The sequence below is a fragment of the Mauremys mutica genome, unplaced genomic scaffold (assembly GCF_020497125.1).
Source record: "Mauremys mutica isolate MM-2020 ecotype Southern unplaced genomic scaffold, ASM2049712v1 Super-Scaffold_100113, whole genome shotgun sequence".
In the NCBI taxonomy this organism is placed as follows: Eukaryota; Metazoa; Chordata; order Testudines; family Geoemydidae; genus Mauremys; species Mauremys mutica.
The window spans coordinates 1,497,333-1,564,256 of NW_025423271.1; the positions used below are offsets into that span (position 1 = coordinate 1,497,333).

The following is a 66,924-nucleotide window of genomic DNA, read 5'->3' on the forward strand; positions in this document are numbered from 1 at the left end:
CTATGGATTAGCAGAGCAGCTCATTCTCCAGGGCTGTTAATGTGATACCTTTCACAATGGCAAAAAACATGAACATGTGGACTCCGCCACAAAAAAAAAAAATGACATGAGCCAGTGACATGCAAGTTTGCTCTAGGTGTAGGTATCACATATTGAAAATCCTGCATTATAAATGTGCAAATACCGGATTCACCGAGCACTCTCCTAGAAGAGGCAGTTGGTTTAGCAGCCAAATCTGGGGATGTCTGCTCCTTGTCAGCTAACTGTTGCATGGATTCCTGTTTAACAAAAACACTAAGTAAGCAGAGTATTAATATGGATAGGATGAAATTAAGTTTCATCTTTCAACTGCATCCAAACCTCAATGGTAAAGCAAATTAAGTTGTGAAACTTGAAAAAATGTGTATGTTAGAATGTATCAAGTAGTTAGATCACCTTTAGAACATTGCCTTTTTCAAGTTGGCCCCTGGTTTCATTCTCATATAGGTTTGCTTCCATAGACACTGAAAAAGAAAAATACATAAAGCAATGCATCAGAAAGGAAATCCCTGCAGGCTCAAGAGACTGCAGTGAAAAATATACTGCAAATACTTTGTACATATTGTTTTAAACCTTAATTCAGAGGATACTTAACATTTACAAAATCACTTCATACTCTGAAGGAATGTGCAAGGTTTTCTTTGGAACATTACCGGGATAAAATATTCTTATAACTAAAACACACTTTTTAGCTAGATAGCAACATGATGATACACCACTATTTACAAGGGGACACATACACAATCCACTGGTTGCAAAAGAAGACATCAAGCTCTGCAAGAGATGTTTGCTATCACTAATATACCGGTATTACTGAGACACGGAAATAACTGTTCTAACTACATTCTCAGACCGGATCCTGACCTACACAATACAACTAGTTATTTTCACAACAAAAGGTGTCCATTTAGAACAAAGTATAATAAGCACATACCCTCTTTATTTGAATAGATTTTACCTTTGAGATCTTCTCTACTTTTATCCTTCTACATTGCTGTTCTGGCCAAGATTTGCAAAAATAGGAGCATAATGTTAAGCCCAAAAGTCCATACATAGGCACTTGCCTGATTTTCAAGTGTTGAGCACCCAACTGCACCCACTCAAGCCAATGGAGATGTTAGGTGCTCCAGACTTTGGAAAAATCAAGCGGATTACAAGGATAAATGTAGTTTTAAGAGCCTTTTTATAAAAAAAAAAAAAAAATCAACCCCATATTTAACTTTAATTTCACTCATTTCTTAAATGTAAGTTACATCACAGCTGCATTATCCATCCTTCTCTTGCAGATGTAAATAGACCACCATAGTCTATTTTATAAAAGCAGCAAAGAATCCTGTGGCACCTTATAGACTAACAGACGTTTTGCAGCATGAGCTTTCGTGGGTGAATACCCACTTCGTCGGATGCAAGTAGTGGAAATTTCCAGGGGCAGGTATATATATGCAAGCAAGAAGTAAGCTAGAGATAACAAGGTTAGTTCAATAAGGGAGGATGAGGCCCTGCTCTAGCAGTTGAGGTGTGAAAACCAAGGGAGGAGAAACTGGTTCTGTAGTTGGCAAGCCATTCACAGTCTTTGTTTAATCCTGAGCTGACACCATTAAACCAGTTTCTCCTCCCTTGGTTATCTCTAGCTTGCTTCTTGCTTGCGTATATATACCTGCCCCTGGAAATTTCCACTACTTGCATCCGACGAAGTGGGTATTCACCCACGAAAGCTCATGCTGCAAAACGCCTGTTAGTCTATAAGGTGCCACAGGATTCTTTGCTGCTTTTACAGATCCAGACTAACACGGCTACCCCTCTGATACTAGTCTATTTTATGATATTATATATGGATTTATTACACTCATAACAACAAAAATTTTCCCTGCTTCTTTTATTGTTTATATTTACAAGAGAAATGTTAACTCAAACTAGACCGGGTAGTTAAGGATGAACCAATATTCAAATATTTTGTTTTTTAAATCTATTTCTTAGTGTGAGTTGAGTATGTAAAGAAAGCAGCCTCCAAGTCTGCACATAATGCCTTATCCTGTTTCCAGTGAATCCAATGAAAGTTTGGCCACTGACTTTACTGAGAACAAGGTCAAGCCCATTTGTTGTGCTAGACCCATAATTTTAAACAGTTTATTTGTAAAAGATGCAATTCACCTCCAACAATGCTATGAAAAGGGACAATAATTACATCCTCTATCAATTACTGAAGTTAACTGAATATCGCCTACAAAGTAAGTGAATACAGCTTTCAGAACTTTTGCATTAATAAAGACCCCTCCCCCCAAAAAGGGGGGGCCTTTCAACACTAATTTACCTTGTTGACTGACTCGTATCGAGTTTCTGACAATCACTGAGTGTATTTTCCTTGAAAGGAGACAAAACAGACATTTCATACATTATAAATTAGAAGTTCCTATTTGCTGTGGTAAGTTTAGCCAAACCAAGCTGAAAACACTGATTATTTTGTGGGGTCATGATCAGAGTTGACAGGAAAAGAGCTAAGTGCATTTTAAGAAAAAGTCAAAAGAAATTAACATGTTTCTGGTTTGCTCAAAAATTTTCACAGCATTTTTGGATGTTTTCATTTTATTCTGGTGGGGAAAATATGACCAACACTTGGGTTTTGCTTTTTTAAGCTTTCCACTCCTCTTTCACCAGCCCAGTGTAAAAAGGGGAAAAGAGTATAAACAGTGAAAGTGTTCCCCCTCCGCCCCACCAAAACAAACTGAAGAAACTTTAAATGCTTTTTTTCTAAAAAGTTGGGAAACATTTGATTTTGAATTTTTTTCAGAAAATGAAAAATTTCAACAAGATCAAGAATTTTCTTCTGAACGTTTCAATTTTGTCAAAAAGCCATTTCTCACTTAGCCAGCAGTTGGACCATCTCTAATCATGAGTCAAAGCATTTGTAATGGAATTTGTACAGCATTATTTCAGGGTTTAAGTCAGAGAAAAATGTCTTCAACTTTCAGGGCAGTGGCAAGACCCAGGTCACGTATACTGGCGTTGCAGCAATAGTACCTATTTCAGAAGAAAGTCTAGCCTGCTGCAAAGGGAAACCTTCAACCACTGTCACTCTTCACTGATGAGTTGTGTAGCTGCCTGGAGAAAAACAAAAGAGCGTATACAACCCCCTTTACTGGGCTTAGTCTCCCATGCATAAGGAGTTCATAATGGAAAGGGGACAGGCTTAAGTGCTTGTATAATGTCTAAATTATGTTGCTGTTACCTCAAGGGGTGGAGGAGAGAATCTCTCTTCAAAGTAGACAGAAGCCCCCAAGGTTACTAAACCTCATAAGTTTGTGTGGCTTCTGAGCTCTGGCACTTATAGATATCAATGCGGGCTGAATCAGGCCTCCCTCTCAAAAACCAGACACCTGGGCAGGGGGCATACAACTCTAACAATTCCATCTATCAAGACTTCATCAAATAAAATATGCAATAAATTGCAAACCAAAACATGTTCAGTGTGTTACATACGCTTCATATGGATCTCTCGCACAGAAAATATGAAATGTTACCTGTGTTCTTTTACCGAAAAGCTTGGTTCCCCAAATAGATCTCCAAGAAGTTCATCTGCACAGTGGACAATATACTGGTGTTTTTCATCATAAAATTTTTTAGACAAAATATATTGGCCGAGATAGTGTGTTACCTACAATGCAAGTGGGACGCCCTACCCATAGGAATCCTAACCCTAGCTCCAAGTGACCTCCCGTAGGAACGCTAACCCTAGCTCGGGACGCCCTACTCGTAGGAACGCTAACCCTAGCTGGGGACGCCCTACCCGTAGGAACGCTATCCCTAGCTCAGGACGCCCTACCCATAGGAACCCTAACCCTAGCTCGGTGTGCCCTACCCACAGGAACCCTAACCCTAACTTGGGGTGCCCAACCCACAGGAACCCAAACCCTAGGTCGGGAAGCCCTACCCATAGGAACCCTAACCCTAGCTCCAAGCGCACTACCCATAGGAACCCTAATCCTAGCTCCAAGCGCCCTACCCATAGGAACCCTAATCCTAGCTCCAAGTGCCCTACCCATAGGAACCCTAACCCTAGCTCCAAGTGCCCTACCCATAGGAACCCTAATCCTAGCTCCAACTGCCCTACCCATAGAAACCCTCACCCTAGGTCGGGAAGCGCTACCCATAGAAGCCCTAATCCTAGCTCCAAGTGCCCTACCCATAGGAACCCTTACACTAGCTCCAAGCGCCCTACCCACAGGAACCCTAACCCTACTTCGGTACGCCCTACCCATAGGAACCCTAATCCTGGGTCGGGAAGCCCTACCCATAGGAACACTAACCCTAGCTCCAAGTGTCCTACCCCTAGGAACCCTAACCCTAGCTCCAAGTGCCCTACCCATAGAATCCCTAACCCTAGCTCCAAATGCCCTACCCAGAGAACGCCTAACCCTAGCTCCAAGTGCCCTACCCACAGGAACCCTAAATCTAGGACGGGAAGCCCTACCCACAGGAAGCTAACCCTAACTCGGTGTGCCCTACCAACAGAAACCCAAACCCTAGGTCGGGAAGCCCTACCCATAGGAACCCTAACCCTAGCTCCAAGCGCCCTACCCATAGGAACCCTAACCACAGTTCTGTATGTCATACCCATAGGAACTCTAACCGAAGCTCCAAGTGCCCTACCCGTACGAAAGCTAACCCTAGCTCGGGACACCTTACCCGTAGGAACGCCAACCCTAGCTCGGGACGCCCTACCCACAGGACCCCTAAACCTAGCTCGGGACGCCCCTACCCACAGGAAACCCTAACCCTAACTCCAAGCGCCCTACCCATAGGAACCCTAACCCTAGCTCCAAGCACCCTTCCCATAGGAACCCTAACCCTAGCTCCAAGCACCCTTCCCATAGGAACGCTTACCCTAGCTCGGGACGCCCTACCCGTAGGAACGCTTACCCTAGCTCGGGACGCCCTACCTGTAGGAACGCTACCCCTACCTCGGGGCGCCCTACCCACAGGAACCCTAACCCTAACTCGGGGTGCCCAACCCACAGGAACCCAAACCCTAGGTCGGGAAGCCCTACCCATAGGAACCCTAACCCTAGCTCCAAGTGCCCTACCCATAGGAACCCTAATCCTAGCTCCAAGTGCCCTACCCATAGGAACCCTAACCCTAGCTCCAAGTGCCCTACCCATAGGAACCCTAATCCTAGGTCGGGAAGCCCTACCCTTAGGAACCCTAACCCTAGCTCCAAGTGCCCTACCCATAGGAACCCTAACCCTAGGTCGGGAAACCCTACCCATAGGAAGCCTAACCCTAGCTCCAAGTGCCCGACCCACGGGACCCCTAACCCGGTGTGCCCTACCCACAGGAACCCTAACCCTAACTCGGGGTGCCCTACCCACAGGAACCCTAACCCTAGCTCGGGAATCCCTACCCACAGGAACCCAAACCCTAGGTCGGGACACCCTACCCATAGGAACCCTAATCCTAGCTCCAAGTGCCCTATCCATAGGTACCCTAATCCTAGGTCGGGAAGCCCTACCCATAGGAACCCTAAACTAGCTCCAACTGCCCTACCCATAGAAACCCTCACCCTAGGTCGGGAAGCGCTACCCATAGAAGCCCTAACACTAGCTCCAAGCGCCCTACCCACAGGAACCCTAACCCTAGTTCGGTACGCCCTACCCATAGGAACCCTAATCCTGGGTCGGGAAGCCCTACCCATAGGAACACTACCCCTACGAACCCTAACCCTCGCTCCAAATGCCCTACCCATAGAATCCCTAACCCTAGCTCCAAATGCCCTACCCATAGAAACCCTCACCCTAGGTCGGGAAGCGCTACCCATAGAAGCCCTAATCCTAGCTCCAAGTGCCCTACCCATAGGAACCCTTACACTAGCTCCAAGCGCCCTACCCACAGGAACCCTAACCCTACTTCGGTACGCCCTACCCATAGGAACCCTAATCCTGGGTCGGGAAGCCCTACCCATAGGAACACTAACCCTAGCTCCAAGTGTCCTACCCCTAGGAACCCTAACCCTAGCTCCAAGTGCCCTACCCATAGAATCCCTAACCCTAGCTCCAAATGCCCTACCCAGAGAACGCCTAACCCTAGCTCCAAGTGCCCTACCCACAGGAACCCTAAATCTAGGACGGGAAGCCCTACCCACAGGAAGCCTAACCCTAACTCGGTGTGCCCTACCAACAGAAACCCAAACCCTAGGTCGGGAAGCCCTACCCATAGGAACCCTAACCCTAGCTCCAAGCGCCCTACCCATAGGAACCCTAACCACAGTTCTGTATGTCATACCCATAGGAACTCTAACCGAAGCTCCAAGTGCCCTACCCGTACGAAAGCTAACCCTAGCTCGGGACACCTTACCCGTAGGAACGCCAACCCTAGCTCGGGACGCCCTACCCACAGGACCCCTAAACCTAGCTCGGGACGCCCTACCCACAGGAACCCTAACCCTAACTCCAAGCGCCCTACCCATAGGAACCCTAACCCTAGCTCCAAGCACCCTTCCCATAGGAACCCTAACCCTAGCTCCAAGCACCCTTCCCATAGGAACGCTTACCCTAGCTCGGGACGCCCTACCCGTAGGAACGCTTACCCTAGCTCGGGACGCCCTACCTGTAGGAACGCTACCCCTACCTCGGGGCGCCCTACCCACAGGAACCCTAACCCTAACTCGGGGTGCCCAACCCACAGGAACCCAAACCCTAGGTCGGGAAGCCCTACCCATAGGAACCCTAACCCTAGCTCCAAGTGCCCTACCCATAGGAACCCTAATCCTAGCTCCAAGTGCCCTACCCATAGGAACCCTAACCCTAGCTCCAAGTGCCCTACCCATAGGAACCCTAATCCTAGGTCGGGAAGCCCTACCCTTAGGAACCCTAACCCTAGCTCCAAGTGCCCTACCCATAGGAACCCTAACCCTAGGTCGGGAAACCCTACCCATAGGAAGCCTAACCCTAGCTCCAAGTGCCCGACCCACGGGACCCCTAACCCGGTGTGCCCTACCCACAGGAACCCTAACCCTAACTCGGGGTGCCCTACCCACAGGAACCCTAACCCTAGCTCGGGAATCCCTACCCACAGGAACCCAAACCCTAGGTCGGGACACCCTACCCATAGGAACCCTAATCCTAGCTCCAAGCGCCCTACCCATAGGAACCCTAACCACAGTTCTGTATGTCATACCCATAGGAACCCTAACCCAAGCTCCAAGTGCCCTACCCATACGAAAGCTAACCCTAGCTCAGGACACCTTACCCGTAGGAACGCCAACCCTAGCTCAGAACGCCCTACCCGTAGGAACGCTAACCCTAGCTCGGGACGCCCTACCCACAGGACCCCTAAACCTAGCTCGGGACGCCCTACCCACAGGAACCCTAACCCTAGCTCCAAGCACCCTACCCATCGGAACCCTAACCCTAGCTCCAAGCACCCTACCCATAGGAACCCTAACCCTAACTCCAAGCACCCTTCCCATAGGAACCCTAACCCTAGTTCGGGACACCCTACCCATAGGAACGCTAACCCTAGCTCGGGACGCCCTACCCGTAGGAACGCTAACCCTAGCTCGGGACGCCCTACCCGTAGGAACGCTAACCCTAGCTCGGGACGCCCTACCCATAGGAACCCTAACCCTAGCTCCAAGTGCCCTACCCACAGGAACCCTAACCCTAACTCGGGGTGCCCTACCTACAGGAACCCTAACCCTAGCTCGGGAATCCCTACCCACAGGAACCCAAACCCTAGGTCGGGAAGCCCTACCCATAGGAACCCTAATCCTAGCGCCAAGTGCCCTACCCATAGGAACGCTAACCCCAGCTTCAAGTGCCCTACCCATAGAATCCCTAACCCTATCTCCAAGTGCCGTACCCATAGGAACCCTAACCCTAGCTCCAAGTGCCCTACCCACAGGAACCCTAACCCTAGCTCGGGAAGCCCTACCCATAGGAACCCTAATCCTAGCTCCAAGCACCCTACCCATATGTACCTAACCCTAGGTCAGGAAGCCCTACCCATAGAAGCCCTAACCCTAGCTCCAAGCGCCCTACCCATAGGAACCCTAACCCTAGCTCCAAGCGCCCTACCCATAGAATCCCTAACCCTAGCTCCAAGTGCCGTACCCATAGAAACCCTAACCCTAGGTCGGGAAGCCCTACCCATAGAAACCCTAACCCTAGCTCCAAGTCCCCTACCCATAGGAACCCTAACCCTAGCTCCAAGTGCCCTACCCATAGGAACCCTAACCCTAGCTCCAAGTGCCCTACCCATAGGAACCCTAACCCTAGCTCCAAGTGCCCTACCCATAGGAACCCTAACCCTAGTTCCAAGTGCCCTACCCATAGAACCCCGAACCCTAGCTCGGGAAGCCCTACCCATAGGAACCATAACCCTAGCTCTGGAAGCCCTACCCATAGGTTCCCGAACCCTAACCCTAGCTCGGGACGCCCTACCCAATGGAACCCTAATCCTAGCTCGAGACGCCCTACACAGAGGAACCCTAACCCTAGCTCGGGATGGCCTACCCATAGGAACCCTGACCCTAACTCTAGCTCGGGACGCCCTACCCATAGGAACCCGAACCCTAACCCTAGCTTGGGACGCCCTACCCATAGGAACCCTAACCCTAGCTCGGGATGCCCTACCCATAGGAACCCTAACCCTAGCTCGGGATGCCCTACCCATAGGAACCCTTACCCTAGCTCAGGACGCCCTACCCATAGGAGTCCTGCTTCTCTTTTGTGAAAAATATAGGCAAGGCTACAGAGTCCATTTTAAAACTTAATTGGTTGTGATCTCCCCTTTCTTTGTACTGTGAATGCCTGAGCTTTGTTTTTTTGTTGTGGTGGTTTTTTTAAGTAAGAAATCCTGCTTTTTTCCATATTATGTTCTGGTCTGGGAGGTATTTGGAGGGAAGGGAGTAAATGAGGGGGGTGGGAAGTATTTGTGGGTGGGTGTAGTAGAGGGGGGCAGGGGTATTTGGGGGGGTGGGGGTAAAAGAGGGAGAGGATGGGAGGTATTTGGGGAGCTCGAATAGGGGGAGGTATGTGGGGCAGGGGGTAGAAGAAGGGGGAGGATGGGAGGTATTTGGGGACAGGGGCTAGATGTGGGGGGTAGGAGGTATTGGGGTGGGGGTAGAAGAGGGGAGTATTTGAGGCAGGAGGTAGAAGGGGTGGGACATAATTTGGGGATGGGTTAGAAGAGGGGGGAGGTATTTGGGGACAGGAGTAGAAGGGGGTGGGAAGTATTTGGGGTGGGGATAGAAGAGGGGGTGGAAGGTATTTGGGCACGGGGTGTAGAAGAGAGGGGTGGAAGGCATTGGGGGGCTGGGGGGGGTATTTGGGGGATGGGGTAGACAAGGGGGGTGGGAAGTATTTGTGGGCGGGGTGTAAAAGGGGGGCAGGGGTATTTGGGGCGATGGGGGGAATGGGGGTAGACGAGGGGGAGCAGGGGTATTTGGGGGAGCTCGGGGGTGTTTGGGGGCGGTGGTAGCGGGGCAGCAGGCATTTGGTGAGGGGGGCATGGAGGGTGGGAGGTATTGGGCAGGGCCGGCTCCAGACCCCAGCGTGACAAGCACGTGGGTGGGGTGGCAGTTGTCGTCCCGCGGCTCCAGTGGACCTCCCGCAGGCATGACTGCGGACGGTTCGCTGGTCGCGCGGCTCGGCTGGACCTCCCGCAGGCATGCCTGCGGCAGCTCAACCGGAGCCGCCAGACCAGCCAACCGTCCGCAGCTGCGGGAGGTCCAGCCGAGCCGCGCGACTAGCGGACCCTCACCAGTCAAGCCAGCGGGAGGTCCGCTGCTCCCGGGGCTCCGGGGCGCCTCCCGCGCATGACTGCTTGGGGCGGCCGAATATGTAGAGCCGGCCCTGGTATTGGGGGAGGGGGCCTGGGGAGCTTGGGGGCCGCCCCGCCACCTTTACCCGCTCGTGCTCCGGGCTGCCCCACGTGCAGCCCAAAAGGCGCTGTGCTGTTGGCTCAGGGCCAAGTGACGCCCCCCGGGAAGCTCCGCCCCTCCGGACACAGCCAATAGGAAGAGGAGCCCTGACCAATCGGAGCGCAAGAAAAATCCCCACCCCGCCCCTCCGTGTTTGGGTGCGAGGGTGGGGGCTGCCTGCAGTGACCAGACCCCGCCCAGTATGCGTTTTGTGAGAACCCTTTGTAAGTCGAAAGCAGACTGCGAAGAGTTAACTATCTTGAGTAAAAAAAATTTTATTGTCTGCAAACATTGCCACCTCACTGTTTTCCCCTCTTTCTCCAGACCTTTTATGAATATGTTGAATAGCACTGGTCCCACTACAGATGCTTGGGGGGATACCACTATTTACCTCTCTCCATTGAGAGAGCTAATCATTTATTACTTCACCATTTCCCATCTTTTAACCAGTTATTACAACTCTTTTTTGAAAAGATATTTAGGCTCCTATAAACATATTCAGTGTGAGTAGCCTAAAGTCACTGAAATTAAACAAAAAGTTAAATTCATATTAGATTCTACTATAAGCTATAAACGCATTCATCTTTTTAGCACACAAAGCCCAAATTTTAGAACCTGAACTACTTACTTTTCATCTTATAGTGCACATCTCTAAATTTTCATCCCTTGAAAAATCCCTAAAATAGATCTTGTTGAGAGTTCTTTTATGACAAGCTAAAAGGTACCAACTTCTAATTTAACAAGAAATAAGGTCTACGCTACTTGGAACAAGAATTCTTGAAGTCACCACTACTACATCCATTCCTTGGCATCTGGAGTCAGTTTACATTAATACCCAACCATGAGAAGTAAGTACTCATCCGTTAACAGTAGGTTAGGTCCTAGTACAAAGCCAGATTCTTCAATATGTAGGGGGAAAAAAAATTACCAGCATTCCAGCTCTTTCATTACAATGGGAATCCTTTATCTCCTGTTCTTCATCTAGGTTTTTGGCACATTCATTTATTAAATCCTTGTAGATTTCCAAGCGTTGTTCAGAAGCTTCTTCTAGCAATTCTCGTTCATGAGAAAGGCATTGCCTGTATTTAAAGAGTTCTAATGCTAGAAATTACTTTTTTTATTATTATTATAAAACAAAGAATGTTAATGGGTCTCTGACACTACACTTCGACTGTCAGAACCTGGGTATTCTCCCATGCTTGTTAATTTTAACCCATCAATATTGTATACATACGTACACAGAACAAGCATGTTCAAGAATCCAAAGAACATTATAAAGTATTATCTCACCTTTTTAGAAAAATTTTCTGAGAAAGATTGGAATGATTTATCTATCTACCCATCCTCCTGTTTTCCGATAATGGTAGCAGAATTGGACACAATGGTTGCTCACATTTCAAAAAGAAATCTGAACCAAATGTCTCATATTTGAAGAACCTTTTATTTTAAACAGTATATTTTTAAAATAGACATTGTTTCTCAAGGAGCATTAGTTGGAGAATATATCACAGCACAATACAATCCAAAGCAAGAGTGGTTTCCAAATATAGTATTGTCCCAGATTAAACTGATGAGCATGCTGAAGCATAGAAAGAAGTTTGCTTCCAGAGATCTTGCATGCATAGAATATAGGCATAAAGGATTTTTTAATATTACTGAAGTCCACAGCTTGCCCATGCTGTAAAATACAGTATACTGAGAAGAGGTCTATCCTGTGCAACCTTGCCACTCGTTGGAACCGGGAGACTGGGTCTACATAAAGGTCCATCAACGAAAGACTGCCCTGGCTCCACGCTGGAAAGGCCCTTTCCAAGTCCTGTTGACTACCAACACTGCTGTGAAGTGTCAAGGACTACCTGCCTGGACCCATGCATCGCACTGCAAAAAGACCCCTCCACCTCGGGAGGCCACACCTACTGATGATCAACGTGCTCCTTCTTCTAGCCCTGCTGTTCCTGCTGGACAGCGGAAGAAGAGGACAAGGTGACGTACTGGTGACCTCTCCCTTGTCCTCTGACGGACCTACTGTGCCTTTGGATTTTTCTAAAGGAATTCCCACATTACAACCCTCTTCCCTTTATCATGCTAGAGCACGATTGTTTTTGGGGAAGAGGAGAAGATATATTCGTTCTGCAAACTCCTCCAGAGTCCAGGGATTCCTGACTAAAAGAGACATTATGAACTGGCCCTGGTGGAAGAAACGAAGCATCGTTTATTGGCAAGGAGGGAACTGTGGGGAGCGTGCTTGGGCGTGTGGGGTTGAATGGTGGCTTGGATTTCTTCCAGGGGCAGGGCTCTGTGCTTATGGACAAGTACCCTGGGGATGTACTGCCCTCCCTAATTGGCTTTCAGATAATGACTACCAAAAGCACCTTGCTACCACGACGGTTACCCCCACTAGCCCCTCAACCCTGGCCGTCACTTCTGTAATTTATCCAGATGTAAACAAAATTGTATATTCTAATGAGATTCGTTGGCCCAGACCTTCCCATCTTAGTGATTTATTAGAATATTGCTCAGAAAGCCTATTTTTTAAAGTTCACCAGACTTCATATGAGAGGACCATTGAGTGGAAAACAAATGGATCAGTGGCAATAGTGATCCATAATATTACTGCAGATCAGCCCCTAGACTTTAAATATGAAATTGATGGATTCCATAGTGAAGTAGATATGATGGTTATTCCTGGAATTTGTGCTATGTTACCTGAAAGAGGCCCTTATTGTTATTTGGTTACCCAATTAGTGAATAATCAAACGACTACCCAAAGAGTTTGTTCTACTACTGGAAATTTTACCTGTCTTGAGACCATTCCAGTGACTGATAATGTGACTTGTACTTTATTGCAATACACTCCCTCTTATGCTATTGATATTAATGCCTCTCAGAAATATATGAAGGTCTACAACCAGCAGATGTGGTATAGACCTACGCTGAGGGGAAATGTGCCAGAATATCGGTGGACTGTACTTAACACTACGCTAGGGACTGTGAAGTTTACATTGCCTTTATCTAGTTTTCAGATCACCTCTACATATCTAAATTGTTCACAAGGGGCTGCCATTAGATTAGCACAACAGAGGGCCTGGGTTATTTCCTCTAGAAAGAAGAGGGATCTAGCCGGATCCTTGTGGGATGGGGCCAATTCTGCAGCTGCTGTTTGGAATATTTTTAAGACCCAGGAACATGATGAGAAATTGGGCCAATTAGAAAAGGCCACCGGCCTGATTTCTGGGGCACAGCTAACACAAGTACAAACTGGGGTGGGTGAGTTACATGTCATTTCCGCCCTTAGTTCTCTGACCCATAATTTATTGAGAGAGATGGTACTGAATATCACTGAAGCTGGGAAGGCATTGCAGTGGGATCTAGCATGTTCGGAAATTCAGGATTTCCTGAATGACCAGCTGATGGCCATTCGGAATGATCTAGTGCACCAAGCTTGGCCCACTGCCCTTACAGTCACGTCAGGAGTACCATCTGATCTGTGACCATGGAGACATACTTGGAGACTTTCTGGATGGAAGTGTGGACGTTCACAGTGCTCCTTCCAAGCATATGGACCGGTTAAGGGGGTGTGGGCTCCCACATACCGAATCCTGCCGGGTCCATGGGGAGGATGCATGTGGGATTGGGTGATTCACCGAGATATCTGGGAAGTGAGGCCACCTGATTCTCCTAATCGTTTTTTAGTTACTGCTCCTGGGCTTACCGCTGATGTTTGGATGGGGTTAGGGAATTTATGGACATTTTGGCCATTAGAACCACCACAGCTTCAGTGTATACGGAAACTGGAGCCAGGGGAAGTTGTCACTGTTTATGACCATATTTGCTGGGAGGGTAGTGGTCAAGGAACTACCCTTACAGGACACCCACTTTTTCAGGCTAATGATAGCTGTGTGTACGTTAATACCACCACGTTACAAGATATACATATTCATCTTACCACTGCTGCAGGCAATCATATTATTTACTGGCCTGCAGATAGAATGTTACATGTAGCTCTTAGATTTCAGGTATATTTTAATTGGACTAGGATAGTACCTGATCGGTTTCAGAATTTGCTTTCATTGTTGCCAGAGGTTCGCAGAATCTCTGAGTTGCAGGGGCAAATTCACATGCTTCAGAATATATATCATGCTGAACAGAATGCCTTTCATACAGCTTATAGAGTGTCTACTTTATGTACTAAGTTTGATGTATTGTGCTTTGTTACCAAAACTGTACGACAACCCCATTATTTTATTCCTATGGGGATGTTATTGTTTGTAGTGTTGTTAGTTGGTGTGGGATTATGTTATTGTTGTTGTTGTAAAGGACATAATGATAGTAATACTACTTTTCATGTTCATGCTAATCATGCATTGTCATTGCATCCCATGAAAACCCCTAAGGTTGGGATGTCTCCTGTAGACTCTGAAATCCATGGTTTAATGCAAATTGAGATTTGAGGTATTTGTTGTACTAGAAGTACAAAAGGGGGGAATGTGGAGGCCAAGAATTAATTAATAAAGGTTTGAAGGGATCTTAATGTATGTTAGCTAATTAGCAGAGGTTAAGCTGTTACCCTGTATCTGGTGCAGAGTGAATTGTGTGAAAAGTCGTTACGACCTTGTGAATTGCAGTCTTGTTTTCTGTTCTGGTATTGCAGACAAATAAGATAACGAATAGGCTTATGTATAAACAAATGCAAATGTTTACTTTTATTGTCTGCAAGTATGCTAACCATGGTCTGCTAGAAAGGTATAAAGATTGTTATGATTGTTTACTAATTGAGAGAGATCTGTCCAGGACAAGGGGCAACCCAGTTCCTGACACTCTCTCCCTCTTGTGTTCACTAGAGTATTATAATAAAGTATTTGTTTCTGCTGCACCTAAACATAAAAGCGAGAACTGAGTTTTTCTTCGACAAGGGTAAGATCTTAACTTCTGCTAATTAGCTAACATACATTAAGATCCCTTCAAACCTTTATTAATTAATTCTTGGCCTCCACATCACCAAAGAAGAGCCTTTGACACAGTGTGAGCAATTTGTCTAGGAACGGGTTAATTTGAAATTCAGCTTGGCTTGGTGAAACTGGAGAAGCCACAGGCTGGAATCTGAACTGGAATCTCTGAAAGAGACACCGCAGGAGATTCCAGGGTGTAAAAGAACAGCCATCCCAAGAGCAGAAGTATGTTGGAAATTCTGGACAAGCTGTATACAGAATAATCTCCCATCCGGCTATTCCCCTTCTCTGAATGTTATATACAGATGTGAACAGTCTGGATATGTGTGAGTATTAAAGTGGCTTAAAAATGGGGCATTCATATTTTTCCTGAGTGATGTGGGAGCGTTCCCAACACTCTCCATTGTTGTTTTATTATTTTTAATGAAGCTTTAAAATTTGGTTATATGGTGTGTTTTCTCTATCCTCCCCCACCGTCCTACAGTGTCAGTTTGATCACCTGACATGAGGGATTGACTGGTAACAGAAATTTGTCACAGTTTGGTGAGCAATTAATGGGGGAGCCCTGCAGAATTTACACCATCTATCTGTTTTACCCTTGTTATTTTATGTTTGCTTTGTTTGGTACTGTTGATGTTATATGTTGAGGGTTGCATAATTAAAGGTGTGCCCACTCTCAGCTGCAGTAAGTCTGAGAACTGGAGGGGGGTTTAGCATTCCTCTCTCCACCCTGGTTGACCGGGAAGTGTGGCAGGTGGATCTACCCCCAGTTGTAGCAGGACTGGGCAATAAAGTGGTTGGAGAAAAGGGAGGACTCGGTAGTCTTGTGAGTAGAAATGTTTTAGGGAAAAGACCAGAAGGGTGGGGGCTAGTTAAGAAGCCCACCCTCCTAGCTGAACTGGTAGTGGAATAAGTTGGTACCCATGGAAGCAACGGTTCAGCGAGAAAAGCAGGATCGGGCCCAGGCGGGCAGGCAACAGACAGAGAGATTGGAAAACAGGTTGGAACAAGTAAGTGATTTAAGGCAGAGTGCAAAGTTAACTCTGTAGTTGCTGGAGGGAACAGCAGTTGAACTTTGTAAAAATGCTAAAGAAAATATGGGGTAATTCCCCTGTTTTGCCTGGAATCAACAAGGGTATTTACATATTTTAAGCAATGATTGACTGCCCAGAAGGGGTAGACCTCTGTTTTTGTCTTTCAGATAATCAGAGAAAACTAATGCCAGCTGAACAGCATTCAACGTACCATGATTTGCTGGCACAGTAAAAATTATGTTTTGTGTTCTATGTTCTGTCTTGTGGTGTTTGTCTCGTGGCCAGAATTGTTGTGTTTAATATTTTCATGGGATGGTCTGGTTTAAAATCAAGTGGAAGGGTTGGATTGAAATGCAGATACTTGTTTTGTTCAACGTAGAGTACAAAGTGTTTGAATACATCAGGAAAATGTGATATACTCAAGTTTAGTACAGTTCCTTAAGAGAAAGAGAAACTTTATTGGCCAAATCTTTTAATTGAAAGTTTTTAAATTGATTGTTTAATTGAAGTTATTAAAATTTGCATATTAACAGTCTTTGGAAGCAAGGACATGAAGAGTTAACCCACTCCCCATATTGTGCATGGGATCCTTCTGGCTACCTCAGACTTCTAGCCAGCGGGCTGGGGATGGTGGAAAGCTATTGGACTAGAGGTTGTATTGAATAAACTCCTCAAAGTGGGTGTGCTTGTCCTGGCTTATTGTTCCAAAGCTCTGTAATAAGGTTAATTTAGTAAAAGGATATATGTGGCATACATTAACTAATAAGATTAATGTACTGTATAACGGCAATGTGTATGTGTTCATTGTTAACAAAAGGTGTATAAGTAAAAAGTAAAAGTTTCCTTTGTAGGTTAAAAAAAAGCCAAAAAGGGGAAAAAGAAAAAGAACAAGTTAACTGAAAAAAAAAGTTAACATGCTCAGTCTAAGAATAAGGCGCTGACTCCATTCAAGGACACTGCTCACAGCTAAGACTTGGCTAACAACCAAGAAAAGGGGGGCTTGAATATACCCAAGCAGCTGTAATATCTGCAAAGACACTAATGCAATGTGTTAGGTTTCTTTTCTCACAGGTAAAGAAGCACTATCCGAAGACCCTAGCAGCCCTGCTACTCCTTGGAACCAGGAAACTGGATCAATGTAAAGGTCCACCAGCGAAAGACTGCTTTGGCTCCATGCTGGAAAGGCCCTTATTGAGTCCTGCTGACTACCGACACCGCTGTGAAGTACCAAAGACTGACTGCCTGGACCCAGGATTCTCACTGCAAAAAGACCCCTCCACCTCAGAAGAATTCTACTGATGATTAGCCTATTCCTTTTTCTAGTTTTACTGTGCCTTCTGGACAGCAGGGAAAAAGGACAAGGTGACGTGCTGGTTAAACCTCTCCCTTGTCCACGAACAAATTTACTGTGCCTTTGAATTTTTCTAAAAGAAGCAAAACCATTACAGGGTGATGTACTTGTAATCCCTCCCCTGTAGAATGCTGAACTATAACTGTTTCGGGAAAGGAGAAAAAACACTCATTTCACTGACATTGCCAAAGTCCAGGAATTCCGGACCAGAAAGGACATTGAGAACTGACCCTGGTGAAAAAAACCAAGGTATTATACACTGGCAGGAAGAAACTTGTAGGACCCATGTTTGGGAATGTGGTATTAATTGGATTTTGGGGTTTATTCTACAGGCTGCGCCCTGTGTTTTGGATAAATCCTTCAGTATGTATTGCCCTCCCTAATTGGATTTTAAATGACATTGCCTTTATCCAGTTTTCAGATCACTTTTACATACCCAGATTGCTCACAAGGGGCTGCCATTAAATTAGCACAACAAAGAGCCTGGGTTATTTCCTCTGGAAAAAGAGGAAATTGGGCAGATCCCTGTGGGCTGGGGCCAACAGTGTAGCAGCCATTTGGAATATTCTTAAAGGCCAAGAACATGATAAGAAATTGGGCCAACCAGAAAGGGCCACTAGCCTTATTTCTGAAGTTCAGCTAACCCAAGTATAGGCTGGAGTTGGTAAGTTACATTTCCACCCTTAGTTCTATGACCCAGAAGTTACTGACAGAGATGGTATTAAATATCACTGAGGCTGGGAAGGCATTGCTGTGGGATCTAGTATGTTTAGAAATTCAGGATTTCCTGAATGACCAGCTGATGGCCATTCGGAGTAATCTTGAGCACCAGACTTGGCCCACTGCCCTTGCAGACGCATCAGGAGCACCATCTGATCTGTGGTCATGAAGACATACTTGGACACTTTCTGGGTGGAAGTGTGGACATTCACAGTGCTCCTTCCAAGCATATGGACCGGTTAGGGTGGGTGTGGCCTCTCACATACCAAATCCTGCTGGGTCCATGGGGAGGATGAATGTGGAACTGAATACCCCCTCATTAATAACCCCAGCTCCCTGGAGCTTAATTGTTTTTTGGCCTCAAAGTATGAGAAAACTCAGCCAAAAGGTTTGTTGAGTATTCTCAAAGGGGGGAGTTGTTGGTGTCACTAGGCATGACTCTAGGTAACTCAGGAGGGTGGAAAACCATAAGTGTCAATAAAGCCTTTTGTAGTAGGCCTGAATGAACTAAAGTCACTCCATGTCTGACCAAAGTGCTTCCATGTTTATGTTTGAACTTTAATTGACCTAACAGGCTGGCAACAAAGAATGGTTATCAGTTACAACACCTGCACCAGAAGGTAATAACAAGGCCTGCTATAATGAGCCTGCTTGCTCAAAGAGGGAGTAAAACAAGATAACTGTTCACAGAAGAGTTACTAACGAGCTAAAGTGGTTTTTGCCAAGTATGATTTAACCTGTTTAGTGTAATTGCTATTGCAAAGTGTATTTGGTACATGGGAATAGACGGGAGGGGCAAGAAGGGGGGTAAAGGGGGATGAGGAGTGTGGGGGGAATGGAAATGCTTAGCTGAAATCATGTATAAAGAGAGAGAGCTGTTTGTATCTGTGTGCAGGATTTGAGCTTGCTATGTCTCCCTTGCACCTTATTTGGGCTCAAATAAACCTGGTTTACTTCTCCACCTTGGTGTGTTTATTGGAGCGAAGCACACCGGGCAACGAATCACTGTTTGCTGCCTCAGGGCCTCTGTGCCGGCAACAAGGCCCTTGCCCGTAGTATTAGCAAGTATTTCAATAGCAAGGGATTGAAACAGCACTTGATCACGTAACATCATATAACGAACAGGGTTAAAACTAACAATAGAGGAGGTGAGGGAGGAAGCTGCTGTTTGCAAACGAGTCCAAAAAGAGTGGGTACTACGATGGTGTCGGTGGCTAGATGGCAAGGTATAAATACCTCCGCCCTGTAGATACAGGGTGCCAAAGGTGCATATACCCCGGGGATTGGGAGGAAGCACAGCAAATGCAACATTACCACAAATCCAAAATAACTGGGTCTTAAGGAAGAAACTGTGGTATGGCTCCACCCATTATTGGTTACAGAATAAAAGCTGGATGCATGATTGATACATGCAGCCTCAGCATGATGCATATGCTGGGCATGAAACAGATATGTATGTGTTATGGAGGTATAGAAGGTTCCAAAAAAATATTAGCATAAGAGAAACTCCACATAGAACAATTAGAATAAGTACCAACCCAAGTAGGGGCTGGGGTTAAACTATTACCAACAAAAACCCAACAATGAGATGCTGGAACTGTAATACTCTCAATTAAAGGAAGGCTATGATCACTTCGACCTGAAGCATTAAGAACTGGAAACACATAAGAATTAAATTGGGAAGAACAATTATTCCAAACACTAGAAGCAGCCCACTGCACATAGGGGGAAGAACAATTTACACTAGATATATTAAATGAAGAAAAATTATAAACTATTGGTACAAATTGAAAAGGTAATGGATATTTAGGTGAGAAATGAGTGGAGCAAACAAGACAATCTTCTGGACTCAGCGCTGACAGGGACTGGTTTCCGCTGACCTCCTGCACCCAGTAGGCGGCGAACCAAGTTTGTAGTCCACCCTCTTCTAAGGGCTCCGTGGGCAAAGATGTTGTGAGGGAGAGCAGTATAACAAATACAAACCAACTATTAAATTAAACCAAAATAAATTTTAAATACAGATACATGCAAATACTTTGAGGGTATTTGAGGGTATACTTTTATGATGCTTTGTTATGTTTGGGAGCCAAAGGTGGAAACCTGTTGAAATGGTTTGGTTAGCTTTATGCATAAATTGTTATTTTAAAACATTTTGGTTATGACATTCTTATAACTATAATTAAAAGTGCAAACAAGTTTATAAAAAGCCCAAACAAGAAATTGACATTTGTTAATATTATCTTTACCTTAATGTTGAGGTTTCCCCTTACATTTTTTTTCTTTGAATAACAAATTTAAAAAAAACTTAAAAAACAAAACTGATTGATAAAAGAGAATTCCTTTGTTTGCAATTGCATTATTTGTTGAGGCAGAAATATATGTACATATACAGTTAAACCCTGTTATCTCGACGGCCTAGGGGTTTGCCAAAAGCCATCGAGATAACCAATGATCGAGATAAACCCCTATCCACCCCCCCACCCCCTCCCTGCCCCCTTACCGCGCTGCCTGCACGTGGCTGGATCCGGCAAAGCGGAGCCGGGCGGACGGACGGACGGACGGGCGGGCGGGGAAGCGGAGCCGGCGGGCGGGCGGCAGGCGAAGCCGGGACCAGGTATGTGGGGCGGGGACGGGCAGGGACCAGGTATGCGGGCCGGGCGGGTGGGCGGGGACAGGCAGGGACCGGGTATGCGGGGGCGGGGAAGCGGGGACTGGCGAGCGGGGAAGCGGAGCCGGCGGGCGGGCGGCAGGAGAAGCCGGGACCAGGTATGTGGGGCGGGGACGGGCGGGGACGGGCAGGGACCAGGTATGCGGGCCGGGCGGGCGGGCGGGGACAGGCAGGGACCGGGTATGCGGGGCGGGGAAGCGGGGACCGGCGGGCGGGGAAGCGGAGCCGGCGGGTGGGCGGCAGGAGAAGCCGGGACCAGGTATGTGGGGCGGGGACGGGCGGGGACGGGCAGGGACCAGGTATGCGGGGGCGGGGAAGCGGGGACCGGCGGGCGGGGAAGCGGAGCCGGCGGGCGGGCGGCAGGAGAAGCCGGGACCAGGTATGTGGGGCGGGGACGGGCGGGGACGGGCAGGGACCAGGTATGCGGGCCGGGCGGGCGGGGGGGGACAGGCAGGGACCGGGTATGCGGGGCGGGGAAGCGGGGACCGGCGGGCGGGGAAGCGGAGCCGGCGGGCGGGCGGCAGGAGAAGCCGGGACCAGGTATGTGGGGCGGGGACGGGCGGGGACGGGCAGGGACCAGGTATGCGGGCCGGGCGGGCGGGCGGGGACAGGCAGGGACCGGGTATGCGGGGGCGGGGAAGCGGGGACCGGCGGGCGGGGAAGCGGAGCCGGCGGGCGGCAGGAGAAGCCGGGACCAGGTATGTGGGGCGGGGACGGGCGGGGACGGGCAGGGACCAGGTATGCGGGCCGGGCGGGCGGGCGGGCGGGGACAGGCAGGGACCGGGTATGCGGGGCGGGGAAGCGGGGACCGGCGGGCGGGGAAGCGGAGCCGGCGGGCGGGCGGCAGGAGAAGCCGGGACCAGGTATGTGGGGCGGGGACGGGCGGGGACGGGCAGGGACCAGGTATGCGGGCCGGGCGGGCGGGCGGGCGGGGACAGGCAGGGACCGGGTATGCGGGGCGGGGAAGCGGGGACCGGCGGGCGGGGAAGCGGAGCCGGCGGGCGGGCGGCAGGAGAAGCCGGGACCAGGTATGAGTGGAGGGGACAGTGCGGGACGGGCAGGGACCAGGTATGCGGGCCGGGCGGGCGGGCGGGGACAGGCAGGGACCGGGTATGTGGGGGCGGGGAAGCGGGGACCGGCGGGTGGGGAAGCGGAGCCGGCGGGCGGGCGGCAGGAGAAGCCGGGACCAGGTATGTGGAGCGGGGACGGGCGGGGACGGGCAGGGACCAGGTATGCGGGCCGGGCGGGCGGGCGGGCGGGGACAGGCAGGGACCGGGTATGCGGGGCGGGGAAGCGGGGACCGGCGGGCGGGGAAGCGGAGCCGGCGGGCGGGCGGCAGGAGAAGCCGGGACCAGGTATGTGGGGCGGGGACGGGCGGGGACGGGCAGGGACCAGGTATGCGGGCCGGGCGGGCGGGCGGGGACAGGCAGGGACCGGGTATGCGGGGGCGGGGAAGCGGGGACCGGCGGGCGGGGAAGCGGAGCCGGCGGGCGGGCGGCAGGAGAAGCCGGGACCAGGTATGTGGGGCGGGGACGGGCGGGGACGGGCAGGGACCAGGTATGCGGGCCGGGCGGGCGGGCGGGGACAGGCAGGGACCGGGTATGCGGGGCGGGGAAGCGGGGACCGGCGGGCGGGGAAGCGGAGCCGGCGGGCGGGCGGCAGGAGAAGCCGGGACCAGGTATGTGGGGCGGGGACGGGCGGGGACGGGCAGGGACCAGGTATGCGGGCCGGGCGGGCGGCGGGGACAGGCAGGGACCGGGTATGCGGGGCGGGGAAGCGGGGACCGGCGGGCGGGGAAGCGGAGCCGGCGGGCGGGCGGCAGGAGAAGCCGGGACCAGGTATGTGGGGCGGGGACGGGCGGGGACGGGCAGGGACCAGGTATGCGGGCCGGGCGGGCGGGCGGGGACAGGCAGGGACCGGGTAGGTGGGGGCGGGGAAGCGGGGACCGGCGGGTGGGGAAGCGGAGCCGGCGGGCGGGCGGCAGGAGAAGCCGGGACCAGGTATGTGGAGCGGGGACGGGCGGGGACGGGCAGGGACCAGGTATGCGGGCCGGGCGGGCGGGCGGGCGGGGACAGGCAGGGACCGGGTATGCGGGGCGGGGAAGCGGGGACCGGCGGGCGGGGAAGCGGAGCCGGCGGGCGGGCGGCAGGAGAAGCCGGGACCAGGTATGTGGGGCGGGGACGGGCGGGGACGGGCAAGGACCAGGAATGCGGGCCGGGCGGCGGGCGGGGACAGGCAGGGACCGGGTATGCGGGGCGGGGAAGCGGGGACCGGCGGGCGGGGAAGCGGAGCCGGCGGGCGGGCGGCAGGAGAAGCCGGGACCAGGTATGTGGGGCGGGGACGGGCGGGGACGGGCAGGGACCAGGTATGCGGGCCGGGCGGGCGGGCGGGGACAGGCAGGGACCGGGTATGCGGGGCGGGGAAGCGGGGACCGGCGGGCGGGGAAGCGGAGCCGGCGGGCGGGCGGCAGGAGAAGCCGGGACCAGGTATGTGGGGCGGGGACGGGCGGGGACGGGCAGGGACCAGGTATGCGGGCCGGGCGGGCGGGCGGGGACAGGCAGGGACCGGGTATACGGGGGCGGGCGGGGAAGCAGAGCTGGGCGGGCGGGCGGGCGGCGAAGCGGGGAACCGCGGGGCTGGAGAGCCGGGGAGCCGGCGGCTGGGGACGCGGGAAGCGGGCGGCTGGGGAACCGCGCGGCTGGAGAGCCGGGGAGCCGGCGGCTGGGGACACGGTGGGTCGGGGACGGGCTCGAGATATTAGGGTTCGGCAAATCGACATAACGGATGAGAAACTCATAAGCCAAAGAGGGAGTCTGGCGGTTCCACTTGTAAACCGTCGACTTAACAGGATTGGCAAGTTAACCGAGGTCGACATAAATGGGTTCGACTGTATTTGTAACTGAAACCTTTTTGAACTTTGCACAAAAAATTGGTGTTAATATACTATGATTACACCCCAACCATGATTTTAAAATAGTGTGGTACCACATCTTATATATATATTTTTAAAAGGGTATAAAATTGACTTTTGTTGCAACAAAATAAAAATAATTTTTTGAAAAAAAAATAGTCATGTGACACACACAACATAGACACAACACACACACACATGACATACAGGACAAACTTACAATTAAAAACAAATGGCGCCAAAATTCTATTCATATCTATACAAAATAACACAACCAAAAATAAAAAGTAAAAGGGTTAAACATTTGAATAAACAAATTATTACCTTATTTAAAACTTGTAGCATAAATTTGATAAAAATATATTAGTATTTGCCAAATGTATTGTATTAATTCGGTAACAAGGAATTTTGCATTACTTTATATTTAACATTATTTTAAAACTCTACTATATGGAAATAAGAAAAGCCCATGTTTCAAATATTAGTTAGTGGTTAGGATCAGAAGCAGAGAGTGCACTTCTGTTGCTTGGCAACCATATCTTCAAGAAAGTTAGGAATAATTCCAGCTGTTGCATTCCTGAAGGGTTAAAATAATTAATTTACTGGATTTAAAGTTTTTACCTTGTTTTTCTTTTTGTTTCTTGTTTTGTTCTGTTTTCAATTGCTTTATTTTTTGGAAGTTCCTGTAAAAACTATAACTTTTAACTTTTAAAACAAAAAGAGAGAAGTGAGGAGAGGCGGGGGGGGGGGGGAAAGGGGGGGTGAAGAGCAACCTAGGCAAAGCTTCTGCTACAGTTTCAGATTCAGTAAATTCTGGGGCTGTTGGCAGAGCTGGATACAGAGGAGTTTTAGGAGCTTCATATGGGGGTGGTAAAATTTTCTGAGAGGGACTTGGGGCGGGGGTAGTGATGGGCTCTACCTTTTCTGTCTTCTCCTCATTATCATCTTTAGGAGAGCCTGGGGCTGCCTGTTTAGCTGTAAACATTGTGCCCCCGTGGAGGACAAAGCACAGATGGAGGGCCTTGCATATCATGCTAAACAGGACGGTGGAAACATCCTCAGAGTATCTGCCAGGGTTAATGGCACAGTATAGCCTTTTAGAGTTTTGTCCGAGCCAAGGGAACAGATCCATTCTATTTTTGGATTAGTCGAATTTTGGCTAGTAAAAAGGTGAAACTGCAAATGTTGGAACTGTTCAGTTTCATTATCTGCGCGGTCTGCAGCGTGCCACGGGCATGGCCCAACTCCCTTGCATCCTGTTCGTGACGCCATGTAGATTGCCACGGACTCGCAGGGGCGAAAGAAAATGCAGGCCTGTTATTTACCAGGCTGCACATGGCAACAGACTATATTGGTAAGGGATGCAAGGAGAGTGTGGGTCACGATGCAAACTGCAGACACACACACACACTAAACTTAATTAATTTAAAGTTTTATTGGGGATAATTAAAAGGGATAAGGGAGCAGCGTATGATTAGCTAATAGAGTTAATGAAACTTAAAACACACAATGACTAAAATATCTACTAACAATATTTATAAACAAAGATGCAGCATTTAATAATAACTGATACTTACAAATACAAACCAACTCATAACAACCGGTAAACGTAGAAACTCTGTTTGAAACACGTGAGCTGAGAGAGAGGCTTCGAGAGGTGATCAGCCTCGGTTATGGTTGTACACAGGATACACGGGTATACACAGGATTTGTTTTTCTCTTTCTCCTCTCCCTGTCTGCACATGGCAGGCAGGCCTAAAGTACCAACTATGACATCATAGAAGTGTCACACACCGCTTCCCCCCACAGCTCCCCAATACCCTCACATCCCACTTCCCCCACAGCCCCCATCTCCCCCAGGGTACCCCAACCCCCACAGCCCCCCAATACCCTCACTACCATCAATCAAACCCTACCATCAATCAAACCCGAAGTCCCGCCCTATGGGGTATTACTTCCGGGGTCAAAGTGTCCACATGACCGGAAGTGAGCTGTGTCATGTGACCCCCCCTCTCACCCTGCCCCTTTACCCCTATAACCCCGCCCCTTGACCCCATAGTCCCTCCCACCTGTCACAGGAAGTCCCACCCTATGGGGGTATTAGTTCCGGGGTCAAGGTGTCCACATGACCGGAAGCGAGGTGTGTCATGTGACCCCTCTAAGAACTCCTCCCAAGGCCCTCCACCAATCCGAGTGCAGCACCATTACCCCATAAGTCCCAACGTCGGACAGAGGAAGCCATTTCTTACCAAGGACACGTGTTTTTAGAAAGCGTGGAAAGGCTGCTGAGAGGAAACATGGACTCCTTCACCAGCCCCGTCAGAACTTCAGACTTTGTTTTAACCCTGAGGGTCTTTGACCGTCCACAGAGAAAACGCTACGTTAGCGACAGTTCTGAGGAGGAGGAGGGAGTGACCGAGGGGAGCCCTCTGGCCCAGCCGTTGATGGATATGCCGGAACCTGAGCCCAAAACCCTCGAGAGGCAGCCCGATGAGCCTGATGGCCTCTCTTTCTCCACCCCCTCAGAGGTGGAAGGTGACTGCAGCTCGGTGGACAAGGCAAAGGGTAAAGACGGCGCTCAGGTAAATGAATGATTAAGAAACGGCGGTAGAGGAGGGGTAATGAGGCTAGGAACTGGGGTTTGCGTAAATTTAAAAAACCAACCAAGCAGCTGGGGAACTTACACTGTTTCTTTTTCTGAAAATCTTTCAGCAGCTCGATGATGTCTTTCTAGAGGACCTAGAGGACCTGGACAGCGCTGCATCAAACAGTGAAGATGAACCAGGCCCACCATGTTTTTGCTCAACACCAATACAAATTGTTGAAGAGGGCCCCGAGGATGATGGGTTTGAGGAGTTTAGGAGGAGGCTTGGCATAGAACTATCTGAGCCAGTGCCACGTCGTGAGCATAAAAAAGTCATGCGGACTATTGTACATAAAGCTGGAACATAGGTTTGGTGTGTTTTATAAAGCTGGTTTTTGCAAAGCATAGTTTTGTTTCAAACTACAGGGTTTAGAGAGGGTCCCATACGAGGAAAGATTAAAGAGGCTAGGACTCTTCAGTTTGGAAAAGAGAAGACTAAGGGGGGACATGATAGAGGTATATAAAATCATGAGTGATGTTGAGAAAGTGGATAAGGAAAAGTTATTTACTTAGTCCCATAATACAAGAACTAGGGGTCACCAAATGAAATTAATAGGCAGCAGGTTTAAAACAAATAAAAGGAAGTTCTTCTTCATGCAGCGCACAGTCAACTTGTGGAACTCCTTACCTGAGGAGGTTGTGAAGGCTAGGACTATAACAATGTTTAAAAGGGGACTGGATAAATTCATGGTGGCTAAGTCCATAAATGGCTATTAGCCAGGATGGGTAAGAATGGTGTCCCTAGCCTCTGTTCGTCAGAGGATGGAGATGGATGGCAGGAGAGATCACTTGATCATTGCCTGTTAGGTTCACTCCCTCAGGGGCACCTGGCATTGGCCACTGTCGGTAGACAGATACTGGGCTAGATGGACCTTTGGTCTGACCCGGTACGGCCTTTCTTATGTTCTTATGTTCTTATGTAAGACCTGACTCAAAACCCTAGAGCTAAGCCCTGCTGGAAACCTGGCTAGCTGGAAACTGTGTTGAATGGTCTTGTATTTAAAGTAAATGACAAATTGCGAGAGATGTGGGTTCTATTCCTGGCTTCATTTCCTGTGTGATCTTAACCAAGTTACCTCAATTTATCCCTCTGTAGAAGGGGTTTATGATACTGACTAACATCACAGGAGTGATTGTGATGCTTCATTCATTAATATTTGTAAAATGATTTGAGTTCCTTGGATGATAGGGGCTACAGAAGGGCAAAATGTTGTTATTGATCCCAAACTTGGTTGTGCAGATGGGGCTTTAGGATGATTTTGTGGTTAAACCACAGGACCATGTGCTGGGAGAGCTAGTTTCTATTTCTGGTTCTGCCATTGACTCACAGTGTGACTTTGGGCAAGTAATCGCCCTTCTGTGCCTCAGTTTCCCTATAGAATATGGATAATTTTGACCTACTTTCATGAGGAGTGAAGTAATTAAACTTTATTCATTAATATTTGTAAAGGGCTTTGAGGGTCTCAGGTGGAAAATACTATAGAAGTGCAAGATATTAATTTATTATTAGTAGTTAAGCTAGACAAGGCTCTGTAACCTACGAGACACAGATTTTTGTGAAACAGACACTATAATAGACAGTAATACACTTTATGAACTTGCTTCTCCACTTAGTAATTTTAAACATTTAGTTCTGCTTTATAATTGCGAATATCCATCCTTCAGTTACCCACTGTTTTGTTTCAGCGTTAAGAGATTAAAATGCGTGATTATTTTATGGTTATGAGAGTTCATTTTGTGTAATTGTTGGCTTTTATTTGTTTTGTATTTTAATGTGGTGCACATTGTTAAATGTCTCAGAATGGATCACACATGTAGGATGTGAAATGTGTTCTTGCTTTTTAGAGCAGAAGGGACGGATCCTAAACTGTTTTTTCAGATCAAGGTTTCAGGGAGAAATCTCTTGAGGCATCATTGTTCCGAACTGGGAGCCCTTAAATGGTCTAATTTGTATGTTAAAGGACTCTGGGAGGCAGTTTTATCTAGCAGTTAAAACAAAGGACTCAATTGATGGAAAAGAATTTTAGATTTCCCCCCCCCCCAACAGAAATTCAGGCCCTGTCTGGGTTAGAAAACTCTTGGATATCTGGAGAACTGGTAAAAATGAGGACTTCATAGAAGTCAAGAGAATTAAATCTTAGCAATCAGAGAGTAATGCGAAGGCCAGTTTACCTCCCTGAAAGCTATGGTGCTGGGTGAGAGTCAGGACTCGGGTTCTATTCCTGATTTACTGTGTCCCCTTCTGCTCAGCTTTCCCTCAATAATTTCTTCACAATCAAAGACACACAACCTACTTACACACTCAAACCAACCTATAAACTAGTCAAGCTATTTCTTTGACAAGCTGGGAAAGGAAGAGAGATTTCTACTGTTATTTTTAACTAACTGGGGGAGAAGCTCAGATGCTAATTTGATGTGAGCCTTATAAGTAGTATCTAAATAGACAGTTAGACCTTCAGCAAATTACTTCACCTGTATCTCTCATTTTCCCCATCTGTAAAATGGGGCTAATCTAACCTAAACTAAGTGTCTATCTAATCTGAATTAATCTAATTTATCTACTTTGTTTTATACGGTGCTTGCTCCTATGTTATCTAAATGCCGATTAAGAAGGTTAACATTTTCAAAAGTGGCCACTGATTTTGAGTGCTTCAACTAGAGTCAGACCCAGCTCCCACTGACGTAAATGGACATACTCCCATTGACTTCACTAGGAGCTGTCAGGCCTTTTTTTGGTGCCCAATTTGAGCCACTTTAGGCCATATTTTCAGAGGTCCTGACACCTGAGTTCCTGTTGATTTCAACTAGAGCAGTGGGTGACTAGGTCTTCTGAAAACCAAGCCCAAAATGTCTCAAATGGCGCACCCAAAAATTAAGGCACTCATACTTGCTGGCTACTTTTGAAAATGTTGATCTAAATATCTGTGAGGCACTTGGAGGTTATCAGATCAAAAGGACAGTATTATCATCCTCAGAGCCAATGAATCTTGGTTTTTTTCCTGACTCAGAAGGTGGCAGAATTTGTGAGCTCACAAGCAGGTTAAAATATCACACGGTTCCTGTTGATTTTAATGACCATTTGTCCTATCACAGTGCGTTTTTTCTCTTTATTATCCTGTATCACCATTTTTCATTACTTTAGGTTCATTATAAAGCGAGGTATTAGAACAGTTTTACCAGGAAGAATGGGCATTACCTTAATATCTATTGGGGTAATATCTTTTATTATGGGATCATGAAATTTATAATAAAGGCACAGGGTCCCCACACAGCAGGCCAGGTTCTGCCCTTCCTCAGTTACTGCTGTAGAACTCAGATTAGCTTAGGTCTCAAATGAGACTGCAGCATGCTTGGGGTGGGTACTGTGACTTATGGTTGCATATAGGCTGTAGCCCACGGAGGCCTCTAGGCGTGTCCCAAGTGCTGAGCTCTCCATTGCGACACTCGCCCTCGCGGATGAAAATGCCGCGCTGCAGCTCTCAGCAGAAAGAAACCAGGGGGTGGAGCTGGCAGGCCAGGCCCTCGGCAAAGATGGTGCTCAGGTCAGCTTCAGCGTGCCAGTTCTACGTGTGGAAGCGGAACCAATGAGCGGCTGAGAAGGCCCGGATAGCTCTCTGTGATTGGCCAGCTGTTAGGATTCAAATCAGGGCGCGGAGCCGCGCGGACGCAGACAGTTAGCGCCCGCCGGCTGGGTGAGGGAGCGTCGCCCCGAGCGTGTGAGGCGGCCAGGGTGAGTAGCGGGGGAACCGGGGTGACTCTGTCGGGCGGGCGGGGGGCCCTCCCGGGTGACGCTGTGGGAGGTGGGGACGAGTCCCCGCGCTGAGTGACCCTCAGGCTGGTGGGGAGGGATCGCCCCATCGGCTCCCCCCTGTGCCGGGGTGACGGGCCCTCCCTCCGGCGGCTGCGCGGCGCCGCGCCACACTTACCCTCCGAGACGTGGAGTTGGTGCCCGTTGGCGGGAACGGTCCGAGCTGGCCCGAAGCAGCCCCGCGCGCTCTGATCCTGGCCCCGTCACCGTGGTATCGCGGCCCCGAGGGGATGGGAAGCCCTGGCGGCGGGTGGGCGATGGAGGATGTTGGCGGTGCCTTCGACGCAGCTGGAACATGCCCTAACCTGAATCTTCTTTGTACTGACCCGTCCTCCCCCCATCAGGCAATGATGGATTAACCTCGAGGAGCCTCATGGCCAGTAGCTGGGTCCCGCAATAGCCGCCTCTGCCCTCAGGCAGGAGCCCTATTTGCGGAGAGCCTTTCTGTTGAACCCCCCTTTGCGTGGTGGGCATTGCTGTATTGCTGGTAGGGGAAGATGGTTGTGTTTTGTACGTCCCAGAGTGAACCTGTAACTGTCAACAGGATGTTTAGGATGCACTAGAGTAGAAGCATCGTAGTGTTTGGGTGCCTTTCTCTAGAGGCCTAATTGAAATTCTGTTAGATCCTTGTTTATCCTAAATAAACTTGTAGCTCTTTCACTGGGATCCTAATGACTCTTTTAGATACACTCCTCTTACTTAGAGGCATCTTTGCAATGGACATTGTAAATGTATGGTAAGGCTTAAGTTAGACCTTTTGGATCTCTACCTTGTGTAGGGAAAGAGAGTGATTTATAGTCTGGAAGAGGCACCTCCCTTTTAACTGTGGAACAGAAGAGTTTCCCAGCATGGTCTGTGGTAGTTTGTTTTAAGGACATGGATTACTTTGAAATGAGTCTGGGAGAGATCTAAAATTAGTTTTGACTCCTTAGTTAGGACTGCTTGGCTTCCATTTTCTGTCTCATGTTTAGGTCTGAAAATCCATGAAAGTACTATGAATACCATATTTTAGGAAGATACCTGGGTGCTTGATGCTTTAAATACACTGTACGTATCAACCCTTCTAAAATGTTGTTTTGCATTTTCCCTTCTCCAGATTCTTCTCTCACCCCATATTGTCTATTGTATTTTTAAATGATTAAAATTCTTCATTCATTCTTCTCTAAGCCTGGATTTTTATACCTTTAGACAATAACTTGGTGAATGTAGACTTTAAGTGGCACTGCTCAGGCAGCTATACTTAATATGTGCTGCCTACATGCTTTTTAGGTGTTGAGGTAAAAGGCATTTAATCAGCTGAAGAACACTGTTGTGTGTCTTTAAGTTAGTACACCTGTACCCCGATATAACGCTGTCCTCAGGAGCCAAAAACTCTTACCACATTTTTGTGTGTCTTTAAGTTAGTACACCTGTACCCCGATATAACGCTGTCCTCAGGAGCCAAAAACTCTTACCACATTATAGGTGAAACCATGCTATATAGAACTTGCTTAGCTCTGCTGGAGCGTGCAACCCCGCCCCCCTGGAGCACTGCTTTACCACTGTAAACGGGTCGGACTCACCCCTGCGGCACCTCCTGCTGGTGACTCTGGGAATTAGCTCAGTTCCAGTTTGGAGCGCCCTCTGCAGGCTGGTGATCTGCCTGTCTTCAGGCCCCCTGTGTCCCTTCCTGGACCCAGTGCCTTCTTACATGGGGTGCTGCCCTCAGCAATAACGCCTTTCTCTTAGGGTCTCCCCTCCTTGGGGAACCCCCACCCTCTATCCCCACCTTGCCTCAGTATATGGCTACTGTCAGTCATTGTCTAGCCCCACGCCCTAGTAGATTTCTACTCTCCAGTGCTTGGAGCAGCCTGCTTGCTTCCTCCAGGGTTTGGGTTCCCGTGGTAGCCTTTTCAGCTCCTCCCTGGGATCCCTGGTTTGTTTGGGGCCTGGTCCTCCGGCCGCCCCCAACTTCTCTGGGAACTAGGCTTCTTGTGCCCCTTGTGGCAGTAGCAGCACATCCAGTGCCCACCCCTGACCACCTCAGGGCTAGTCTGGGCCCTGGGAGTCCCCTGAGGGCACTCCCTCTTCTGGTGCCCCAGTTCCCCACAGGCCCAACACATTTTGAGCCCCCCTGTTGGCTTCACAGGGGGCACTCGAGTCTGTCCATGGTCCATCTTCGGCATAGCCCTTCCTTCAGGGCTCGCCTGGGCCCTGCGAGTTCCATGGGGGCACTCCCTTTTTAGGTGTCCCTGCTCTCCACAAGCCCAACAAGTTTGGAGCCCCCCTGTTAACTTCACAGGGGGCACTCGAGTCTTGTCTGGGTGAGGCCTTTCTGCCCCAACCCAGTAGGGGCACATCCTCTTCAAGTGTCCCCATCGCCCACAGGCGAAACAGTCTTTAGGCCCTGGCACTGGCCTCCAGCCCAAGGTGCCTGGCCACTGTTGAGGTCCACGTGCCCGCCCCTGCAGCAGCTGAAGCAGCCATGCTTGCTGCTCGGAAAGCCGGGCCACACAGGCTCTCCAATAATAGTCTCTCATCTTCTCCACCATCGTAAAGTCTAATTGTATTAGCTGTTTGAGGTAGTCCCATTGATTTCAGTCTCAAAGATATAACAGAAATAAGGGGATTCAGAGAGGCACTAAAATGATTTTTGTAATGGAAGACTTCTCTTTGAGAGGATATCAAAAACTTCTAACTACTTAGAGAAGGGATGGATAGATACAAACTAATGCTATAAAAATGTAAATTGGGTATTCCTATTTATCCTTTCTCAGAAACTGACCATGGGAAATTTCTTAACACATGACAAATTAACCTATGGGATTCATTGCCACAAGATATCACCCCCCACTTGGTAAGGCAACTCCCATCTTTTCATATGCGTGCGTGTGTGTGTACACACACACACACACACACACACACACACACACACATACATACACTGCTTACTGCATTTTTAACTCAATGCATCTGATGAAGTGGGTTTTGGCCCACGAAAGCTTATGCCCAAATAAATTTGTTAGTCTCTAAGGTGCCACAAGGACTCCTCGTTGTTCTTACAGTTAAGAAGCTTTTCCTGAGTTTTAATCTAAATTTACTATGCTGTAGGTTGAACCTATTGCATCTTGTCCTGTCCTCTGTGGCAAGAGAGAACTTTTTTCCATCTTTTTTTTTTTTTTTTTATGGCAGCCTTTCAAGTATCTGAAGACCGCTATCATGTCTCTCCCAATCTCTTCTTTTCCAAACTAAACATACTCAGTTCCTTCAGCCTTTGCTCATATGGTTGCATCCTGTCTCTTTGATCATCTTTGTGGGTCGCCTCTGGATCCTTTCCAGTTTCTCTACATCCTTTCTATACATTAAAGACCAAAATTGGATGCAGTACTCAAGCTGAGGCCTAACCAGCGCTGAGTACAGTGGTATTATCACCTCCTGTGACTTGCATGCTATGCCTCTGTTAATGCAACCTAAAAATAAATAACAAATAACATATGGAGATATACCTATCTCATAGAGCTGGAAGGGACCTTGAAGGTCGAGTCCAGTCCCCTGCCTTTACTAGCAGGACCAAGTACTGATTTTGCCCCAGATCCTGAAATGGCTCTCTCTAGAATTGAACTCATAACTCTGGGTTTAGCAAGCCAATGCTCAAACCACTGAGCTATACCTTCTCCTAAAATTGTATTATGCAACATCATCACATTGCTGACTCATGTTGAGGTTTGATCCACCATAACTCCCAGATCCTTCTCAGCAGTACTGCTGCCATGTCAGTTATCCCCCATTCTCTATTTGTGCATTTGTTTTTTCTATCTTTGTTGAATTTCATTTTGTTGTCTATAGCCCAGTTCTCCAATTTATCAGGATCCCTCTGAATTTTAGCTGTATCCTCCAAAATGCTGTTAACCTTTCCAGCTTTGTGACATCTGCAAATTTGATCAGTATGTTCTGTATTCCTATATCCAAATAATTAATAAAGATGTTAAACAACACCAGACCCAGAACAGATCTCTGTGGAACCTCACTGGAGACCTCCCTCCAGTCCATCAATAATTACTCTTTGTTTGCGGTTGTTTAACCAATTATGTATCCACTTAATGGTAGTTCCACTGAGCCTGCATTTTTCCAGCTTACTTATCAGAATGTCATGTGGCCAGCATTTTAAAAGATCTTTTCAATAAGAATAATAATTTAAAAAAACTAAGCAAAATCCAAATCTACCCAAAGATCTCCCAAGAATGTTTGTTTTATTTTTTATGTATGTAGCTCTGAAACTGTAGGGATAATGGTGTCCTGTGAAGAGTTATATTACTCCTAGGCTGGAATTGGAACAATATCGTATACCCTCAAAATAATAAATTGGCAAGAAATCCCTGATTGTCTTGTTGGGATATGAGACCCTACAGTATATTGCAAGTTACCTAAAGCATTGGAGTGTTTGTGTGGGTGGAAAATGTTGTGCTTCTGTACAAAGCTGTCTTGACCATCTTCAGTTCATAGGGACACCTTTTCTTCCAAGAATAAGATGAGAAACATACAGCTCTAAGAAACTGCATTCTTGAGAGACTTTTGTGTTTGGCTGCAAATGTTAAGTCAGAGACTTTTGAGCACAAGTTTGTCTTAGGCTGGCAATGACGTCTGTGTCTGGAGGAGTGGAAAAACCTGGATAGATCACTTTAACTCTCTTGATTTCTTGGCAGGAAGATGGAGACTGCAATGCTGAACTTACGGAATCTGTTTGACCAACTCATGCGCCAGTCAGAATTTCTAAATGAAGGAAATGAATACCGTAAGTCATGTCACAGTTAACTCATGGATGTAGTTCAGTGTAGGAATTGACAACTGCTAGCTCATTTTGACTTCAGCCCTGTGTACTAAAGAGACCACCGATGGCTTTGTAGGTAGTGGTGCTTTTCCAGGTACATAGATTTGGGAGCAAACTTGGTTTATTTGCTCTGACTGGACTCTTGAAGTGACCATCATGCTTGTAGCATCCTGATTTTCTTGCACATGGAATTTCAAATTTGGAGTTTGTAAGGTGTAGGGGTGTGTGTGTGTGTGTGTGTAGCTAATTATTACCAAAGGAGGGGGTGAAAACCTTAGGGGGGATCCAACAGTTAACTTTCTTCGACATGGGCCCAAGGAGAGTCCATACGATCTGGGACTAACCGGTTACATAAATAGCCAGGGGGAAAACACTGAAACTTGTGAAATCTCTTCTTGCTGTAACTTTGCAGGGTGGAACACTTATATTCCCCTTAGGGCAGTGTTAAATAGCTAATGGAAATTGGCTTTATACAAATACTGGTTTTGAAGGTGAAATTATCTAGCTGAATGGAGTTGCAGCTCCAGACGTTTATAATACTAATCTACATCTACTGGAGCACATTACAGCAGATACAATTGAATCTGCTATTGAAAGTCTTTCTGGTGTACTAAGCTGTGACCATAACACAGTCTGTCTTCATGTTATTTTAATAGCAGTAGTTTTGGCCTGATGTATGACAACTTGCCAGGAAGGTCATCTTTTTCTTTCAGCTGATTTAGAATAACACATGAAACCTGAGGAGTGACTATCTTTTATTGAAGTCTACTCCTGCACCCAAACTCCCTCCTAGAACTTGCACCCCTCACCTCCTCCTGCACCCCAACCCCCTGCCCCAGGCTCAGCCCAGAGCCCACACCCCCTCCTGAACCCCAACACTCTGCCCCAGCCTGGTGAAAGTGAGCGAGGGGGGGTGGGGGAAAGTGAGCGAGGGGGGGATGGGGGAGTTAGCAGGGCAGGGCCTCGGGGAAGGGGCAGGGTAGATCCTGGGTTGCCCTTAGATTCAAAATGTGATCCTGCTTGTAAAATGGTTGGAGACCACTGAGCTAGCTAGCCTCTTGGCTCTTCTGCAGACTTTCTCTTCAGCTGGGTTTGCCAGCAGGTCAGCTGATCTGTTATCTTTACTTGAAGGCAATCATTAATGGAAGATTTCTTCCTACATAAAGGAGGAGATGCTGTATTTCTTCTGCTTCCATTCTTCACTGTTGTTAAGACTAAGCATCCTCTTCCCAGAGTTTATCCAGTTGGCAAAGAACTTTGAAGAGTTCCGAAAGAAGTGGCAGAAGGCAGATCATGAGCTGGCCAGGTACAAGGATCTTCTGATGAAAACAGAAACTGAGCGTAGTGCACTGGATGTGAAGCTGAAACATGCTCGCAATCAGGTAGATGTGGAGATCAAGCGAAGACAGCAAGCTGAAACAGACTGTGAGAAGCTGGTGGGTATCATGTTACCTGTGATGTGACTCCTGTATGGAACAGGCTTTGCCTCAATTCCATAGAGATTCATCTAAATGAGTGTTTCGGTGCTATAGATAAGTCCATTCAGATAAGGATCTAGAAATTTGCAAAAGAGACCGCTATCTCCCACAGTACCATTACTCTCAAATATAACAAAATGGAAGACTCCACTGATTTTAATGACACTGGGCAATAGGAAACGGCACATGGGGCACCTTCATCTGATTATAATATTAGGAATGTTCAGTGTGGTTCTATGACTGCTTGAGTTCACTCTCTCTAGCTTCAAAGCTACGTGCAACTCTTGTTATATCCTTGGGGCAGCCGGTGTAGGAAGCAATCACTTGAGGCCAGAGAGCAGACAGCTAACCAAAACCTCCATTTTATTTTCAGAGACAGAGAGCTCACTCAGCCGGTTGAAACCGGCTGAGCTATCCCTTAATAGTCTAACTCAGTTGCCATAGTAACAAAACCCATGACAACCAAATACACAACATATTCCTCCCCCCCTAATAAGAACATCCCCTAAATAAAACACACACTAAACTAGAGAAGGAGGGTAGACTGCCTCCATTCCCGGCTAAACCCTGGGGATTATTTTGCCCCATAACCGTGGGTTCGCCCTAACTAAAGATCCAGCCGATGAGGAGGCCTTCTGTCTCTAGGTGGATTACGGCGAACTTCTGGTGTTGTTGCACCCGAAAGTACTAGGGGCTCAGGGTCCGCAGCACGAATAGGTGAGGAGGTGGTATCAGCTCGTGCTGGGCAAAGGGGTATCTCAGCTGCCGGCAGTAATGGAGGAGAACAGTCAGGAACAGGTGACTCATGATTCGGTGCCTCACCAGGAGGGGTGAAGTCAGACCCCTCAACTGCAGATGGGTCTTGAAGACTGGCATGACCTGGCAACAGCTGATCTACATGTCGCCGCCAGGTAAGATTCTCTGCAGTCCGGACTGTATAGGAAACAGGTCCTGTTTGAGTGATGACTGTGGCCGGGACCCATTTAGCTCTGGAAGTATAATTCCGAGCCAAAACTGGCTGTCCTGGGCTATAGGTTCGGTCTTTTGCTCTGGGTGCCCGTCTGATGACTTGATATTGCTGCTGATGTTGCACAGTTTGTCTGGGTTCAGAAGGTTTCAGCAGATCAAAGCAAGTGCGCAGCTGTCGTCCCATCATTAGAAAGGCTGGGGACGCCTGGGTCGTAGCATGAGGTGTGTTTCTATAGGAAAGTAAGAAGGTATCCAGACGCTTTTGAATGGAGTGTTGTCCCTTTGCTGATTTCAAAGCGTTTTTCATTGTCTGCACAAATCTTTCAGCTAATCCGTTGGTGGACGGATGATATGGTGCTGACGTGATGTGGTGTATCCCATTTGCCTTCATAAAATTTTGAAACTCCTGAGAGACGAACTGCGGTCCGTTGTCGCTCACAAGTTGTTCTGGCAGACCAAAACGACTAAAGAGTCCTCGTAGTTTTTGGCTAGTACTCTCTGCAGTAGTGGACTGCATTATAGAGACTTCTGGCCATTTAGAATGGGCATCTACTGCCACCAAGAACATGCTTCCTTCAAGTGGGCCAGCAAAGTCAACGTGAATACGTTGCCACGGGTTTTCAGGCCAGTCCCATGGGTGTAGGGGTGCCCACTGGGGTGCATTTCTTACACCCTGACATGACATACAAGCTTTTGCCTTCTCTTCAATAGCGCCGTCCAATCTAGGCCACCAAAAATAGCTTCGTGCAATTTCCTTCATGCGCACTATTCCACAGTGACCGGAATGTAGCTGTTCTAACATCTGTGATCTCAGTGGTGGTGGAATAATGACACGTCTCCCCCACAACAAACAACCAGATTGGACCGATAACTCCGTCCGCCTGGACATGTAGGGAACAAGGTCGGGTGAGACCGGAGAGGTTTGTCGAGATTTTCCATGCATCACCAGGTCCATAACTTGGGATAATACTGGGTCAACGCGGGTTGCCTTCTTTATCTGAGTAGCAGTGATGGGTGTATTCTCTACCTGTTCAAAGTAGAAGATTTCCTTTTGGGCACTATCTTGATATTTGACCGGTAAAGGCAACCTTGAGAGGCCATCTGCATTGCCGTGCAGAGTGGATTTCCGATATTTGATTTCATATGTGTGTGCAGAAAGTATCAATGCCCAGCGTTGCATACGACTAGCGGCTAATGGGGGAATGCCTGTGTAGGGTCCAAAAATTGACATCAGAGGTCGATGGTCTGTAAGAAGAGTAAACTTTCGCCCAAACAGGTACTGATGAAACTTCCTAATTCCAAAAACAATTCCTAATGCCTCACGTTCGATTTGGGCGTAGTTAGTTTCTGCTTTGCTTAGAGTGCGTGAAGCAAAAGCAATAGGTCTTTCTTCTCCCGAAGGCATAATATGTGACACGACCGCTCCCACTCCATAAGGGGAAGCATCGCAGGCCAATTGCAGGGGTAAGGATGGATCAAAGTGCGTTAGAACTTCAGAATTTAACAATGCATCCTTAGCTTTGTTAAATGCAACATCACAGGCTTCAGTCCACTTCCAGGCCTTGTTCTGCCCAAGGAGCTCATGAAGTGGTTTTAGCAGTGTGGCTAACTGTGAGATGAACTTTCCATAATAGTTCAGTAGTCCTAGAAACGAGCGCAGCTGGCTTACATTTCGAGGTGGGGGAGCCTCCACAATAGCTTTAACTTTTGCAGGGGCCTTATGAAGACCTGCAGAATCGATGATGTGTCCCAAATATTCAACAGAGGGCTTGAAGAATTCACACTTGTCTTTGCGAACTCGTAGGCCATACTCTTCCAGTCTTTGTAGGGTAGCCTCTAAATTCTTTAAGTGATCCTCTTCAATTCTTCCAGTGACCAGGATGTCGTCCAGATAGCACTGAACTCCTGACAAGCCACACAAGATCTGGTCCATAGCCCTCTGGAACAGGGCGGGAGCCGATGTGATTCCGAAGGGTAGGCGACAGTATCGATAAAGCCCCTTATGAGTCACAATAGTCAACAGCTCTTGGGACTTTTAATCGACGTGCATCTGTAAATATGCTTGACTCAGATCAATCTTACTGAACTTTTGTCCCCCAGCCAGGCCTGCGAAGAGGTCATCGATGCGGGGAAGCGGGTATTGCTCTGCACACAACACTGGGTTGACAGTGACTTTAAAATCCCCGCAAATCCGGAGAGAGCCATCTTTCTTCATGATTGGAACGATAGGAGTGGCCCATGAGCTATGGGTAACTGGTATTAGGACTCCATTGGTGACCAGGCGCTCCAGGTCTGCTTCAACTTTTGGCCTGATGGCATATGGCACAGTTCGGGCTTTCAGATATTTTGGTGGACTGCCAGGTTTAATGTTCAATGTCACAGTGATTCCCTTCATACTTCCCAAATCATCTCCAAAAACAGCAGCATGTTTCCTTAGTATAGGGGTTAGACTGGTTTCTTCTTTAGTCATCCGGTGCACTTCTGCCCAGTTCAGCTGAATCTTCCCAAGCCAAGACCTACCCATTAAGGCTGGGTAGTCACCTCTCACCACAAACAGTGGCAATTTAGCTGCCTGTCCATTGAGCTCCACCTTAACATCAATAGTGCCCAACATGGGCACAGCTTCACCTGTATACGTCTTCAGAACAGTTTTTGTTGCCTTAAGCGGAAGATGCTGTAGCTTTTCCTTATACACAGTCTCAGGAACCAGCGAGACAGCTGCACCGGTGTCTAGTTCCATGCGTATAGGTTTGCCTATGAGCCCGCTGCCAAAGACAAAACATGCAGTGGCACTTCCTCTTGTGATGAGGTGTCTCCTTGATCATCCTGGGTCTGCTCTAGAGTATGCAAGGTTCCTCTTTTTGTCGGCCAGACCACAGGCCTCTTTTTCTTTTGTTTACAGGCATACTCAATGTGTCCCTTTTTGCCACAGTGTCGACACACCAGGTCCTTACACCAGCATTCTGATGCCTGGTGTCCTGGCTTACCACAGCGGTAACATTCTTGACTCTGCACAGTTTTGTGGGTCCGTTCTTGTGACACTTTTTTGCACCCTAGGGGGTGCACCAATGTATTGTGCCTCCCTTGTAGCCAGTTCCATGGAGACAGCAATATCAACAGCCTTCTGTAAGGTAAGCTGAGCCTCTGTCAGTAGGCGCTTCTGTATAGCTTCACTGTACAGGCCACACACTAACCTGTCACGCAGGGCATCATTTAACATTTCTTTAAATTCACAGTGTTCTGCTAGCTTTTTTAGAATTGCTACAAATTGTACAACTGTTTCATCTTCCTTTTGGTCTCTTTTGTGGAACCTATATCTTTCAGCAATTACCAGTGGTTTTGGGGAGAAATGTCTCAGGCTTAACAGGGTGCAGTAAGCTGCGTAGCAGAGAGTAGGTTTTAGCCCCTACAACAGTTAAGAATATTGGCACCTTCTTTGCTTCTGTAATGTCATTTGCAATACCAAAAAGCTCAAAACGCTCAGTATACACATGCCACTGCTCTGTATTCTCATCAAAAGGCTCCAGGGGCCTGGTCAGAGTAGCCATGATTTTAGTTTCACTTTCACAGTCAGTGCAAACAAGCAGCTTTTTTTGTTTGTTTGTTCTTTACCTTAACTTCTACTTCCTTCTGTTACTGGAGCAGCACCGGAATCCCATCCTCGTCGCCAGTGTTATATCCTTGGGGCAGCCGGTGTAGGAAGCAATCACTTGAGGCCAGAGAGCAGACAGCTAACCAAAACCTCCATTTTATTTTCAGAGACAGAGAGCTCACTCAGCCGGTTGAAACCGACTGAGCTATCCCTTAATAGTCTAACTCAGTTGCCATAGTAACAAAACCCATGACAACCAAATACACAACAACTCTTGTGGGAGTTTTATGAGCCTGATAGGAACTCTTTTCACTCTCCTGATCTCAGGTAGAGAGGATGTAGACAGCCTACCACCAATGGCATGCGTGAGGCAGGAATGGAGAGAAATACTATATTACATGGATTTGCGGAGAGCCACAAAACCATGACTTCTGGCATCACTGCAGCATTGTGAGACATCAACAAATTCCAGGAAATTCTATTGGGAATCTTGTGACTTTCTGTGAGGCCTTTTGCTGCAGTGGCTCTCTAGCTCTTTAGGGTTTAGTAACTATAGACATTTATAACCATGCCAGGTGGGAATTGAAGCATATGGGCAAGACTAGTATGGAGTTTAATTCATCCTAATGTATTGTTTGGAAGATTCCATATTGGCTTCCTCAGCAGACTGGAATAGTTCAACACTATGTAATCCTTTTGTGCATTTCTCAGCAGTCTAAAAAGGTCTAAGCTACTTGAATTTATGGAAGACAATAACTGGCACCTAATAAAACATCAATAAATTGTTTTCTGTTGCAAGAGAGTATAGCCTTCATTTGAATAGTGGTTTAATTCAGAAGAATCTCACTGCTGCTACTTTAAATTGAGTTTGTTAGCTGTTGGAAGTTGGGACACCAGTTTCTGCTTTATGGGCTTTTAATATGCTGTTGGAGTAGCAAACTTCCTCAAAGCCTACCTGAACTAGCTGTATTAAATGTCTTATGGTCTGTCTGTCTCCCATAAATCTGAAGTGAAGCTTTCTCCCCCAGCTACTACTGATGTTTTCCACTTTACAGGAGCGGCGGATCCAACTGATTCGAGAGCTACTGATGTGTGATGCATCGGGTAGTATTCACCTAAGTGAAGAACAGAAATCTGCCCTGGCCTTCAGGCCTCAACTTTCTACTGGGGATTCTGGGAACAGAAGGTAGGGAAGGTAGCAACCTGACCATTAGGGAAACAACTGATTAGCACAGATACTTAAACTCTTGAATATCTGGGTCTATAGTAGAGGTTTTTGACTTTTCCTTTGCAATACCTCAAAGCTACCAGCTTTTTTTCTCCTGTGCAGGGGCGGCTCCAGGCCCCAGCACACCAAACACGTGCTTGGGGTGGCATGCCGCGGGGACCGCTCTGTTGTTCGCCAGGAGGGCGGCAGGCGGCTCTGGCGGACCTCCCACAGGCGTGCCTGCGGAGGGTCCGCTGCTCCCGCAACTTCGTTGGAGCATCCGCAGGCACGCCTGCGGGAGGTCCACCGGAGCAGCGGGACCAGCGACCGGCAGAGCGCCCCCCGCGGCGTGCCATGGTGCTTGGGGCGGCGAAATGGCTAGAGTCGCCCCTGCTCTTGTGATCCTGTATTCCAGAGTGTTTCACATGACCTCTTCCTCAAAGCGATCTAATGTATAACATAAATTATTTTAGTTTGGTTAATGTTTCAAATTTTTCATTCGTATTGAAAGCTATAAGAATTGCATATTTCTCACTAAATTTAATTAAAGCAGGTAATAGCATTTGGATTTTGGGGGGGCAATAGATTTTTTTTTTTTATGAAATTTTTGGTTCTGTAGAAAATTTGTATTTGGTATCCAAAATTTTTTTGTCTTGGGGCTCCATTGTTCTAGGAGACTACTATTGCTACCAGAACTTTGTGTGTCGGTTGAGGAATATAAAAGCATAGTACAATGCAGCTTTGTTGAAACCACTCAGTTTTTTTCCACTCTAGCTATAATCCCACTACTTGTGAAAGATTTTCCTTTAATATAGCTGTGCTAAACTACTTGTCAATAACTAAGCCTGTACATCAATAATAAACCTAAAGGTGAAACAGCAGTTCAGAAATACTCCCAGCCACTGACCTGGCTCCAGAGAGCTACTGTATTTATCATTGTTTACTAAGGATTATGTGAGTTGAATACAGACTTGGGGGATGGTGGGAGGAGGGAACTTGGGATTCACTGTGGATAACTAAATGACAGCTGATACACATTGAACAGAGGTTGTCAAAAATAAACAAAATGTTAGGGCATATAAGGAATGGGACAGAAAATATTTCAGTGCCATTATATAAATCAGTTACATGATCTCATCTGGATTACTGTATTCAGTCTCAAAGATACAACAGAAATAAGGGGGTTCAGAGAGGCACTAAAATGATTTTTGTAATGGAAGACTTCTCTTTGAGAGGATATCAAAAACTTCTAACTGCTTAGAGAAGGGCTGGATAGATACAAACTAATGCTATAAAAATGTAAATTGGGTATTCCTATTTATCCTTTCTCACAATGCAATTGGCATTCCATGAAACTGAAAGCAAGTTTTAAAACTGACCATGGGAAATTTCTTAACACATGACTGTTGTGTATTTGGTTGTCATGGTTTCTGTTGCTATGGCAACTGAGTTAGAGTATTATGGTCTGTAAATAAAATGGTGGTTTGTTAGCTGTCAGCTCTCTGGCCTCAAGTGATTTCTTCCTAAACTGGCTGCCCCCAAGGATATAACAAGTGGCGACGAGGGTGAGACTCCGGTGCTGCTCCAGTAACAGAAGGAAGTAGAAGTCAAGGTAAAGAACAAACAAACAAAAAAGCTGCTTCTGTGCACTGACTGTGAAAGTGAAACTAAAATCATGGCTACTCTGACCAGGCCTCTGGAGCCTTTTGATGAGAATACAGAGCAGTGGCATGTGTATACTGAGCGTTTTGAGCTTTTTTTATTGCAAATGACATTACAGAAGCAAAGAAGGTGCCAATATTCTTAAGTGTTGTAGGAGCTAAAACCTACTCCCTGCTACACAGCTTACTACACCCTGTTAAGCCAGCAACTAAATCTTACAGTGACATTGTGGAAATCCTGGGGTCCCATTTTTCCCCAAAACCACTGGTAATTGCTGAAAGATATAGGTTCCACAAAAGAGACCAAAAGGAAGATGAAACAGTTGTACAATTTGTAGCCATTCTAAAAAAGCTAGCAGAACACTGTGAATTTAAAGAAATGTTAAATGATGCCCTGCGTGACAGGTTAGTGTGTGGCCTGTACAGTGAAGCTATACGGAAGCGCCTACTGACAGAGGCTCAGCTTACCTTACAGAAGGCTGTTGATATTGCTGTCTCCATGGAACTGGCTACAAGGGAGGCACAATACATCGGTGCACCCCCTAGGGTGCAAAAAAGTGTCACAAGAACGGACCCACAAAACTGTGCAGAGTCAAGAATGTTACCGCTGTGGTAAGCCAGGACACCAGGCATCAGAATGCTGGTGTAAGTACCTGGTGTGTCGACACTGTGGCAAAAAGGGACACATTGAGTGTGCCTGTAAACAAAAGAAAAAGAGGCCTGTGGTCTGGCCGACAAAAAGAGGAACCTTGCATACTCTAGAGCAGACCCAGGATGATCAAGGAGACACCTCATCACAAGAGGAAGTGCCACTGCATGTTTTGTCTTTGGCAGCAGGCTCACATGAATACTGGGTAACCCCCTTATTGGAGGGCAAACCTATACGCATGGAACTGGACACCGGTGCAGCTGTCTCGCTGGTCTCTGAGACTGTGTATAAAGAAAAGCTACAGCATCTTCCGCTTAAGGCAACAAAAACTGTTCTGAAGACGTATACGGGAGAAGCTGGGCCCATGGTGGGCACTATTGATGTTAAGGTGGAGCTCAATGGACAGGCCACTAGATTGCCACTGTTTGTGGTGAAAGGTAACTACCCAGCCTTAATGGGTAGGTCTTGGCTTGGGAAGATTCAACTGAACTGGGCAGAAGTGCACCGGATGACTAAAGAAGAAACCAGTCTAACCCCTATACTAAGGAAACATGCTGCTGTTTTTGGAGATGATTTGGGAAGTATGAAGGGAATCACTGTGATATTGAACATTAAACCTGCCAGTCCACCAAAATATCTGAAAGCCCGAACTGTGCCATATGCCATCAGGCCAAAGGTTGAAGCAGACCTGGAGCGCCTGGTCACCAATGGAGTCCTAATACCAGTTACCCATAGCTCATGGGCCACTCCTATCGTTCCAATCGTGAAGAAAGATGGCTCTCTCCGGATTTGCGGGGATTTTAAAGTCACTGTCAACCCAGTGTTGTGTGCAGAGCAATACCCGCTTCCCCGCATCGATGACCTCTTCGCAGGCCTGGCTGGGGGACAAAAGTTCAGTAAGATTGATCTGAGTCAAGCATATTTACAGATGCACGTCGATGAAAAGTCCCAAGAGCTGTTGACTATTGTGACTCATAAGGGGCTTTATCGATACTGTCGCCTACCCTTCGGAATAACATCGGCTCCCGCCCTGTTCCAGAGAGCTATGGACCAGATCTTGTGTGGCTTGTCAGGAGTTCAGTGCTATCTGGACGACATCCTGGTCACTGGAAGAAATGAAGAGGATCACTTAAAGAATTTAGAGGCTACCCTGCAAAGACTGGAAGAGTATGGCCTACGAGTTCGCAAAGACAAGTGTGAATTCTTCAAGCCCTCTGTTGAATATTTGGGACACATCATCGATTCTGCAGGTCTTCATAAGGCCCCTGCAAAAGTTAAAGCTATTGTGGAGGCTCCCCCACCACGAAATGTAAGCCAGCTGCGCTCGTTTCTAGGACTACTGAACTATTATGGAAAGTTCATCTCACAGTTAGCCACACTGCTAAAACCACTTCACGAGCTCCTTGGGCAGAACAAGGCCTGGAAGTGGACTGAAGCCTGTGATGTTGCATTTAACAAAGCTAAGGATGCATTGTTAAATTCTGAAGTTCTAATGCACTTTGATCCATCCTTACCCCTGCAATTGGCCTGCGATGCCTCCCCTTATGGAGTGGGAGCAGTCGTGTCACACATTATGCCTTCGGGAGAAGAGAGACCTATTGCTTTTGCTTCACGCACTCTAAGCAAAGCAGAAACTAACTACGCCCAAATCGAACGTGAGGCATTAGGAATTGTTTTTGGAATTCGGAAGTTTCATCAGTACCTGTTTGGGCGAAAGTTTACTCTTCTTACAGACCATCGACCTCTGACGTCAATTTTTGGACCCTACACAGGCATTCCCCCATTAGCCGCTAGTCGTATGCAACGTTGGGCATTGTTACTTTCAGCACACACATATGAAATTAAATATCGGAAATCCACTCTGCACGGCAATGCAGATGGCCTCTCGAGGTTGCCTTTGCCGGTCAAACATCAAGATAGCGCCCAAAAGGAAATCTTCTACTTTGAACAAGTAGAGAATACACCCATCACTGCTACTCAGATAAAGAAGGCAACTCGCGTTGACCCAGTATTGTCCCAAGTTATGGACCTGGTGATGCATGGAAAATCTCGACAAACCTCTCCGGTCTCATCCGACCTTGTTCCCTACATGTCCAAACGGATGGAGTTATCGGTCCAATCTGGTTGTTTGTTGTGGGGGAGACGTGTCATTATTCCACCACCACTGAGATCACAGATGTTAGAACAGCTACATTCCGGTCACTGTGGAATAGTGCGCATGAAGGAAATGGCACGAAGCTATTTTTGGTGGCCTGGATTGGACAGCGCTATTGAAGAGAAGGCAAAAGCTTGTCTGTCATGTCAGGGTGTGAGGAATGCACCCCAGTGGGCACCCCTACACCCATGGGACTGGCCTGAAAACCCGTGGCAACGTATTCACGTTGACTTTGCTGGCCCCCTTGAAGGAAGCATGTTCTTGGTGGCAATAGATGCCCATTCTAAATGGCCAGAAGTCTCTATAATGCAGTCCACTTCTGCAGAGAGTACTATCCAAAAACTACGAGGACTCTTTAGTCGTTTTGGTCTGCCAGAACAACTTGTGAGCGACAACGGACCGCAGTTCGTTTCTCAGGAGTTTCAAAATTTTATGAAGGCAAATGGGATACACAACATCACGTCAGCACCATATCATCCGTCCACCAACGGATTAGCTGAAAGATTTGTGCAGACAATGAAAAACGCTTTGAAATCAGCAAGGGGACAACACTCCATTCAAAAGCGTCTGGATATCTTCTTACTTTCCTACAGAAACACCCCTCATGCTACGACCCAGGCATCCCCAGCCTTTCTAATGTTGGGACGACAGCTGCGCACTTGCTTTGATCTGCTGAAACCTTCTGAACCCAGACAAACTGTGCAACATCAGCAGCAATATCAAGTCATCAGACGGGCACCCAGAGCAAAAGACCGAACCTTTAGCCCGCGACAGCCAGTTTTGGCTCGGAATTATACTTCCAGAGCTAAATGGGTCCCGGCCACAGTCATCACTCAACCAGGACCTGTTTCCTACACAGTCCGGACTGCAGAGAATGTTACCTGGCGGCGACATGTAGATCAGCTGTTGCCAGGTCATGCCAGTCCTCAGGACCCATCTGCAGTTGAGGGGTCTGACTTCACCTCTTCTGGTGAGGCACCGAATCACGAGTCACCTGTTCCTGACTGTTCTCCTCCATTACTGCCGGCGGCTGAGATACCCCTTTGCCCAGCACGAGCTGATACCACCTCCTCACCCGTTCGTGCTGCGGACCCTGAGCCCCTAGTGCTTTCGGGTGCAATAACACCAGAAGTTCGCCGTAATCCACCTAGAGACCGAAGGCCTCCTCATCGGCTGGATCTCTAGCTAGGGCGAACCCACGGTTATGGGGCAAAATAATCCCCAGGGTTTAGCCGGGAATGGAGGCAGTCTACCCTCCTTCTCTAGTCTAGTGTGTGTTTTGTTTTGTTTTTATTTAGGGGATGTTCTTATTAGGGGGGGAGGAATATGTTGTGTATTTGGTTGTCATGGTTTCTGTTGCTATGGCAACTGAGTTAGAGTATTATGGTCTGTAAATAAAATGGTGGTTTGTTAGCTGTCAGCTCTCTGGCCTCAAGTGATTTCTTCCTAAACTGGCTGCCCCCAAGGATATAACAATGACAAATTAACCTATGGGATTCATTGCCACAAGATATCACCAAGGCCAAAGAAAAATTACTCTATATAGGGAATAAGCACAGTTACAGTAGTATATTGTATTTGAGAATGGATGTAAACCTTCATGCTTCAGGACATAAACCAACCATGAACTGATGAGGGTTAGGAAGATTCTTCCTTTCTGGGACAGGATATTCCATAACTGTCCACTGCAGGGTTTCTTTCTTTCTTCCTCTGAATGAGTTGACACTAACCACCATCAGAGTAGATGCTAAACTAGACAGACCACTGGTCTCATCTGACGCGGTTGTTCCTAATTTCTTGTTTTACAATCATAGAAATGTGGGGCTGGAAAGGACCTTGAGGTCATCTCATCCAGGCCTCATGCTAAAGTATCCCTGACCAGTATTTGTCTAACTTGTTCTTAAAACCTCCAATGATGGTGATTCAAAACCCTCCCTTGAAAGCCTCTTCCAGAACTTAACTATCTTTATCGTTAGAAAATTTCTCCTAATATCTAACCTAGATCTCCCTTACTGCAGATTAAGCCCATTAGTACTTGTCCGACCTTCATTGGACATGAAGAACAATTGATCACCATCCTCTTTATAACATCCCTTAACGTATTTGAAGACTATTATTGGTTCCACCCTCAGTCGTCTTTTTCCAAAAGAAACATACCCAGTTTTTTAATCTTTCCCCATATGTCAGGTTTTCTAAACCTTTTATCATTTTTGTTTCTGTTTTCTGGACTCTCTCTCGTCTTAACTGTGTTGGTAGTTAAATAGTCTTGGCTAGGTCTTGAATTTAATACCACAAAACTGCAAATTACATGGGGGTAGGAAAGTAGAAGAAAGTCACTCTCTGTGCTTGTCTGATGGGCTGCAGTCAAAAGCTTCGCAATCAGAAGAGGTAGAAGCTTTATGTGGAAGGGAGGAGGAAGAGAGAAGGCTTGTGATTTGGGAATACAACAAAATACTGACATGCTAAATCTGGGTTATTCCTACTCCATGGATTTTGGTTTCCCCTAGTAAATCGCAAATGACAGTCCAGCAGTTTGTGAATCTGCACTCTTATTTATACTGCATTAATGCTACATTCATAGCATCAAGGTCTTGCCTTGTTCCAGACTGGAATACATAGCTATTGCCTGCTCAGTAAACTTGCCCTGGAATCATGAAGTCAACTGGAAATGAAACCCACAGACTAATAGGTTTTTTACTTTACTTCTTAGACTTTCAACAATAGATGAATCTGGCTCAATTCTATCAGACATCAGCTTTGACAAGACTGACGAGTCATTGGTAATGTAACTCCAATCTTTGAGAATTATCTATTTTCACTCCCCATATTGCTGTTTCAGTAGCGCAGTGTCTTGCAAAATCAGCCATAAAAAACACTGCATGGCTAAGCAAAATTAAATATGTCCTTATATGTTGATTCTCCTGACAGAGCTATGATGAGTGTTATAATTTTGCATCAGTGTGGGGGTATGATACCACAAGATTGGGTTTATAGTCTCTAGTTACCATTCTGTCTACAGCAGGGGAAGGCAACCTATGGCACGGGCGCCGAAGGCGGCACGCGAGCTGATTTTTCAGTGGCACTCACACTGCCTGGGTCCTGGCCACCAGTCTGGGGAGTTCTGCATTTTAATTTAATTTTAAATGAAGCTTCTTAAACATTTTTAAAAGCCTTATTTACTTTACATACAACAATAGTTTAGTTCTATATTATAGACTTATAGAAAGATATCTTCTAAAAATGTTAAAATGTATTACTGGCACATGAAACCTTAAATTAAAGTGAATAAATGAAGACTTGGCACACCACTTCTGAAAGGTTGCCAACCCCTGGTCTACAGGAACCCAGTACTGTGGTGTTATAACTAGGGATTCATGTCTGGTGTGGAATGGCAAAAAAAACCTAACTGGCTTCAAGACTGAGCTTGTTAAGTTTATGGAGGGAATGGTATGAGATGGCCTACACTGGTATGTAGTGATCTGCAGCTGCTAGCAGCATATATCTCCAATGGCTGGTAATGGGACACTAGATAGGGAGGCTTCTGAATTACTACAGAGAATTCTTTCCCAGGTGTCCAGCTGGTGTCTTGCCTACATGCTCAGGGTCTAACTCAGGGGTCTCCAAACTTTGAGATGAGGGCCATATTAGATTTTTGAAGGGGCTTTGTGGGCTGAAGCGACTGTGAAAGAAATTAAATATATGTAAATATACAAAATCGTTAAACAACACTACTGTGTCAGTGTTGCATTAATTCTAAATCAGGTATAGAAGTTAATCGATGCAGGTACTGTGAAATCACATAAAATATTTGTCAATACATTAAATCATTTCACATTTTTTTATTTTATTTCTAAAAACTCACATTTGTATCATACAAATACTGTTTGGTTCTATTAGTGCTGTAGTTAAAATTTAACCATTATGAAAGTGTTAATTTCCATCTTCTTTACTCCATTTATTGGAGATGTAATTAACATAAGAAAGGCCGTACCGGGTCAGACCAAAGGTCCATCTAGCCCAGTATCGGTCTACCGACAGTGGCCAATGCCAGCTGCCCCAGAGGGAGTGAACCTAACAGGCAATGATCAAGTGATCTCTCTCCTGCCATCTATCTCCATCCTCTGACGAACAGAGGCTAGGGACACCATTCTTACCCATTCTGGCTAATAGCCATTTATGGACTTAGCCACCATGAATTTATCCAGTCCCCTTTTAAACATTGTTATAGTCCTAGCCTTCACAACATCCTCAGGTAAGGAGTTCCACAAGTTGACTGTGCGCTGCGTGAAGAACTTCCTTTTATTTGTTTTAAACCTGCTGCCTATTAATTTCATTTGGTGACCCCTAGTTCTTGTATTATGGGAACAAGTAAATAACTTTTCCTTATCCACTTTCTCAATGTCACTCATGATTTTATATACCTCTATCATGTCCCCCCTTAGTCTTCTCTTTTCCAAGCTGAAGAGTCCTAGCCTCTTTAATCTTTCCTCGTATGGGACCCTCTCTAAACCCCTAATCATTTTAGTTGCCCTTTTCTGAACCTTTTCTAGTGCTAGAATATCTTGGTGAGGAGACCACATCTGTACACAGTATTCGAGATGTGGGCGTACCATGGATTTATATAAGGGCAATAATATATTCTCAGTCTTATTCTCTAGCCCCTTTTTAATGATTTCTAACATCCTGTTTGCTTTTTTGACCGCCTCTGCACACTGCGTGGACATCTTCAGAGAACTATCCACGATGACCTCAAGATCTTTTTCCTGACTCGTTGTAGCTAAATTAGCCCCCATCATGTATGTATAGTTGGGGTTATTTTTTCCAACGTGCATTACTTTACATTTATCCACATTACATTTCATTTGCCATTTTGTTGCCCAATCACTTAGTTTTGTGAGATCTTTTTGAAGTTCTTCACAATCTGCTTTGGTCTTAACTATCTTGAGAAGTTTAGTATCATCTGCAAACTTGGCCACCTCACTGTTTACCCCTTTCTCCAGATCATTTATGAATAAATTGAATAGGATTGGTCCGAGGACTGACCCTTGGGGAACACCACTAGTTACCCCTCTCCATTCTGAGAATTTACCATTAATTCCTACCCTTTGTTCCCTGTCCTTTAACCAGTTCTCAATCCATGAAAGGACCTTCCCTTTTATCCCATGACAGCTTAATTTACGTAAGAGCCTTTGGTGAGGGACCTTGTCAAAGGCTTTCTGGAAATCCAAGTACACTATGTCCACCGGATCCCCCTTGTCCACATGTTTGTTGACCCCTTCAAAGAATTCTAATAGATTAGTAAGACACGATTTCCCTTTACAGAAACCATGTTGACTATTGCTCAAGAGTTTGTTTTTCTATGTGTCTGACAATTTTATTCTTTACTATTGTTTCAACTAATTTGCCTGGTACCGATGTTAGACTTACCGGTCTGTAATTGCCGGGATCACCCCTAGAGCCCTTTTTAAATATTGGCGTTACATTAGCTAACTTCCAGTCATTGGGTATCGAAGCCGATTTAAAGGACAGGTTACAAACCTTAGTTAATAGTTCCGCAACTTCAAATTTGAATTCTTTCAGAACTCTTGGGTGAATGCCATCTGGTCCCGGTCACTTGTTAATGTTGAGTTTATCAATTAATTCCAAAACCTCCTCTAGTGACACTTCAGTCTGTGACAGTTCCTCAGATTTGTCACCTACAAAAGCCAGCTCAGGTTTGGGAATCTCCTTAACATCCTCAGCTGTGAAGACTGAAGCAAAGAATCGATTTAGTTTCTCCGCAATGACTTTATCGTCTTTAAGCGCTCCTTTTGTATTTTGATCGTCAAGGGGCCCCACTGATTGTTTAGCAGGCTTCCTGCTTCTGATGTACTTGAAAAACATTTTGTTATTACCTTTGGAGTTTTTGGCTAGCCGTTCTTCAAACTCCTCTTTGGCTTTTCTTATTACACTCTTGCACTTAAGTTGGCAGTGTTTGTGCTCCTTTCTATTTGCCTCACTAGGATTTGACTTCCACTTTTTAAAGGAAGTCTTTTTATCTCTCACTGCTTCTTTTACATGGTTGTTAAGCCACGGTGGCTCTTTTTTAGTTCTTTTACTGTTTTTCTTATTTTGGGGTATACATTGAAGTTGGGCCTCTATTATGGTGTCTTTAAAAAGGGCCCACGCAACTTGCAGGGATTTCACTTTAGTTACTGTACCTTTTAACTTTTGTCTAACTAACCCCCTCATTTTTGTATAATTCCCCCTTTTGAAATTAAATGCCACAGTGTTGGGCAGTTGAGGTGTTCTTCCCACCACAGGGATGTTGAATGCTATTGTATTATGGTCACTATTTCCAAGCGGTCCTCCTATAGTTACCTCTTGGACCAGCTCCTGCGCTCCACTCAGGATTAAATCTAGAGTTGCCTCTCCCCTTGTGGGTTCCCGTACCAGCTGCTCCATGAAGCAGTCATTTAAAGTATCGAGAAATTTTATCTGTGCATTTCGTCCTGAAGTGAAATGTTCCCAGTCAATATGGGGATAATTGAAATCCCCCACTATTATTGGGTTCTTAATTTTGATAGCCTCTCTAATTTCCCTTAGCATTTCATCATCACTATTACTGTCCTGATCAGGTGGTTGATAATAGATCCCTAATGTTATATTTTTATTAGAGCATGAAATTTCTAGCCATAGAGATTCTATGGAACATGTGGATTCGCTTAAGATTTTTACTTCATTTGAATCTACGTTTTCTTTCACATATAGTGCTACTCCTCCCCCTGCACGACCTGTTCTGTCCTTCCGATATATTTTGTACCCCGGAATGATTGTGTCCCATTGATTGCTCTCAGTCCACCAGGTTTCTGTGATGCCTATTATATCGATATCCTCCTTTATCACCAGGCACTCTAGTTCACCCATCTTATTATTTAGACTTCTAGCATTTGTGTACAAGCACTTGCCCCTGTTTATTTGTCTGCCCTTTTTCTGATGTGCCAGATTCTTTTTTATGTGACTGTTTATCATCTGACCCGGCCCTTACATTATACTCTTCCGTCCTCTGATGCCTCAAGAGATCCGCAACCTTCGCACCAGGCTTTGCTTGGCTTTGGAAAGCATGTCTGCCAGAGTGATTGCCTGTGAGGTAGATAGGAACACAAAACTGTATAATTAACCATTAATTGCCAGTTGTATCTTGTAACAGCCTCTGCTGGTTGCACTACCTTTGGCATAACACAGATGCCAGGTGCAACTGGCAGTACTTGTTAGGCCATGAATATCCCTCAGTCATTCACAATAATTTCCTGCCCGTTCCAAGACACTTGACTCAATCATATAGTCTTTATACTGAAAACAGAAGGCTGGAAAATTATTCTACAGCGCGCTCTCTCTCTCTCTCTCTCTCTCTCTCAGCCAGTTTACAACCCTGGAATAGTGACTCAAGCTTGGGCAGTAGGCAGCTGGAATCCAGATCTGAAACTGATGGATCTAACACTCCTCAGAGCAGTGGGGGGATGAGGCTGCACAAATTTGTATCAAAGACAGTATGTGTACTGGCAGTCTTGAAAGAGATTCACTGTACATCCCTCTGAGTGCAGGCTGGTGCACAGTGTCAGTTATCCAATCTGATGTTGGCAGTTTCAGCTCTGGACTCTGACCCTGAGTCCTCATGCAGGCAGAGCCGTCCCTTGGGTACAGTGATTCGGGGTGAGGAGGTGAGGCGAGAGATGGGCAAACGGGGTGGAGAGATGAGTGGTGGGCGGGGGGGGGCATGGAGGAGCCCCCTACCAGAACCGACCCCTCCCCCCAGCACCACCTCCTCCCTCTCATTGCCTGCCGGGGATCAGATGTTTAGTGGTGTCAGGAGGTGCTGGGAGGGAGAGGGGAGGAGCAAGGGCACAGCATGCTCGGGGGAGGGGATGGAACTGGGTGGGAAGGGGGTGGGGGTGGGAAGAAGCAGGGTGGGGGGGTGAGGCCTTAGGGGAAGGGGTGGAGTGGGGATGGGGCCTGTGCAGAGCCAGAGGGAGGAAAGGGGGGGGGGGGCGAGAAGCATCCCCTGGCAGATAGGCACCAAGTTTCTAATGCTTTGTTAGCTCCTGCTGTGAAACGTCTTGCACTGCTATGCTGAAGTTTAACAGCTGACAATTCAGCCCTTGAGATCCAGAGTTTAGATTTCCCATGCATGTCCCAATGACTGTAAGAGATGTCATGATGGCTGTAACTAAGATGATTAAATAAATGATCAGGGTTTGCTAGAAGCAGAATCACCAACCATTGACAAGGGCTTATTTAACTCCCAACCTTATTATTCTGTCACAACAGTTTCTGTGCTTTGCCATCAATATAGAACAAGAAACTCATTCAGTAGACCTTGCAGCTAAACTGTATCTATTGTTTTGTTGCATTATTACCGCTTCCTCACACACAGGCTCTTTATTTCCAGGTTATCAAACCAGAGTCATGCATTCCATGTGGAAAGCAGATAAAGTTTGGGAAACTGTCCCTAAAGTGTAGGGACTGCCGTGTGGTGACTCACCCAGAATGTCGGGACCGCTGTCCCCTTCCTTGCATCCCAACATTAACAGGCACTCCTGTCAGAATTGGAGAGGTATGGCTTTATGTGAGATGAGCTTTAAATCCTGTAGCTGCCACAACAAATGGGCTAATGCCTATTTGGGAGAACTAGACCTTGTTGCTGCATTATGTGGATTGTCTGCTTTATTACAGATCTAATAGATATACATAAATGAGACTGTTAAATAAAGCCAAGAATAGTAGGAATGTGATTTTTTTGGAGGGTGGAGAATTGTATGTGGTGGCTCTGAAAGTATGTGGTGGAGGCATTTTGTTCTGATTTTACAAGCAGTCACAAACTATTTCCGGCTCTGCATGTATCAGTGTTTCCAGTGCAGCCTCGTCTGTCAATTGAAGTTATTGGCAAAGTTATTTTGTTTAAATTGGAACCTTAAGATGCTTTCAGATTGGTGAATGATGGCACAGCTAAGCTTGTCCTTAGGAGTCTCCTGCTCATTTTTGGCTAGATCCCTCTTTTTTGACCACTTACAATAGTACTCCTTCCCATTGTCTAGACATTTCTAGTGAACTTAAGATCTTGATATATAGGTGCCAGAGTTATCTGCTTTATTAAATGGTAATATTACTTGCCCTCCTTTCCCTTCATATCTGCTGCATAGTCCATTTTCCACTGGCCTGTGAAGCAGGAGTCTTTTGCCTGAGCCTCTCATGTATGATAACCACAGGTGCAACACATCTTAAGTTAAACTCAGTTCTTGGCTCTCCATTGCCTATAGAGTAAGACTGTTGTATGAGGGACTTCTGGATAGATACTGTTTTAGCTCTCTACAGGAGCACATGGTGTTTATCCTCTCTTTGTGCCCATGGCACCTACCTCTGTGGGTCTGGGGAATGAGAATCTAGTGACTGCTCCTAAGCCTAGATCTGTTGGGATCTCCTGAGCACTTCCAGTGTCCTGAAACCTGTAAATGTCAATGTTGCAAAATCAGTCTCTTCCTTCTTATAGGGGACACTGGTGGACTTTGTGCCCATGACTCCGCCAATGATTCCTTCCATTGTAGTACATTGTGTGAATGAAATTGAGCAGCGAGGGCTACGTGAGGTAAGAATTACCTGAAATCAGTGGGGGTACTAGTGAAACAAATATGGCTCTAATATCACAGCCATAGTTGGTTAATCTGAGGCTCTCTTGTTTATGATGCTGTAGTTGTACACAGTGCTGTTCAACACATGAGTCACGATGAGCAAGTTACAGTCCCTACTCAGCGGCAAAGAATCCTGTGGCACCTTATAGACTAACAGACGTTTTGGAGCATGAGCTTTCATGGGTGAATACTCACTTCGTCGGATGCAAGTGGGTATTCACCCACAAAAGCTCATGCTCCAAAACGTCCGTTAGTTTATAACGTGCCACAGGATTCTTTGCTGCTTTTACAGATCCAGACTAACACGGCTACCCCTCTGATACTTGAGTCCCTACTCAAGAGATCTCTCAGTTCACAATGGGGGCAGGAGACTGTTTTTACTGAAGAATCTAGACTTTGCCTTCTCAAGATGTTTAGGCAGGTGAAGTCCTGACTTTCGGCATTGCTCTCTAACAGACAGGCCTATACCGAATTTCTGGCTGCGACCGGACAGTAAAAGAGCTGAAGGAGAAGTTCCTTCGAGGGAAGACTGTGCCCCTGCTCAGCAAAGTGGATGATATCCATGCCATCTGTGGCCTTCTTAAAGACTTCCTGTGTAGCCTAAAGGAACCCATTCTCACATTCCGGCTAAACAAGACTTTTATGGAGGCAGCAGGTGAGGCGAGCCAAATACCACTGGCAGCTGTAGTGTCTGAGGGTCCATTCTCAGACAGATCCATCTGAATTGGCAATCCTTCTTGGGTGTGAATGTATTGGCAGTACTGGGTATACTGTAGAGAGATCTTCCTTCCTACCATAGATCTGCCTGTACAACACTGCCTGGTATTAGCTTTGTTATACATAGTGAAGTATCTCATCCAGGTCTTTGAAGAACTTTCTCTGATAAGTAATCTGCCTTCCAGCTGCAGCTCTCTCATTCTGTAGATATTATCATGTAGGCTGCTAACATTAGGAGAATACTCGCTCTCTAGATCCCATATTTTTAGATTAAAGTCAGTATCCTGTTCAGGAATGATGCACAAGTTAGTGCAGTCTTGAAGCTATTCTAACATTTGTACAGAAAATCTTTGAAATCAGTGTCCAACAGAGTGCTCACAATACTTACAGTGCTGTTCACCAGAAGATTTCAAAGCATTTTACACACATAAAGCCTCGTAACACAAAACCTCTCAGACACTGGTATTAGCCCCATTTTAGATGAGGAAACCAGAGCACAGGTGTTTAAATGACCTTGCCCAAGGTTAGATAGTATCAGTGTTAGAACTAGAACTCAGGAGCATGGGACCCAGAATCTTAACACCCTCCAGCACTGTGATAGAACATACTGCTGTCTGAGGAAAATGATCCCACAGACCTCTCTAATCGCTTTCTTTTCTTATTTAAAGAAATTCTGGATGAAGACAACAGTGTAGCTGCCATGTACGAGGCTGTTGGTGAACTCCCTCAGGCTAACAGAGATACACTCGCTTTCCTCATGATTCACCTTCAGAGGTGGGTTCAGCCAGGTTAGGAGTTCTGGAAATGGGGAAAAAGAGATGATGCTGTAGTTCTGTTTCTACAGGCTTACCCTGGTGGTTGAGTGACAGGGGAGTCATTACCTGGGACTATTTGCAAATTCAGATATAATTGACATCAGCTCACATTATCAGGGTTTTCTATCTGTGAACAAAATTTACTCAATGTCCTTTTTCTTTCTTTCTTGTCTAGAGTGGCTCAGAGCCCAGACACTAAAATGGACATCACCAACCTTTCCAAAGTCTTTGGACCCACAATAGTTGCCCATGCTGTGCCAGATCCTGACCCCATGACACTCTTGCAGGACACTAAACGACAACCCAAGGTAGGTGATTAGTAATGACACCTGGTAGAATGTCGATGTGAGACACATGAAGTGTCCTGTTAAAGAATCAGATTCTACTAGCACCTGGGGCTGTTGTCCTCTGGCCCATCTGATACTACTTTTAGGCTGAATGAGTTGTAAGTTTCTGGTACGGTGGGGAATTGTGTGCTAAAGTATGTTTCTGTAGGTGGTAGAGCGGCTGCTGTCACTGCCAGTGGAATACTGGAGCCAGTTCATGATGGTGGAGCAAGAAGACATTGACCCAGCGCATGTAATTGAAAACTCCAATGCCTATTCCACTCCCCGAACACCAGATGTTAAAGGTAGCCCTGGAATGTTGCTCTATCAGATCTTCAACTATGGCCAAACATCCACTTTAAAACAATGACCTCAGATCAAAGCCTTTTGTTAGATTGTGTTGGAACAGGCTTGCCAAACTGTAACTCCTCCTCTTCCACCCTCCAGTTACCATACCGCCTTTGACACTGATGGTCATGGCTCTTTATTCCTGATATGGCATTTCAAGTGCTGTAGCCATGTTGGTTCCAGGATAATAGAAAAACAAGTGGGATAAGGTAATATCTTGTGTTGGACCAACTGGTGAAAGAGACGAGCTTTCGAACCCATCTTGTCTCTCTAATGGCATTTCAAAACAGGCATTCTTTCGTCTGTTTTACCCACCTCCCAGCCTCAGGAGTATTGCTTTTTCACACCGAGGACAACATTTTGCTCTTAGTCCCCAGCCTAAGCCTAACTGTTGCTATTCACCTTGATAACCAAGCCTCTGTAACACCTACTGCCTTTAGTGCTGTAAGTCTGAACGTCAAGTTACGAATAAGCTTTTAAAGAGTTAAATATCTAGCTGCGGCATCATCAATTGGTGCAATATTACAAGGGCATTTTGTGGGGAATGGGGAGGGAAGTAGCTTATGACAGGAAAGACAAGCTTCTCTCAAACTTCAGCAAACCTTGTGGAAGACTAACACATTTTTACATACAAAGTGTATTAAGTAGTGACTCCTGCTTCACTTAGCTTTGCTGTTGTGCCTCTATTTTTATAGAACATATCGGGCCAGTTTTTCTGCTGTTTTCACTTGTGTAAATCTGGAGTCCCATCGTTGACTTCAGCAGAGTTGCCCTGATTTACCATATTGCAACGAGGCAAAATATAATCCCATTATCTTAGTTTAAGAAGAAACATTTGTGTGTCAGTTATGTGCCTGTTTTAATATGACTCTTGTTTCCTCTGTCGGAAGTGAGCATGCTGGGTCCTCTCACTACTCCAGAACAGCAACTGACAAAGACTCCTTCATCTAGCTCCCTGTCCCAGAAGGTCCGATCTACGCTCAGCAAGACTACCCCGAAGTAAGTGGCACTGCATGCTTTGGGATAGTAAAAATCAAATGCTAAGGCCATGTCTATGCTAGAGAACTTACAGCCGCACAGCTATATCGATGCAGCAGTGCTGCTGTAAGATCGATTGTGTAGCTGCTCTATGCCGATGGGAGAGAGCTCTCCTGTCAGCATAATAAAACCACCTCCTCAAGCGGTGGTAGCTATGTCGGCTAGGAGAAGCTGTTCACAGCAGAGCATCTGTCGGTGATCGTTAGGGAGCATTCACTGAGTATTGCACAGTGCTTGGTGTTTATGCCGTTTTTTTTATAAGAGACTAATCAACTGCTTACTGGGATGGAGAGGGGCACTACTCCATGGGAGGGGTGGAATATATGGCGGAGAACTAAAGGGGTTGAGAAAGTTGCAGGGCCTCGGTTCTGCCCTTCCTCAATGCAAATTTCATAACAGTAGGGGGCTCCATGAAAGCCACCTGCCTTTCATCCCTGCTCCTTTATGGCTCTTAATGTAGCTGGCCAGAGGGCAGCTTATGTGTACAAGTCCAAGCTTCTCTCCCTAGCTTCCATGGCACTCAGTTAAACAGAATGCCTGTACTTCAGACGCTAGGAACCAACAAAAGGCAGTCCCATCATAAGTAGTATGTGACCTTGTGAGCAGGGAGGGGGGACCACAAACAAATCAAAATTAAAAAGGAGTGTTAAAAAAGCACAGGATGGTGAATAAAGATAATGGCACTGTACTTGTAGAGGTGCTAATTCACCAGTCCATCACAAGGAGGTGCTCTAATGGCAGGGCTAGGAATTATTGCTTTATAACAGATCCTTCTCTGTTTAATTAGATTTGGGAGCAAAAGCAAGTCTGCAACCAACCTTGGACGCCAGGGATACTTCTTTGCCTCTCCTATGCTGAAGTAAAAATGAACCTGGAGATTCAGCCCTTTTATAACGTTTACAGCCCACATATGCATGACTACAGTAAAGGACTAACTGCCCTTCACTACTCTCAGCAGCCTGTGTACTAGGGTATAATCTTATTACTTTTGTTTTTAGCTTAATTGAGACTTTTAATCAAGAGTTTTATTGTGCAATGTATTTTATTAAATATTTAGTGCCATATTGCATCTAGCATTAGTGAGTAAAGTCAATGGCAAGATCTAGTCAGTATATTAGGGCAAATTGCCAGAAAAATATTTTAATTTGAAAATATATATCTTTCAATGGGAAGCTGATCTCCATCTGTTTAAGAGCACCTTATTGGAGTTCCATTTAAACACTTTTTGAAAACTATAAGGCACCATTTTGCACTAGCAGTAATCCTATCTTGTTCCAAGAGAACTACCATAATCCTTGGGGAATGAGTGCTGATCCCGTGTATTGGGAAGCAGTGAATGCTGAGAAACACTTGTTCTTCCTTTTGCAAGTCTATTTTTAGTGAAGCCAGTGACTTTAAAAAGTGAGAACTCTTAAAACTTGGTCATGTGAAAAATTACAAAAATCAGTGTTCCATAATGTGCCTAAATCCGACATAAGTCTTGAGACTTATTTGTGTACTATAAAGTGGCTCAGCCTGTAAATATGTTACTGAAGTTTGCATCTGTCTTCAGTACAGGCCAGTAATTTTGGCCTCTGCTTCTACAAAAGCTCGTTTGGTTTGTTCTTAATGAGTTGCCACTTGGTATGTGACTTATACAGCAGAACTACATTAAAAATATCTGCTGTCTGTAAGGAACAGTTTTATAGATCAGACTGTCGGCAGATACTAGCACAAAGAATTATTGGATTGGTACTGTGGGTGCTTTAAAAAATAGTACTACCTTTCTTGATTTTTGGGATGGATGTGTTTATTAATGACAATTTTCCAAATTCCAGGATATGAGAGAGGATGCTAATTTACCTAACCCAGTGTTCCACCAGAAGGCTTGTTAAACATGTACTAATACTTGTAAACATGACTTCTCTGTATTAGTACAGTTTCCAGGAACTTGACTTCTGCCTGTAAGAATCATGTACAGTTGGTATTCTGAAAAAAGTAAAATCACACTTTTCTAATGAGGCCCAGGCTGCTTTGTATTTTGGCTAATGCATTTCCCTTATTTGGTCTGTAACATGCCATGTTAAACACACAAAGTTCATGCTAGGCCTGAGATTCTCTCCACGCTTTTTCTTTCTGCTGCTGCTGCTGCCCCCCACAGCAACCCCACAAAAAAAGACTTCCCTCCCACCCCCTTTGAAATACTTCATGAGCCAGAACAGTCCAGGAAACAAATATTTTTCACCTTGCCTGCTCAGGACAGTTGATCACTGTTGGATGTGATCCGATATATCAATGACTGTAGTATGAAGGTAGGTAAGGAAATAGATTTTCTGAGTCAGCAGAGGCTAGAAATAATCAGGTAAAACAACTTGAGGGAGGAAAGTCTATGGACTTGTGGGAGAGGCCCCCACAATCTTGTAAGTGGCAGGAGATCATCTTGTCCTCCATTGCCTATTACAGGCTTGCCTAAATTGTGTGTGTGTGTGACACCAACCTTACTGATCTGTTTTAACATGAATGGTAATTGTTCTTTCCCAGGCTGTGGTGTTAGTACAGATCAGTGTTCCATCTAATTTTTCCCCACTCATGTGCAGAATGAATTTTGTTATGTGCACCAATATGGAGGTGACGGGGATCAGGGCGTGGTCAGAGGTTTGGGCTGCGGGGGTGTTGAAGACTCCAGCTGGGGGTGCAGGCTCTGGGGTGGGGCCAGGGACTAGGGGTTTGGGATGCAGGCTGCCAGGGCCTATGGCGGGAAGAGAAGATTCCACTCAGCTCTCTCCTGGCAGCAGCACTTGGGCTGGGGGTGGTGGGAGAGGTTCCTCTCCCCTGGCCGCGGCAGGTCCATGCCAGGGCTAGGTTTGGGCCGGGGGAAGGGCACCTCTCCCCTGGCTGTAGCAGGTCTGGGGCAGGTCCGTACCTGAGCACCTGTACGGGGCTTAATAGGCAGCTGTGCGGCCGTGGGAACTTAGCTTAGAGGGAACTTAGCTAACAATTGTTTAGATTTTACTAGAGATGAAGGGAGGATAGAGAACTACTCAAGTGTGCCTTTCAGGGCTTTATAAAGTCTGATAGAATGCACGGCATCACTTGGGATAGGGATGACGTAATTACAAATGCTATCACGCTAGAGAAGCAGATGCCATCTCGAACTAAAAGAAAGGAGGGGAGATAGCCTTTTATGGGTAAGCAATCCACTCCATATTGAAACTTCAGAAAACCTATTAAATAGCACAGTTTGCATAAGGAATTGTACTCCACTTTTTCATCTGCTTGAAGTGCTATAGGAGGACAATGGCTGTCTAAAGTAGGTACCTTTTATGTCACCCTAAAGCTGTTCATTTCTGGAGTGTTTCTCCTTTTAGCTGCACTTGCTAATGTGACCAGCCATGGGTATAGCATTGCTATGTAGACATACCCTCTGTGCCTCCCTTCCCATTTGTACAATAGGGGTAATAGTACATCCCTACTTTACAGGGGTAGTGTGAAGATAAATACATTAATAATTGTGAAATACTTAGATACTATGGTTAGGGACTATACAAGTACATAAAATAGAAACATAGATTTCCAGTCCCTTGCTGTAATCTAGATTACACTCCCTTAAACCCAATTTGCCTCTCTAAGCCTTTGTTACAGACTTCATTTAAATATGGCATTAACAAATCAACACATCTTTAGTATCTTGCGGCTGGGAAATCTGTCAGGTCCAGTTGGTTTCTGGTTTTTTTTTTAATAGCCTTGACAGTGTCCTTTTAATCCCCTATGCTTATGCTTCATTCTGATGTGTATATAAATCCTTGTAAAAATTGCACAAAAAAGCTCTTGCAAATATCCTGAAAGGCAATAAAAACTTGACCATTAGAGTTCTGAATAGAGAGGATATTTGCCATCTGCTGAGCTTCAGACAAAAAGACTGACAAGGTAATTATTACCCACATGGGAATTTTCTCTCTCGTTCTTATCTCTTCTGTATCTTGGTGGAAAAAAATACAAGAGATCCATTTTACTGGAGAAATAGATCTTATTTAATGCTCCTAGTATTTTCTGTTAGTGTCTAAAATTGGCAGCAATCATGAGGAAATAGCAAGGTCAGGAAGACTGGAAAGCAAGTTGAAAAGAGAAATTTCTTCAGTAATAGAGTTGTATGTGTAAGGGGATGCACCTATACACCCGTCCAGCTCTCTCATCTATCCTTGTCTGGCATAACAAGTGGTCTGATCACCTTAGTAGCCAGGTTTTTAGGGGCATTGTAAAGAACTCTGAAAAGGTTTTTGCAAAATAATTTATTTACAAAGTTATAAATACAGAACTGATTCCAAGAAAAACACCTCACTCAGCATGGGGAATAAGGATTCCAGCGCTGGTGCTGCAGCGCTGGTCATCAAGTGTGGCCACACACCAGCGCTGTGATTGGCCTCCAGGGTATAAGAATGTATCCCAGAATGCCTGTTCAGCCACTCTGCTCATCAGGTCAGACTCTACTGCCCTGGCCTCAGGTGACCCACCCTTTAAATGCCCCGGGAATTTTAAAAATCCCCTTCCTGTTTGCTCAGCCAGGTGTGGAGTGCAATCAGTTAATCTTTACAGGTGACCATGCCTCCATGTGGCAAATGAGCCCCAGCATGGAGCAATGGTGAGCTGAGGGACCTCATCAGTGTTTGGGGGGAGGAATCTGTGCAGGCACAGCTGCGCTCTAGCCGTAAGAATTATGATACCTTTGCCCAGGTATCAAGAGCCATGCTGGAAAAGGGCCATGAGCGAGACGCGCTGCAGTGCAGGGTTAAAGTAAAGGAGCTGCGGAGTGCCTATTGCAAAGCACGTGAGGGAAACCGCAGATCCAGCGCTGCCCCCACGACCTGGCGTGGGACAGAGCTGCTTCTCACATGGCTGAAGGTGGCTTTTCAGGGTCGCTGCTCTGTGCAATGCAGCGGCTGCCTAAGAGAGCCTGGCTGGAGAGGTAGCAGCAGCAGCTCCGCTCCGCATTCTGTCAGGATTTTCTAAAAAAATGTGGCAGGGTGAATTTTGTTGCTTAGGAAAATTGAAAGCTAATCAGGGAATGGTACCGAGTCATTCTGTTTATGACCTTAGGCATCATTTGAACCACATCTTCCCCTCCCCAGCTCTCCAATGGATGAACACTGTATTTATGAAGGCTGGGCTCTAAGCCCCATTGATTTAATTGAGAAACCCACTGCCATCATAATAAAGAATAAGACAGGTCCCTTTCCTGGGCTTGTAACTCTTGAATTTACCCTGGGTATTTCATCTTCCTGAGAAACTTGAAATCCATCATAAATACACAGTATGTTGAGCAGTGAACCCGCTTTATGTTACTCACTGCATCAGGCTGTGGATACACTTTATAACGCACACTTCAGTCATGCACTGAACATCTTTAATGAAGGCACTAAGATGCCATAATGAGCTAACTACCTATAACCATTAGCAATATAATTGATCACTAATAATTGATAAATTTCTTATTTACTAAATTAATAAACTGTCTGTACTGCATGACTACACAGCATTGACTGAGCACCCCCACCGCACCAAATCCTGCTCCAACACGCATGGGGCTCAGTTTAACACCTGAGGTGGATTCTCAAGTTAGTGGCTTTTTCGTATGATCTATGTCCCCGTGACATTACAGCCAATACGAGAGTTTTGAAAGCTTATCCAATCATTTCACTTGTTCATGGGAGCCATACTAAACCAAGGAATTTCCTAGGGTATGGCTACACTGGCGAGTTGCAGCGCTGGTAGTTTGCAGCGCTGGTCGTCCAGCTGTGCAGGGCCAGCGCTGCAGTGTGGCCACACTGACAGCTACCAGCGCTGCAGTGTGGCCACATTTGCAGCGCTGTACTGAGAGGTGCATTGTGGGCAGCTATCCCACAGAGCACCTCGTCCCGTTTTGGCGCTGAGTATTGTGGGAAGGGGAAGGAAGTGTGTGGGTCATTCCGCTTCCTGTTCCAACGCCCCGTGGTGCATCGCTTCACTTCCCAGCAGTCACAGTTTCGCCGTCCACGTTTCTTGCCATTGTGAGTGCAGCACGCTTTCTGTGTGAAATGGAGCCTGAGCTGCTGAGGACTTTGCTGATGACTGTCGCCAGCACATCACGTTTGGCAGTTGAGCTATTCCTTCAGCTCCAAAGTGACAGTGAGGAGTCCGACGATGATATGGATTTGCAGTATAGGCCACTCCCGATTATAAGCCGCACCCTTAAAGTTTGGTGCTATTTTAAAAATATACCGGTATTTTTATTGTTTTTTGCAACATCCCGATTGTAGGCCGCACCCCTAGTTTAAAGACTTACATTAGGGGGAAAAAGTGCGGCCTATACTCAGGACAATACGGTGTGTGTGTGTGTGTGTGTGTGTGTGTGTATATATATATATATATGTATATGTATATATATAAAAATTATATAATAGGTTGGGCAGGGATAATCTGTGAAGAGTCTTGATGTGGTGGACAAGGGGAGCCAACGGAGGATGCAAAGGGAGGGGTGACGGTTTAAGCGACAAGCCAGGAACATAATCGTTGGCATTTCAAATGGCTAGAAGTCAAAATAGAATTTGTCAAGACCAGAGAGGACGATCTGCTTCCTTTGCTGGTGCCTGGAGCCGGCCCTTACCCTAAATATTTATGTGCTTGTGTTGTAAGGGTAGGTGTTAGAAGTCAAAGGGGAATTGAAGGGGCCCCTTCTACTCAAGCAGTTTCAACAGGAACACAGCCTTGGGCCTGTGGTTACAATTCATTAAGAATGAATGATCCAACCACTTAAACAGTGCCGCAGCCATCAAAACAGAAGAATCCTCCTGACCGGCTTCTCTGGATGCACAGCTCTAGTGGGGAAAAAAACTGTCAGAGGAACCCAAGAGTGTTTATACTTGGGCCCTGAAACAAAGAAAACTAATGAGCAATATGGTAACAAATTTACTCTGAGACAAGACACAGAATTATAGAAGGAAGGTAAGTGGGGTAGAACAGTGACTCTCAATCTTTCCAGCCTACTGTACCCCTTTCAGGAGACCGATTTGTTTTGCATACCCCCAAGTTACACCTCACTTAAACTACTTAATTACAAAATCAGACATAAAAATACAAAGGTGTCACAGCCACACTGTTACTGAACAATTGCTGACTTTCTCTTTTTGCTATAGAATTACAAAATAAATCAATTGGAATATGAATATTGTACTTACATTTGTACAGCCATATAAACAAGTCATTAGTGCTTTTTATGTAGCCTGTTGTAAAACTAGGCAAATATCTAGATGCGTTGATGTACCTACTAGAAAACCTCTGTGTACCCCTGGGGTACATGTACCCATGGTTGAGAACCACTGGGCTAGAAGAATAGCAGGGCCTGCTGTCACTTGGGACCAAAGTGGGTAATAAAATACTCTTTGCTTACTAAAAACTTGCCTACATGGGTACACTGGCTGAAATAAGCTACACCTCTACCCTG

The 66,924-nt window shown here is 46.4% G+C and overlaps 1 protein-coding gene across 1 annotated transcript; it reads left to right on the forward strand.

The window, feature by feature from the left end:
- The first annotated feature begins 29,901 nt into the window (after positions 1–29,901).
- On the forward strand, positions 29,902–60,331 carry LOC123359391 (rac GTPase-activating protein 1-like). The gene is made up of 11 exons (XM_045001075.1): positions 29,902–29,963; positions 34,724–34,812; positions 36,082–36,284; positions 41,943–42,073; positions 49,270–49,339; positions 56,681–56,879; positions 57,610–57,715; positions 57,932–58,064; positions 58,252–58,387; positions 59,321–59,429; positions 60,256–60,331. Exons 2-11 carry the CDS (start codon positions 34,728–34,730, stop codon positions 60,329–60,331), a joined length of 1,248 nt encoding a protein of 415 aa, XP_044857010.1. The 5' UTR covers positions 29,902–29,963; positions 34,724–34,727.
- Positions 60,332–66,924: the final 6,593 nt, after the last annotated feature.

Coding starts and splice junctions, on each gene's coding strand:
- LOC123359391 (XM_045001075.1), top strand. CDS start 34,728: ATGGAGACTGCAATGCTGAACTTACGGAATCTGTTTGACCAACTCATG. Junction 49,340..56,680: donor ACAAGACTGACGAGTCATTG/GTAATGTAACTC, acceptor GCTCTCTAACAG/ACAGGCCTATACCGAATTTC. Junction 57,716..57,931: donor CTCATGATTCACCTTCAGAG/GTGGGTTCAGCC, acceptor TTTCTTGTCTAG/AGTGGCTCAGAGCCCAGACA.